This window comes from Malaya genurostris, chromosome 3 (genome assembly GCF_030247185.1).
Source record: "Malaya genurostris strain Urasoe2022 chromosome 3, Malgen_1.1, whole genome shotgun sequence".
In the NCBI taxonomy this organism is placed as follows: Eukaryota; Metazoa; Arthropoda; class Insecta; order Diptera; family Culicidae; genus Malaya; species Malaya genurostris.
Genome location: NC_080572.1, coordinates 4925337 through 4997425, shown reverse-complemented (window position 1 = coordinate 4997425; position 72089 = coordinate 4925337). Strand labels below are relative to the sequence as shown.

Genomic DNA, 72089 nt, shown 5'->3' with positions numbered 1-72089 from the left:
ACATAGCCCTAAACTTAGCACCAGCAAACAAAATCGTTCTCAAACCACCGTAGTTCCCAATCCGCACACCCAAAACGCAAATATTTAATCACTCATCCGGTCTAATGGTTCACAGATTCGTTCCTGCATCCTATTTCGCGAGATCCGGGGACCGGTTAGCACGTTCGTCTTTTCCGAACACGTAGCTATTGATTCCGGCCCGTCGGTGCACTAGCTGCACAAACTGCATAGATGAAGAACGGCTAACAAAATGCAACATTTATCACACCCGATTCGTACGTCCGTCAACGTCGGTAGAAACGGCGTGCATCCACTTGCTCGTCTCGATGTGGTAGGATTTGCTCCAAGTGAAACGGTCGACATGGAAATCAATCACCGATGCGAACAGGCTACTCGATGTACCTTTCCATGGTCCCATTGGGACGGAATATTCCCTTGATCAAACTCAAGAACGAATACAGGTCAAGTGGTGCTAGTTGAACTAAATTAATCACAGACATTAGAAAGCAAAACTGTGATTAAATGAGAACATTTAGAACAATTGGTAACTGCTATACAACGACAAACATTGATAAGTTTTCATTTAACCAATGGTTAGAGCTCTGGGAGAAAAATGTTTGTTTGATTCATCTGTAGTGAAACCACATTTCAATGTCGTAATTAATTATTGATACGTAACATTCAATATTACTTTTTTATGTATTGGTGCACTTATCAGATCTTTAGAAAGGATGAACAAAATTGAAAAACTATGAAAAAATCATTCAGATTTTAACAAAATCTACTTTAAAATATTGAAATTGAGATAAAACCAGTGAAGGCTATCATCTCTTTATATCTTTTCACTTTGATCAAATTAGTCGAATTCTACCATGCAATAACATCCAAAAACCACTGGCATCACTTGTCACAGACTGGCAGAAATCAAACCGAAGCAGCAGACTCTACCGAGTGTCGACTGAAGTGGTACAAACAGTTTCATGTTCGACAAGTCCTGATCCCCTTGCGGCAAACTAACTAACCTGCCGAAGGCTCCGCTCCGTTTCCTGCAGTATCTGTAATCAGTTTAGTTAGATTCATTTTTCATACACAAATCACTATCTTGTGCAAATCTGTTCAGTTGGGATGGTGTTTGCTGGATGCTTTGCATATGTGATTATATGGAGCTGAAATCTGTTTCGAGTAGCCTTTAGCTTTTGCTTGCGGTTCATGCTTCAAGCCATTGCAGTTTTGTGGTCGGTTTTGCACTCGATATTTTGTTGCTACGGTTTGTATTCCTGTATTTTCTATGGCCAAAGTAGGTAGCGGAGAATATTCCCGTTGCCGCAGGATGATACTGTCTAGACATTTTGCTAGTAGGATGGATAATTTAAGAACGAGAAATTAACAAATAAATTATTCACAGAGAACACAACTGAATAGATCTGTACCTGTAACAAGTGACAATAAATGTTTGTCTGCATAAGAGTGCATGGTTTTCATACAGCATAATTAGTCCATGGACATATAAAAAAGACATTGTGTTTCAAGTAACCATTGTCATAAGGCTTAACTGAAAATTCACACTAGTCCTAGTAAAAATAGCAATTCAAACACTAGAATATAGTTTCGAAACTAAAGAGCAGCAAACATTCTGATACATTTTTAATGCATATACCTTTACTTATTTATTTTTGCCTTTCTCATATAGAGAGGCTATGCTATCCCCGTGAGAACCTAAGGCTGAGAGGGCCGAGTGTCATATACCATTGTGTATTAGCAAAACAAATACACTTGATTTCTTCGTAGCTCGATTTTCACAAACTTAAATTCATATGAAAGGTCTTATGGTCCCAAAGAACGCCATTAAGTTTTATCCGGGTTGGGTGATTTTTTCAAATGACTGAACCGATTTTCACAATGTTAGGTTAATATGAAAGTCCATACTTTCCCACAGAACACTTTAAAAATTTTATCCGGATCCGACTTCCGGTTCCAGAGTTACAGGTTGTTACGTACAGAAATTGCTAAAAATAAACACTCCATTTTATCGCAGATAGCTGAACCAATTTTTAAAAACTTAGATTCAAATGAAAGGTCTCACATACTTGTATAACAATACTGACTTAGTAGAAAAATATTCATTTCAAGATTTCAAACAATCATTTTGGTGGAAAGTTCATATGAAATGTGTGAAATTTACAAGTAAATCCTGGAATTCTGGCTGTAAATCTAAAGTTGGTCTGCAGCAAACCCATTCGCGGGTGTTTTATTTTATTTTATTTTTTCTGTAATGGTGTGTCATCTCGCGGTCGCCATGTTTTGCTTACAGTAATACGGATAGGAGAAACAGGATGCTGGTGAGATCGTTCCTTAGAGATATTGTATATCTTTCTTATTTACAATACCTCATTATATTTCTTCTTACTAAAAATCGGGCTACTCTAAGCTCCACCGATTATTCGGGGAACGTTTAATCAATGGATCTTTTTTTCTTCGGGTTAAACGCTAAGCTTAAGACACGCGCGTTAAATTTATAACCTCACGGAAAACCCTTCAATCAAAAAATTACGATCTCGCAATTTTTGATTTTTGCAGTTGTTGTTTTAACTAATAATTAGTTGATTCAACCAATTTGCTATTTGATTTGCACATATTCAAGTAGTTATAAAATATGTTGTTTTTAATGCTGTCTAATGTCAAAAACAGCACAAAGCAAAACAAAAATCGCAATAAAAAATCAACCATTACTTTAGTTGAAATTCAAACGCGTTTCTTAAACATTTTCATGTAAACGAAACTCGCTTATACGTTTGTAAAACTTGTGAAGAGTAACTTTTGAATGATAGTAAATTAATGTTTATCATAACACTAGTTGTCAGATATTAATGTGATGATAAATTATCTACATCTCTACTGCTCTGGTGTTACAAGAAGAAACGATTGAAATAAAGTAGTGCTATGCAACTGATAGCCATTAGAGATATTGCAATTAACAAAAGGTGTTTAACCAAAACTAGAACCCAGTGAATTGTATGCGTTTGAACTTTGGTCTTGAAATCAACTTGATTCTCCATCGTGAAATGCATGTTCATTAACATGCATTTCACGATGGAGAATCAAGTTGATTTCAAGCATCATGTTATCTTCAAGTCATGTACAAAATTGTATGAACAAAGTGATTAAATTGAAAATGTTTAGTATTCATTCATATAATCTGTTGAAACTGTAAGTTGCAATGGCTCAAAAAATAAAAATCAGTGCATTCGGTTCGACTTTTCGTTCGTAAGTAAAATATTGGTCACAATTAGAAAGTTTCGTTGACACCAGCACTACTAAAAGACAGTAAATTATTTATATTCAATATTACATATTTTCTATTTATCAGAACAAAATGGCTCAAATGGCACGTTCCCCTTGATATTTGGAGATTTGTGCCTTGTCATCAATTTGTTTTTAGCATCGTTTCCCGATATATAAGAGGGAAGGATTGAAAGGAAATGGTAAGGGTTGGACTATGAGGATGGGAAAAATTGACGACACAAAAGCACATAAAAGCAGAAGTAAATTCTGCACCCCTAAGGGATGCTGAACAATCTACTGGGGATCACATTTAGTGGAAGCAGAAGTAAATTCTGAACCTCTACGAGGTCCCGAACAGTCTGCTGTTAATAAAACCTCCAACCCCCGAGAGGATTTAGAGATCTTACAAAAGTGACACAATTCTGCACTCTCGGAAGAATGCAGAACGATTCGCAGTATGTACGAGCAGAAGTAAATTCGGTACCCCCTAAAGGATGCCAAACAATCTGCTAAACCCTATTTAAGGTGAATACAGAAAGGATTCATTCACTCCAGGAAGAACGATGAACCCTTCTGACTATAGCTCCTTACCACATTGGGTGAGAAACGAGAGAATATCCTTTAATTTTAGTTCCGCATACACAGACTCAACCATGTATGGAGAACCAAAAACCCGGATACGTAGTTGCGTCAATGTGGGACAGTTACATATCAGATGATGATATGAAGTACCATAATCGCATTCATACAAATCACACGAATAATACTCAGCACGTTGAATAGTAGCCATGTGATAATTGAGTTTGCAATGTCCAGCTCTGACCAGAATACTGCAATGATGCTTGGAAAAATGCAGTAAACATTTTGACATTTTCAGGTTTAAATCTGGTAAAAATGCTTTTGTCTGAGCGCAAATTTGCAAGCTGCGCCAGTAGCTGGCATGTTTGGATGCAGCCCAAGAACGAATCTTGTGCTTTATCCAACTAGTTGAAAGTGGTAAAGCTGGTTCAGGACCAACGAAATCATTCGTTGCACCAGCTCTAGCCAACTCATCAGCCCATTCATTTACAGTAATTCCAGAATGGCCGGGTACCCATAAGAAGTAAACAGCATTTGAAATTCTTCAATTTGAGTTCGACATGCGGTCACTAGATTCGACCGTGAGTCATTCGAACTGAGTGCTTTTAAGGCCGCCTGACTGTCGGAACAAAAATAAATTCGTTTACCACAGATCCTCCGCTGAAGTTCCGATTGTACTCCACACAGAATCGCGTAGATTTAAGCTTGGAACACAGTACAGTATCTACCAAGTGAATGAGACTGCTTCAGCGTCATTTCACGACAGTAGACACCAGCACCATCACGACCATTCAACAGAGAATCGTCCGTATAACAAACTATGTGTTCATCAAGTTGTCGTTCCAGACAACCAGACAACCATTCCTCACGAAGAGGATAGCTCACATTGAATGTTTTGAAAGGAAAACTGCATGTGAGAGTTAGGTCACTAGGAGCGAGTAAATATTCATCCCACGTAACAATTTGAGACCACAAGCGAGTGTGGCTGGTAGCATAATCTAATGGGTTACTGTTCCAAAGCCCTGTAACCTTAAGACGGTATGCACAAGATAATGCTTTTTGTTTTAGGAACACATGTAGTGGTTTAATGCACAGTAGCGCCTCTAGAGCAGCAGCAGGAGTTGTCGTGAATGCTCCTGTCATCGCCATTAGGACCATCCTTTGAAGATGTAGTGGTTTAATGCAATTGGTCTAACAATAGTTGTGTAGATCCAATGAATGTATCTGGGTTTGAGTCCCCATGATTTTCCTAAAGCTCGTCTGCATTGGCCGAAAGCCATGCATAACCTATAGAGTGAAAAAGTATCCAGGTCGGTTAGGCCATCTCTGAGGAAACGAAAAGAGGTACTTCCGAAACCGGAATCTGGGAACCGGTATAATCGAAGTTGATTCCAGAAAAGTGACTGGGATCCATTTTTGATTCTATGACTACAATCTTCGGTCGTTCATCAAAAACCCAAGAACAAGGAAAGCCAAATTAATGTCTACTGACAATGACTACCGATTGGAATAGTTTTAAGGCAAGTTTAGAAATTCTTTTACTTTTTATTTCCGGTGCTTTCGGAATCAGAAATGGCATAGCCAGCATAGTCGGACTCGAGTTATTTGGTTGTCTATTGACAATGACTATCGTTTGGAATAGTTTCGAGGCAAGTTAAGATTTTTTTACGTGTTTTGTTTCGCCGCTTCAAGTGACAGTATCCAATTTTTAACACACTTCACCATATAATTCCGAAACCGGAAGTTCGATCCGGATGAAATTCGGCAGTTTTGTATGGGATTATGATACCTTTCATTTGAATCTAAGTTTATTGAAATCGGTCACGCCATCTCAGAGAAAAGTGAGGAAGTAATTTGAAATAAGATTTTTTGCACTAATCATCCTGTCACTCCGAAACCGGAAGTTGGATCAAAATAAAACTCGGTATATGTAGGGTACAATTGTATCTTGATGAATGAAGTTATTTTTTCCACAATTCAATATGTTGTTTTTAGAATAACTGACGGATAAAACTCCATTGAAGGTACTATGATTAAGAATCATGAAATCATCAATAATGTCTATCATGAATAATAAAGTCATGCTTCCATGAGCAAAATGATTGATATCATTGCTCATGAAATTTCATAAGAAGACATGATTCACGGTACCATGATTGAAATGTCCAATAATTCACTATCGATACGGCCGTTAGCGATATATTTTGGTTACTGTCTTCGGTGAGATGGAATGAAAGTAAATTGAAAATATTATTGTAGTTCTTCCCAAACATAAGCGCTCAAATGAAAATGAACTGAACTGTATCAAGCTATCTCTGTAACTCTAAATATGTAACCGATAGAAACAAATTTTTCGAATAGAAGATAGTTGCGGATTCGAATCCCATTTCGGAGTAAAATTTCCGATTAGGCTTAGATAATTTACAAAAATAGTTTTCGCTTGGCCCCAATAAAAGCATTCATTTACTTGTGTGTGTATTAAACTATGGTTACTCAACGATCTTATCTTCTATAATTCCTTTTGAAGCATTCGAATAGCTCCAACTTATGTGAAATTTCAGTATTTCGGACCACAGCACAGTTTTGCACCCTCTCTGCAAAACATCGTTATTTTGCTGAGTGAAATATCTTGATGAATAATTGATGGTCACATTGACGTTGATGGGAACCAGCACTTTGGTTGACGTTTAAGCTAATTGGCAACCGGACAGGAACGTAACATCGGAAATCATTACTCGCGTAACTGTAGTATGTGTCTCCTGTACCATGGAAACAAGGCATCCCCTAAAGAGAGGCGACGCTACAGGATCGGTTGAAAAATTCATTGCACGTGTCATATGACGAATTAGCACCCGGCAGCTTCTCGATTGTTTCCAGTCGGCTTGTGACCCTTTGAACGTGTACAATTATTACCACCCATATCGCACCATAAATTGGAACCTTTCGAATGAGATGCAGTCAGTGAAAGTTGAGCAACCAGACGGCGACGCACGTCCTCAACACCTCCACTACGGAATGCCGGTGCGCGAGAATGCGCCAAAAACCAACCAATTAAACTCCTGGAAAGGATGGTACGAGACGGGGACGTTGATTTTGATCATTTTTAATAAACGAACAACGACTGGTGCTGACACGTTTGAAGGAGAAGAGTCAAACAAGGAGAAACGTAATTTGCTACCGTTTCTAGAAGCTCCACTGAGCATGAAAAAATCGCTATTTAAAATTCGATAATGTAACAGGTGCTGCTAATTGGGATTCATTTTGCCACTGTCATAACAGCGAGGGACGTGAACTAAGGACTAGGTGCCACTTGTGGACACCAAAATTTAATAAAAAAAGACCATTTTGTGTTGTTTGAACAAATTCTACACCCACTCGATGCGGTTTACTTGTTGATGCTGGAGTGCTATTTCGATGGAAAAATATTAACAATCTTCCCTTACTTTTCTCTAATACTGATTCCCCACCATATTTCAACGACTAGATACCTTCCACGTTGCACGACGGAATACACAACAGTATTTGAAAATTTTTGTGAAAATGCGAAATATCATTAAAACTTTTCAAGAGTCATCAAATAATCGGTGTTATCCAAGCATGAATACTGCACCAAAATGTGCCCCTTGAGTTTAAATTAAATTGAACTTTTGCTCTCATCAAATTGTACGTAAAAAAAACCAATACTGGGAATCAGGTGTCGATAAATCGATTTTTTCAACTCCCATTAAGGACATGTGTTTCCTATTTTACCGCCCATTATCAGTTTACCTTTATAAGTTGTGTCTCGTTATTGGAAGCAACTTTCGCTGTTAGTGGTGAGGTACAATTAGTTCCAATGATAAAGGATGAAAGGCGTTGGCAGAATCACCATTTCTAGGAAAAGTCGCAGCAAAACACATAAAAGGAAACAGCTACTGATATGGTGAACTATCATTCGAATTTTCTTCTTCATTCAATTTGCCTTTGAACTGATAATTGGTAGGTGTATGAAAGTATCAGAACTTCAAAAGAATATAACGAATCTTCGTTGAGGCAAAAGATTGTAGATGTAAAAAGTCAGCATTCGGTAGCAAATTATATAAGAATAAAATTTGACATAGAATTCATTCTTCTTTCAAAATATTTCACACACGTTTCAAATTTCGTCCAATGAAATAGCAAACAAAACAAAATGAATTGATGTTTCTAAGATCGTAAAACCACTGTTTTTCTAAACAACCGTAACGGGTTGGGCCGCGTGTTCCAAAGCATAAATGAATATTTATTAGCAGAGGCAGAAATTTTCTTAAATGAATCAACCCAAACTTCGACGGCAGCTGTTCCGGTTTAGGTTGGATCACACAACCACTAGTGGCATCATCAAAATCCACTGTGACAGTGGTTTGCAGGTAAGGAATATCAGTTATTCCTTGCAATGAGCCGATCTCGGCCGGAACGCCCGTTGTTTGTTGTAAATCTGCATGAATAAATACAGCGTTTTTTGTGAAGAGTTCCGGTTAAGGTTACCAATGGAAATGAAATCCATTGAACTCGGCGTTTCAACGCTGAGAAAATTTACCACATGACGACGATATTAGCATTTTATGAAGGATGCTTGTTAACTGTATGTTTACATGTATATTTGAACTTTAATAGGAACGTGAATGCATTAGTGCTTAGTGATATGGCTCCCACAACTAAGGCTGTTAATTTGACTATACATGTTTAGTTTTTATCACAGGAAAACTTTCTGAAAATTTACCCCAGAGTAAGAGCATGAGCGCGTGTCTCGACGCTATCTTGTTTCAATACTTTTACAGACATCCAATCCCTGGAGTATTTTTCAAGTTTTCATTTAAATTTTTAGAATTATGAATCATTTTCGTGAATGATTTTCAATGAGTTTTTATCGAAAATTCAACTAAATTATACGTCATAGGTCATAGCGAAAATAATGAAAGGTAATTAAATGTCAGAAACATAAAAAAAAATCCACCCCCACTACACCGTCTTATAAAATGTTCATTCATTTTCATTTGAACGCAGATTTTACTTTCTTCTAATATTACAATCACAATTACAATTACAATTTCAATTACAATTACAATTACAATTACAATTACAATTACAATTACAATTACATTTACAATTACAATTACAATTACAATTACAATTACAATTACAATTACAATTACAATTACAATTACAATTACAATTACAATTACAATTACAATTACAATTACAATTACAATTACAATTACAATTACAATTACAATTACAATTACAATTACAATTACAATTACAATTACAATTACAATTACAATTACAATTACAATTGCAATTACAATTACAATTACAATTACAATTACAATTACAATTACAATTACAATTACAATTACAATTACAATTACAATTACAATTACAATTACAATTACAATCACAATTACAATTACAATTACAATTACAATTACAATTACAATTACAATTACAATTACAATTACAATTACAATTACAATTACAATTACAATTACAATTACAATTACAATTACAATTACAATTACAATTACAATTACAATTACAATTACAATTACAATTACAATTACAATTACAATTACAATTACAATTACAATTACAATTACAATTACAATTACAATTACAATTACAATTACAATTACAATTACAATTACAATTACAATTACAATTACAATTACAATTACAATTACAATTACAATTACAATTACAATTACAATTACAATTACAATTACAATTACAATTACAATTACAATTACAATTACAATTACAATTACAATTACAATTACAATTACAATTACAATTACAATTACAATTACAATTACAATTACAATTACAATTACAATTACAATTACAATTACAATTACAATTACAATTACAATTACAATTACAATTACAATTACAATTACAATTACAATTACAATTACAATTACAATTACAATTACAATTACAATTACAATTACAATTACAATTACAATTACAATTACAATTACAATTACAATTACAATTACAATTGAGTTTGTAAAAATCCGCTCAACAATCACCAAGAAAATCAAGTGCACATATTTTTTATTCATTAAAAACAAGTGCTCATTTTTATCATACAGATTAATACAGATATTTTGCGAGCTGAGTCGATTGGTAAATCGAATTTCAATGTAATTGCATAGCCTATCTATACTAGAAAGGCGAGCAGATTTGTTCCAGCAGAATAAGTGACTTGTCTCATCACATCAATTCAATGTAACGATCGATTTTTTGATGGGTTACGATTTCCATAAAAAAAACCCGTCCTATCGGTTACATTCGCCGAGTTTTCTTTTGTTCCACACTGCCCACTCGATAGCAGCGAATATAATATTTCTTTTCTTTGTTTTTGATCGCTTTTGCAATTTTCTCAAGACGTTTCCGGGCGTCTTCGATAAGGATATTACTTTTTGATTTGCGATCCGCTCTTCGAGTCAAATATGCTTCGCCTTGAAATGCTGAGAGCATGTGTCAGATCCCGTGAAAGAGTAAGCTTCCCAGAAAGAAATATATGGTGGAAATGAATTCCTTGCGATTGATGTCCGCTCACATCTCGGAGTTTGATGTGCTCGATTCCAGATCAAGGAAACATCCCGGCAATGTTTCTAAACTGGGACATGAAGTCATACGCTGGTGTGTAAGCGTGGGGGACAGAAGCGGGTCATATAACTTTTCACTTGATTTGAGATGTGCCAAATTGGCACCATGGCACGTGTCCTCGCACAGAACTCGCATCCGTTTGATTCAGCAAAACGAGAAATAAAGTTTAACTGAAGACTCGAATGACTGACATGGCGATACGTTCAGCATCCGCCACCCAAGAGGAGAAAGCAATAAAGACAGGGTCATGTCCGAAAATTACCACTTGATAGAATTTTATTGCGGTGCAATTCGATGGCCAATGTCCGTCATAAAACATTTTCTTGAAAAGTGGTTGACTGAATGGAGACTATTTTGTTTATGATTGGTTCTACTATTCGGAAGATTAAATAATTTCATCCAGATCTGACGCCAATAAGAAAGTTCTTTCGAAATCACTAGAAATCATTGACGATAATCACGATTGTACATTTGAATACACACTCTCGTGAATTCGAAAGCCTCTCTATAGACATCTAACCACATCAATCCTGCCTAATTGGATATAATGAAACGTCTATCTGTCACTCGTATAAAGCATTCACAAACACTAAACCGATAAATTATATCATTGATCGCAGCTCTGCTCGAAATCTGACTGTGTCAGACATCTGGTTCTCTACCTATTAGATTAATTTGTACAAATTGCATTAAAAAATCCATCTAAATTATCGCAATTAACCTCACTCGATATGCGAATTCGTTTCAATTAAAATTACTAAATAACCGCAGCTGAGCCATAGCATGTGGGTTGAGCCGTGTGTGTGTGTGTGTGTGTGTGTGTGTGTGTGTGGGTGTGTGTGAAAGAGGAACACGGCCCTCATCCAGAGCACCCGGTGTCGGTGAATCACAGGGAAAAGCGCAACAAACTGTAAGCCTTTTCCCATATGCCGCCATACACAACCAGAGCCAATTTCAGGTTAGATACATTCGTATGATACAAAAATCACCTACCCCCGGTTGAGTACAGCCCCTACAAGCGTATGCAGATTTGTGTTGGCGAGAGGTCGGAGGACAAGGTCTCACTGATAAAGACCAGATATCGCGTAGGTATCCTACTCTGCATGTGCAACCACGTGGTAAATTTAAAATAGAGAGGGTTTAACATGGCTTTATAATGTTTCCCCTTTTTCCGCTTTCACTCTTGTTATGATGCGGAGGGGATGCGTTTTCATTGCACATACAGTCTGGACCGCAGAATTGTTTGCTTTATCCATGCTGTCTTCTACATGCAAGCAATGTCTGCAGCTTGGTTTCCAATATTTTTAAATATAATTTCCTTTTGCTCGGCTTTAGCGAGCGGTTTTATAGTTTTATGTGGGTTCCAAAGTCCGCATTTATTTCCGGAATACAGAGCCGAAGTGAGTATGACCCGTACTGTTACTCCACTAGTCAAGTTTCTCTTTCTGAGGACGCCTTTAGAATAGAGCGAGTGTAATTTCATATATTAATCTAAATCAAAAATTTAACCTGACGAAATAAATCGTTTTGGGAATGGAGCTTGGCAACCATCACCAGAATCATGCTGACTCTGGTTACGGTTCCGAAACACTATGAACAAGCAAAAAGGTACAAAAATCAAATTATTTCGGGATTCGAATGAAAAATCCCGGTCAGGTTGATGAGATATAAATGCTATTCAAAGAGAAACAGTTCAAATTAAAATGTTGAATAAAATATTAAATTAATTAAGTTGGACAGTATTTGCAATTCCGTTGCCATCGTTTAATTCGGTGTACTTCGTACCGGAACAAGAGAATTCAAATTTGTAATTAATACATTTTTGTTCGGGTCCGTCGTTTGAACTTTCACAGTATTATTTGACTTACCAATCCGTACTGGTGTGGCAACAAGTGTTTTTCAATTACCCTAAATTGGATCAGTGTGAGATAACATTATTTATTATTTTCATTGTCCTTATGACGGTAAATGTGAATTTTCTGGATCTTTAAAAATTCTACAATGATAAGTCTCCACGTTTTATGCATTTCATACATTTAGTGTGAAACATCAAGGAAATTTTTCAATAGCGTTTTAAAATTTTCGCTGTCTTTCGGCACAACTTATCCATGTCCGATTTAACTCAAAAATTTTTTCGGGACTTTTTTGCGTTGTTAAAGCATGTTTGCACTAATAAATCAGGTGTTTCTTTCTTTTGCTCAAATTGAATTTTGTTCAATATCTTTTTTTTTCGAAAACTAAACTAAATTTAAAGTCATAATCATCCAAAATGTCATGGAACTCCATTTGTTGGTGGAACGCTCTATCGACAGTTACCCGAATTATTAAAAAAGTATTAGACTGAACAAAAGAAAGTTGTAATTAGAAAACTTTTTTCTTGAAAATTCTCATCTTACAATACATGAACGATTGGTACGAAAGATAATTACGAATCTTGGGACAAAATTCCATCTAAATGAAAAATAGTGTTTTGAAACATATTTTAGTGTGTTCTTATGCGTGTGTTTAATCTATCCCAAGCCTCACTGTCTGGCAGCGGTTTGCAAAAAAAAAATGTTTCCATATTTTTTGAGTATGCATGCTAATAACTTTAATCCAGGACAAAAGAAGATGTTAAATCAATCGAATTCCGATGACCCATTTCGTATACAGAGCAAATCGTGGTCAGAGGTTCCATCGACCAGCCCCGCCTCAATGAAATGTTTGCATCAAATGGATTCAAACATTACTGAAAGACTTTCGATCCCTTGCAAATGGTAAGCAATCAATGCGTAGGGGAGACCGGGATTGGTTGGCCGAGTTTCGCTTTCGGAATTTCTGTACTTTTTCTGGTTAGACTGTTTGATCTGTCATGAAGATACACCTTTCGAGCACATGTGTGATTTTTTCAATCCTGAATAAAAATCAGGAAAATAGTTATTAACAATCAAATGCGGCGACAAAAAATCGGCCAACCAACCCCAATGAATATTTTCGAGAACAATCACGACTAACAAACTTAAAAGTAAGGTTATATTTGAAACCGATATGCCATTTTGTGAAGTTTCGAATACTTTTCCAATGGTACTACGTTTTTGAAAATCGACTATAAATTGAACCGCGTTACATGTATTACTTTACAAAAACAGAAATTTACTCACCAGTGCCGAAAAAAGGAAAAAAACGTGCTACCTCCCAAACGACAATACAAAAACACGTGAAATTATGTCGGTAAGTGGTTGACCTAATGCTTCACCAAAATCGTTATAGATGTTCCCACTGTGCATAATAGCCTTTTCAGAAAAGTCTTTCGATCAACTTGCCCCCTCGGCCAACCAGCCCCGGTCTCCCCTACTTAGTTCATGTTCTTCAATTTTGTATAAATAGTTACCATTGTCAGAGCTTACCAAGACTTCAGTTTGCAACCAATGTCCTATTTCCTACCAATCGTATCCAAATTTTCAAATATTCAAATATTGCACACCTCTGAATGTTTTAAAATATTTTTTGCATTTCATAGGAGTTATTATATGTAAACCAGGTCCCAACCCTCTCATTCTGCCACTAACGTAGATGGCTGAAGCACCCAGTCGACGCCGTTCTATTGACCTAATGTCATCATAGACACACGGGAAGGCATAAAGTATAGGAACTTGTGAGCAATTAGTTATCTCACCTTTTGACGACCTTGGAACAGACTTTTTTAGGACTCAATTTAGATATTTTTCAATAACTTGGTTCATAAAGTTGGTCGATTTTGAGAAAATAAAAAAAATAAAAAATAGTATAAAACATTTTAGTAATATTTGTCATTTTTCGACTATAAAAAGTTGAAAAAAATTGAAAAAAAAATAGTCTGGCCCTTTTCTAAAGAGAGTCTATATCTATTTTGGGAAAACAAAGTGGGTCAAGTCCATGTACATATCCAGAAAGTTTCATTAAAAACTGAAAGAGCTATTACCGAAAACGAATTGGATTCGTCAATAACGAAATGTCATATACTTGCAGGATAATATTTAGTAGTAGCTTCCAGGGGAACAGTTTAACATCAATAGATAATATTGGTAGCATCGACTGCCAATTGAAAATGAACAATAGGAGCGAGCATTTTCGTCATATTTTGCAATTTTACTTCCTAACAGTTAGAAAAATGTGTTGAAAGCAGGGGTAATGTAATGTTTACAATAATTACTCAATCAGCGTGTATTTTAAAGCTCATTCAATTAGATATTCAGAATCAACTATATCAAAAAATAACACAAATGATTCGATTTGATCAGCCCAAAATATGTCGAAATCGGTTGACACATCATTGAAACAATTATCCAGATAGAACAGAGTGCAGATTGTTGGTTGCGCTTATTCAGTCATATTTCCGGAACCGGTTTGACGGCTAAACCACCTATAAGATTACAATCTCCGAATCAAAAATCGGATTTGAAAAAAAATCTCAATTTACTACAAAACTGCTTCGATTTGAAGATTATGGTAATTGATGGTCAAACGAACCGACTTCATCTATACCGGTCTCCAGTTTCTGGATCCGAAAGTACCGATAAACCTCACGAAAGGAACTCACACTGTTTTCTGTTTCTTTATTTTAAATGATAGATCTCATAGGTTTCTACAGAATTTTCTCCAGATACGGAATTACAGTATGATAAGTCTTCGTCCGTCACACTTACATCTACAGATATTTAAAACGGAGTATTTCGAGTCAGCTAACTAAATAAGAAAATACTTTCTAATACTCATTCCGACGAATCGCGACGGTGTCGTTTTCCATCATGACAACGTTCAACCATATATATCTCCGGTCACTCGCTGAGAAATTTCCCAGCTGAATTATTAAAAAGTTATGCCACATTCTCCGCGTAGCCTCGACCTAGCATATTTGGATTATAATTTGTTTCGCTGTTTTCAGATTGCTTTGAACAGTAAAACATATTATTCCGATAAGGATGTCAAAAATCGTTAGATTCAGTTATTCGCCAACAAGAAGTTTTTAAACTTAAAACTCTGCAGATTTTCGAAACATTGAGATTGTTAGATTAACGGAGCAATACATTATGCATTGATTTTTATTCGGTATATTATTTGGAAATTACAATCAATTTCGATACGAAAAATCCTGAACCAATGGATGCCTGAGATTCATATCAATTAATATTCCGCCACTTATTCGTAACTAATTTCATATCATTGAAACGTCGTCGTCGTCGTATTCAACAAGCCTTAACAGTGATAATTGTGAATGGTTGATGCACCTGACCTGATTGAATCTTCGAATCCCCTGTACGAAGATTATTGAAATATATATTTGATCTATAGATCTGTTGAATAACGGTAATTATGTATCAATTATTAGCGTATTGGAACCACTATCTAGGATTCATGCCCCTTTAAGAATGGTACAATTGGGATATGTTAGTAAACTCAAACGGGCTTTTTTTCTACTCGAAGAATTCAGTCTGTAATACCCGATGATATTAAATTAATTAATATATTAATTAATATATTAATTAAATGATTAATTATCAAACGAAAATAAATTAAAGACTGTCCCAGAAAGTATGGACGCAACCAAAAACCGCCGCCATTTCGCAATGGTTCAGAATCTGTCAATTTTTATGGCTGCGTCGTGTTGTTGATACTCTTCCCTAACCACTTGTGCAGTCGTTTATTCGTTTTCATTAGTTTGTTTCGAAATGCGTGTACTTTCAACAGAATAACGTCGAAAAATTGTGTACAAATGGTGCACAGAACGCGGTCTGTCACTGAGAAAGACAGCAAAAATGGAAGGAGTAAGTGAAAAAGCCGTGCGAAATGCAATCAGGAAGTGCGGTGAGGATAACACCTTAGAGGATAAACCGAAAACGGGTCAAAAAAAAGGTCCTGCTAACCCTCAGTTGGATAAACGTATACTGAAAGCGTTCGAGCAAAAGAAGGAGGTTTCAGTTCGGGATGTGGCCAAAAAGTGGGCACTTCGAAGTCAAATGCTCTTCGTGCTAAAGAACGTTAGTATCTTCGAACCTATAAAAAGCAGAAACAACCAAAACGTAGTCCGAAACAAGAAGCATCGATCAGGCTGAGGGTTCGAAAGCTGTACAATACGATTCTTGCTGGAAATTTGAACTGCATAATCATGGACGACGAAACCTACGTGAAACTCGATTACAAATCCTTGCCGGGACCACAATATTATACGGTGCGAGAAGGGCAAGTGTTAAACCAGTCCGAGACATCGATTGAAGTCGAAAAATTTGGTATGAAAGCTATGGTCTGGCAAGCAATTTGTAGCTGCGATAAGATTTCGAAACCCTTCATCACCACTGCTTTAATGAACAGCGAATATACATCAAGGAATGTTTACAAAAACTACTTCTACCCATGATTCGAAGCCACAAGGATCCTGTTGTCTTCTGGCTAGATCTTGCTTCTTACCACTACTCGAAATCAACGGCAGAATGGTATACTACCAATAATGTCACTTTCGTCTCAAAAAACATGAATCCACCAAATTGCCCACAACTTCGACCAATTGAGGAATTTTGGACATTAACGAAGGCACATCTTAGGAAACATGTCTCGACAGCCGAAACCATTCAACAGTTAGAAATAGATTGGAAAAAAGTGTCAAAACTTGTCGCCAAGAAGTCTCTGTACGGAATTTAATGAGGAACGTTCGCAAGAAGGTGCGCCAGCTAGTCTACAATGACTAAGTAGCAAATGTTGAGAACAATATTCTGTTGTTGTAGTCTAATATTATCAGTATATCGAATAAAATTTGAATAACTAACACTTGTGAATTATTTACTGCGAAATCAAAGTGTGTCCATACTCTCTGGGACAGTCTTTAAATAAATAAATAAAATCTCGAAAGTTAGTTGATGATGTTAGTTTTGCACTTTTCAGACTATTAAATTGCTTCATCCATCGATACAACGTTCATCAATTGTTTAGTGGTCTCAATACATAGCAAATGTATGCTGTGTCAAGAAATGTTTCCATGTTCAAGTGAACTGACATGCTCTAGCTATATGTATCGGATAATTTAAATTTCATAGTACGAACTTAATCATAGCGACTATATGTCTAGTTACGGCGATTGATAAAACAGGAAGGATTTCATCCAACGAACGCAAGAATACCGAATATTATCAGTTTCATCATTGTCTCTCGATCCTACTGACCAAATGCATTGATTAATAAATCAACGATTGAATGTTTCATCAACCGCCAAATGAAATAAATCAATTCCAACCATTCACTCACAATTCTTCGGGGAGCTCATCCATCATGGTCGTCTCCGGATTCCATCTACATACGGTTGCAGCAGTTTAGGCTTCACTTCGACAATTGACAGTGACAAGCCTGATTTATTCATGAAACACATACGCATATCACAATCAGTGCCCACCAGCAGCCCTAGTGCTGCAGCAAAACTGGCACCATACTATAAGTTCCCGACAGCCTGTGGGAAATATTGCATATGCCAATGATCTCTTCGTTAGTAATGAAAAACCCCTTTTAGCGCATCCTCTTCCGCTGCACAAGTAAATGCATTGACGACCCAAAACGGAGACAAATCTTCCTGAGTTGTAAGGGTTCTTATGACGATGTTGCGTGAAATTTTGGATTTCATACACACTTGCTCATACAGAAAAAGACCGCAAGATACAGCCAACTCATCACTGTCATAATTATCAAACACCCGACAGGCGGTTTGACGTTTACTGAGCATGCAAGTTCTGCACCACTCCCAAGAGTCTCTCGGTCAGACACTTGTGCGATCACATCTCACACGGGCAAGTGTAACCAAAGTATCGTTAATTGTGCGGCAAAGTGTTTGAAATTATCAATTTATAGCAGCACTAAGTTGCCTTCGGATCGTCAGTGTGTCAATTTTCCCGTCAATTTGAGCGTCCCTTTGCGCACAACAACGGCTCTCGTGGGACCGGATCGGATGTACGCATATAGAACTGCGACGCGGGAAGGTTACATGCTCCAGTGACTTCCGTGTGCCCGCACACATCTGACGACAAGGATGGCAGGATGTGAAATCTGTCCTTGGTGGTTCTGCTGTTAACCAGCCGTATAATCGTTCATTGTTGGGTGGTATTTAAATCAGGTTGTATATTAAACTGAGGGCGTTGAAACAGAATGTTTTGTGTCTCAGCAATTCTATAGGAAACCGAGCGAAATATATCGTAACGTATTTTTACTTGTAGTCCCACATTAACATCACGCAGTAGTTCTGCACATATCCCAAGAAACAAATAAATTCAAATTAAATTCCACCTCGTTGCACGGAAACCACCGGCCAAAAGAGCACCCGATAGTGAGCGAATCAAGTGGTAAAGCATTTTCTTGCTTGTCCTGTTTAGATGTTGACAGAAGCTTTTAAAAGAATTTCACTTAATCATTTTTTGTTTGTCAGGCTCGAAGGTTTCGAGTGCAACAGTGCCTTTTTAGTTAAAGGGAAAGCATTTTGATAGGACAGTTCAGGGTTCGTGTTCCCAGTGAAAAATCAATATAAAAAAAAATCTTGAATAATGTCTCAATAATTACATTCATGGTTAGATAAGTTAGGGACGAAGGTTGAGATCCTACAGATAACTTAAACCTTTATAAAAAATATGTTCGAAAAGTTGTGACAGATGTGTGTCTTCCCGAGGGAGGTAAAAAGGCATTTGGCAATTTTGAGCATATTTTCTTGAAAATTTGTACATCTTAAATTTCTTGCAAATCAACATGGAAACTTTTCCCCTACAAATTAGGATACAATCTTTAGCCCAGCACACCTCCTGCTTTGAAGACTGCTCAAAGAACGGACACTTCCGCCAGCGAAAGTTTTCTTTGCAGAACAGAAAGTGAAATCCCGAGGGGTGTTCATCGGCGATGCCTGAAACGAAAAATATGTCAACCAACTTTGTAATCTAATTTAACGTTGGTTTGCCCAGTCTATGTATAATTTAGCGCTTCCTGTAAAACTACATATATGTCAAAAAAATCCTTACCAGCATTGAACATCCACCGAGCAATGGTAGCATTAGGTTTACATGCACGGAATGTGTTTCGATCGAGAAATCATAATGAAATTCAAAAAGAATTCTCTTATCATTGAATTCATCATGCTAGTCGAATCTTAAGTGATGACGTATCCGTCATAAATTCGTTATGAGATATATAGAACGTTAATTGAATTGTAAAGTTGTTCACTTCTTAAAAAACTACAGAAAAAGGCAGGCAAGCTCTTATTTAGAGTGTCTGTAAATGTTAGTTTGAGGGTAGCACCTACTTCAAATTGAAAAAAAAAACAAAGTTGTACACATACTCAGCTTTATCGTCAAAACAGTACTAGATTTTTGAAGAAATCGTTTGACGCGCAACGAGTTGTTTGAAGGACTATCACATGCTTAATAGATCCATGTAATTCGCCTTTTCGTAACACATGTTTAATGATGGACAGTCGTTAAATGAATAGCATATATAGTTACTATACGATTTCCAGTAAGAATTTAACTTTATTAGATTCAAACAAAGCAAAACTGCGTTCTAAGAAGCACGTGCAGCTGATAGATGAATTGAATCTGAAGGAAAATTTTATGAACATTAGACGTCAACTGAGTGAAAATAACAGAAATTCAGGTGAAATTTTGCATGTTCAAATTTCGTTAAATTAAAATTTTACGTGAAACGAAGCTCGACGGGTAACAATAATCGAACATTCTTTTAAAAGATTTATCATGTATTCAAATAGAAATCTAAAAAATATTTCAAAAAACCTTTAACGTAATCAATTTGAAGAATCAGTGTTTATCAAAAATAAGCTGTTATTCACCTGTTCTCATAATGTAATCACAAACTCGACATATCATCAGGCAAATAAGAGAAAACAATGAAAATTGAAAACCTACAAAACCACTCTCCGTGAACAGGAACTCGAAACCTTTTCCAAACCTAGATATTTCAAGATGAGATATTTCACTCCTCCCGCACGTAAGCATTAGAAATGCCGTCACAATCTCAAGTCCTATTTTCTCTCGCATGACAATAATATATGAGTTTTTCACAAGTTTTCACTTTTCGATACCTCAATTTACCTGTCCGACTTTTGTTGGGCTTAAACTAAATTTCCAAACTGAGTTCATGGCGAATATATCAAATCAATAAAATCAAAACAGTTTCTTTGCATATGCAGAGATTGACAAAATTGTGTTGTTTTAAAGTATTTAATAAGTTATAATTCGATTTACAGATAAGGAAACGAATAGATAATATAAACGGTATTTTATTTGTTATTTGTGTTCGAAAATCTGTGAAACAAACTTTGTTATACATTTTAGAAATGTATGCACTTCTGTGTTCAACTTCGCACAAAATGAAAAAAATAACTCTTTTAATTAGCCTAATGGCGCGATTACGGCTTCCCCATAAGCGTAAACATTACTGTGAGATTCTTAAGATTGCCTTTCATGATTCTTGAATGATAACTAGACAGTTTTGTTGGGCATCAGCTTACAAGACCAATAATTTGAAATAATCTAGAACCCAGTTATGAAAATTTCGTAATTTTGTACAAAATTTGCACCAAACCATCCTTTCTGGACATTTTCTTACGAAATTGATTTATACAGTTTTTTTTAAACGGGCCAAGCTCTTTGAACCAAATTTTTCATAATGCTGCAGTCGAAAATTGATAAATCCTACAAAAAAAATTCTACATGTGTGATTTTCACAAAATTAGTCAAATTTCTGAATTAAAAAAACCTGTTTGAATCCACCTAGTCGTGTAAAGATGCCTTTCTCGCTTGCATTTTCTCCTGTATATTACAGCAGAAATTCCCCGAAATACTATACTTCTAAAAAGTTTAGAAAATAATTTTGAAGATTTCTGTTGCATAATATTGCTACATTGATATACACATTTGAATTTAAGTTAATGAAAATCTATTCACACATATGTGAGAAAGTGGAGTAAGCTACATTTTATTACATTTAATTACTATTATTGGTACCTCCGCAACCAAAAGCTGGATATCAGCCATCTCCGAGAAAAGTGAGTGACATTATTTTTACAATTTTGGTGTATATCACTCTGTACTTTCGGAACCGGAAGTCGGATCCAAATAAAATTCAGGAACTTTCTATGGGGCCATAAGACCTTTTATTTGATCTATATTTTTTAAAATCGGTTAAGCCATCTCCAAGAAGTGAGTGACAATATTTGTCACACACAAACACACACACACACACACACACACACAAGTCGGTTTTTGAAGTGCTTGTATAGCCTTTCTATATAAACAAAACGGCGGCAAAAACTTAAATATTCACATTATTCAGGTTTGATGGCTACCCTTAATGTTTAATCAATCTGCTAGAATAATAGTCCATCAAACGACTATTTTATGTACATCATTCCCTTTACGGTTTAGAATAACCACTACCACTATGCTCTAAAACTAACTCTTCCCTAAAGTCAAACACGCCGAATTACACTTCATAATTTAGAATGAACATATTCTGATCTACTAGTAAGAGAAAAACAAAGATGATTGTCAAAAACGATAAAATGGTGGATTACTTTTTTCGTCGAATGATTTTCCGTGCAAGATCTGGAGATACTATTTATAAACGGAAAAGTCAGTTTGGCAGAGTGAAGTATCTTGCAATGAGTCTAAAGGAATATACTTGCAGTTGATCAAATTGATTCGATTGAAAAGGAAACTTTCCGGACGCACCGAACTCCCGTACGGCAACAAACTTTTGATTGAGGATAGGAAAACTTGGCGTGTCCACCCCGAAAGAAAGCAGGGAATCATTCGATTGATACGTTTCTTATCGTTTAAAGAGAAGAAAATAAACAGCTTCACTAGAGAAACTCTCATATACTCTATCATTCATTGATTGAAAGTAGGCTACAACCATTACAAGGCAATTGTACCAATAGTCACCTGATTAGTCGACCAACCAACATTATTTGCACATTATTGTAAACTCTTTGAATAGTTAAAGCAGATCTCACTCTAACTAGTGGTTTCAATTTATGAGATAAATTGAGAAGCTAAGATGAGACTTATTGTATATATTTCAACTTCATGTCTGTGTTAAGCGAATGATTCATATCATGCATTTTTCAATGCGCCCCTGGCAGAGCATATCTCAAATAATTGTCTGTCAAACTACACTAAATTGTTGGTATCTACAACAAGTTTGTCGAAGATTGTGCGGCCCTATCTGTGGACCGAAACGAGATTCACAGCCTTAATCAGTCGAAATCCCATATGCTCTAGGTATCGTATATCACGGGTTTCCGGTAACAACGAATACCGGCAAAACCGAATCCGCGTTGTACGAGACCCCAGTGTACCTGGAACTCACTGCTAACTCTTAAATGCGGAAAGTTCATTTCTGTCGTTTCACGTAAAGATGTTCTAAATTGCCCATACTAGGCATTCTTGGGTTAACTAACCTCCACATATACTCAATATACATGTTTTCATTGCTATGGATATGTGCGATTGCCGCGCGATCATGTCGCGAATTAACTTGTCTGAACATGCTTTCCTCGCCTCGTGGTACTGTTTTTACTGACTGATGCAATATGTTGAAATAGGTAACCGTGAGCAACGTAAAAACTTCACTAATATACTATCTGTACTAGCTAAGATATAGTGAATTATGATTTCGGCCTGATCTTGATCTATGATAAAATTAGGGCTGTTGCATAGTAATCATATTCATGTTATACGGTCTGTACTGTAATAGTTCCAATATACCAAGTGAAACACAATCATTCTAGAATACAACCAAAGCCAGAAATGATTCGTCTTGCATGTACTGAAACATTCGCTCTATACTGCTCGAACGAACCAACGTAAGTCCAAATTCAAAAAAGAATCACAGAATTGTCAATAAAATTACATCACCGCTATAACCTCTGTGGAGTAACAGACAGAAAAACATTTCCCTGATGCTGTTTCGAAATAGAAACAGCATGAAAATTATCTGCTCATAACATCATCAATCACTAAATAACATACTCAACATGTGTCACATTGAACATAAAACAGTTTCGAGTGTATCCGTTACTATGAACGAGCGTTATTTACAAGCTTACACCCACCGGCAAAGCTAGCGAAGCTTCCAACCCATTAACTCAAACGACGAACGCCAGGAGGCGGTCACGATGGCTATCGCGTTTTTATTCACATTACTTTCCGTTTCGCTCATTCTCACATAGCTTCCCTGGCGTGGTGTGGGCAAACGCTTCTGCATTCAACAGGTTGGTGGAATTTATTGCAAACCGGTAACTGTAGAATTGAGTGGCAATTGGCGGGAATTTTAGAACGCATTCTGTGGTTTGACACTACAAAGCAAACAAATACGATTTGCGCACTTATTTTACTCCGTGCGTCCATGCATGATTGATGTTTACATATTTCTACCTAACCCAGCAAGTGCCACAGTTCTGATCAGTCCCATCAGAGCTCGGTCACTTGTTCGATACCCATCTCATGCACATTTGCTCGAGGTCCTCGCCATTGTACTGCTGAGCGCATATCCCAGCAAACAAACAACAACAAAAACACGGTTGGGAAGCGATATAAATTTTCCGGAACGTTAGGAACAGAAAAAAACTCAAACGAAGAATGACCATGCTAAATCGAACGGACAAAGCTGATTTTTACACTTTTTTTCTTGTAGGTTGCTCTGCGCTGTCGTGGTCAGGCAGAATGAGGCCAGCTTTCCCTTGCAAAAGCTAGCAACACAAGGTACACAAAACGTAAGTCGGTCCTATCCGGACTGCACACACGGGTGACTCAACGAGGGGTCTAGTCAGCAAGAAACTGACCTATGTTCGGTTGCGATGGAATGCGGCTGATGGAAAAGGGGATCAATCCCACAGAATGCAATCAAGATTTCAGTCTAGCCAAGTGATTGCGCAGGTACAGTCATGCATCCTTCATTGTCCTTTTTCCATGAGGGTCACCAGTGGCTTGGCAGTTAGTGGAATTTTGTTAAGTACTTAGAATGGCCAAAATTACTCTAAATGTTATTATCATCTATCAAATTTATTATGAAGTTCCAATAACTTGTAATCTAATTCTGATATTTGACCATATATTTTTCCTAGCATTATTTAATTTCGCATTAAAAAATCCTAGTTAAATTATAGCCTAGCGAAAAATTCGAATATAGTGAATCTAGACAATGACACGGTTGAACTAAATTAATGTAACCTTCAACAAGAGCAAATTCAGAACCAATTCATAACAGAATTGTTAAAGGTTCTGAAAAGAATAATCATTTTATTTATTTTTTCGATCTAACTGATCATCGTTTAACATAATTTAGTTAAAAAAGGCTCATCAAACTGTTTTGCTAAACAGCCAATAATGTCCATCTCCTCAGATAGGAATAAGGCAATAAGAATGTTTCCTGCCGTCTTGGTAAAACCAATGAAAACGCTTTTCTTCTACTTGTACGCAATGAAGTTTACCACAACGCGGTTCAATAAAGGCGAGAAAAATGATCCGGAAATAAACATATCAAATGTTTCACAATACCTGCACAATTTCAGAAATTTTGTATCAATTTGCGATTCGTCCATTGATTACATCTCATCACTGCTACCAAAGAGAGCTCAGACAAAATTTGTTTTTTTTTCCTATTTGTTGTAAGATCTGTATTGAATTTATAAATTCTGTATTCTGTGCGAAATCTATCTCGAAACTGTTACATGTTCAATGTGACATATGTTGAGTATGTTATTTCGTGATTGATGATGTTATAAGCGATTAATTTTCTTGCTGTTTCTATTTCGAAACAGCAGCAAGGCAATGTTTTTCTGTCTGTTACTCCACAGAAGTTATAGCGGTGATGCAGTTTTATTGACAATTCTGTGATTCTTTTTTGAAATTGGACCTACGTTTGTTCGTTCGAGAAGTATAGAGCGAATGTTTCAGTACATGCAAGGAAAATCATTTCTGGCTTTGGTTGTATTCTAGAATGATTATTTTTCACTTGGTATATTCGAAATATTACAGTACAGACCGTATAACATGTATTGTCCTGTCTTGTCCTGTCTTGTCCTGTCTTGTCCTGTCTTGTCCTGTCTTGTCCTGTCTTGTCCTGTCTTGTCCTGTCTTGTCCTGTCTTGTCCTGTCTTGTCCTGTCTTGTCCTGTCTTGTCCTGTCTTGTCCTGTCTTGTCCTGTCTTGTCCTGTCTTGTCCTGTCTTGTCCTGTCTTGTCCTGTCTTGTCCTGTCTTGTCCTGTCTTGTCCTGTCTTGTCCTGTCTTGTCCTGTCTTGTCCTGTCTTGTCCTGTCTTGTCCTGTCTTGTCCTGTCTTGTCCTGTTTTGTCCTGTCTTGTCCTGTCTTGTCCTGTCTTGTCCTGTCTTGTCCTGTCTTGTCCTGTCTTGTCCTGTCTTGTCCTGTCTTGTCCTGTCTTGTCCTGTCTTGTCCTGTCTTGTCCTGTCTTGTCCTGTCTTGCCCTGTCTTGCCCTGTCTTGCCCTGTCTTGCCCTGTCTTGCCCTGTCTTGCCCTGTCTTGCCCTGTCTTGCCCTGTCTTGCCCTGTCTTGCCCTGTCTTGCCCTGTCTTGCCCTGTCTTGCCCTGTCTTGCCCTGTCTTGCCCTGTCTTGCCCTGTCTTGCCCTGTCTTGCCCTGTCTTGCCCTGTCTTGCCCTATCTTGTCCTGTCTTGTCCTGTCTTGTCCTGTCTTGTCCTGTCTTGTCCTGTCTTGTCCTGTCTTGTCCTGTCTTGTCCTGTCTTGTCCTGTCTTGTCCTGTCTTGTCCTGTCTTGTCCTGTCTTGTCCTGTCTTGTCCTGTCTTGTCCTGTCTTGTCCTGTCTTGTCCTGTATTGTCCTGTCTTGTCCTGTCTTGTCCTGTCTTGTCCTGTCTTGTCCTGTCTTGTCCTGTCTTGTCCTGTCTTGTCCTGTCTTGTCCTGTCTTGTCCTGTCTTGTCCTGTCTTGTCCTGTCTTGTCCTGTCTTGTCCTGTCTTGTCCTGTCTTGTCCTGTCTTGTCCTGTCTTGTCCTGTCTTGTCCTGTCTTGTCCTGTCTTGTCCTGTCTTGTCCTGTCTTGTCCTGTCTTGTCCTGTCTTGTCCTGTCTTGTCCTGTCTTGTCCTGTCTTGTCCTGTCTTGTCCTGTCTTGTCCTGTCTTGTCCTGTCTTGTCCTGTCTTGTCCTGTCTTGTCCTGTCTTGTCCTGTCTTGTCCTGTCTTGTCCTGTCTTGTCCTGTCTTGTCCTGTCTTGTCCTGTCTTGTCCTGTCTTGTCCTGTCTTGTCCTGTCTTGTCCTGTCTTGTCCTGTCTTGTCCTGTCTTGTCCTGTCTTGTCCTGTCTTGTCCTGTCTTGTCCTGTCTTGTCCTGTCTTGTCCTGTCTTGTCCTGTCTTGTCCTGTCTTGTCCTGTCTTGTCCTGTCTTGTCCTGTCTTGTCCTGTCTTCTCCTGTCTTGTCCTGTCTTGTCCTGTCTTGTCCTGTCTTGTCCTGTCTTGTCCTGTCTTGTCCTGTCTTGTCCTGTCTTGTCCTGTCTTGTCCTGTCTTGTCCTGTCTTGTCCTGTCTTGTCCTGTCTTGTCCTGTCTTGTCCTGTCTTGTCCTGTCTTGTCCTGTCTTGTCCTGTCTTGTCCTGTCTTGTCCTGTCTTGTCCTGTCTTGTCCTGTCTTGTCCTGTCTTGTCCTGTCTTGTCCTGTCTTCTCCTGTCTTGTCCTGTCTTGTCCTGTCTTGTCCTGTCTTGTCCTGTCTTGTCCTGTCTTGTCCTGTCTTGTCCTGTCTTGTCCTGTCTTGTCCTGTCTTGTCCTGTCTTGTCCTGTCTTGTCCTGTCTTGTCCTGTCTTGTCCTGTCTTGTCCTGTCTTGTCCTGTCTTGTCCTGTCTTGTCCTGTCTTGTCCTGTCTTGTCCTGTCTTGTCCTGTCTTGTCCTGTCTTGTCCTGTCTTGTCCTGTCTTGTCCTGTCTTGTCCTATCTTGTCCTGTTTTGTCCTGTCTCGTCTTAGATTTTATTTGGAGCTGTGTACTTAAAAATCATGGAGCAAAGTCGAATCCTTAAAACGCTCACGCATTATTATTAACAACAAAATTGTTTTAAAAATTCAACCCCTATTATATAAATCAATATTTCCTATCCATAACCAAAACATCGGATCACAATCACTAGCTACAGCTGTAATACCACCCAAACACAATCTTAATTAGGGTACTATCGTCTACACTGAAGGCGGTGCCATGTTTTCTAACTGATAATTAATTGTACTCAATCACCAATCCAAAACTAATGCGTCGAGCCACAGCATCATTAAAAGCCGCCGCTTCGAAGGCCAAGTTTGATCTCTTCACCGCCATCGAAGCCGACCGAAAAGTTACAAAGAACCTACTTAAATGATTATTTAGAAGACGAATGCAAAAAAAAAATGCGCTTAGTAGTAATTATCAAATCATTCTCCTGTGATTCACAATCACGTGATTAATAACCGCACAGAAGAACAGAAGTTCTACCAGAAAGAAAGAGAGGAAAAAATGAAACGACAAACCGTATAATTTCTCGTTAACTAATAAACAGCCTCCTCGTTAGTTCTGTCAGAGGCTTTCGGTCCACACGGCGGCTTCGAAATCCAGCAACACACTCGCTTCCTCTCTTGACATGTTTATATTGACACCGTGTAACATCATCATCAACAGCATGCAATCGATAAAGACCCACTTTTGGGTGCCGACCATTCATCAGCAGCCACACACAATCGCAGTCCACCAGGCAGGCAAGTTGGCAGCGTGGCCGACCTTGCGGACGATGAAAAAGAGGGGAATCCTTAATTTCGTTCCTGCTGCCTGTGGTCGACTATCGGGGCCCTTTGATGTATTCTTCGGTTTGTACGGTTTTGATCCTGAGGGCAGGAATTGAATTATCGAACTGCTGCCCACAAACGAAGCACACAGAGGATCAAAACAAACAAGGATCACCGTCTCGCACCCAATAAAACTAGAACTGAATGATTTGAGTGAAGCGTCGAAAAGATGAATGGAAAGCTCCGGAAGAAGGGTATCAAAAGTCGATGACCTTGGGCAGTTTCGAGAATTTCAATTTTTCACCCGCTTGCCTGCCAAAACAGTTCGCGGTTCGTTTGAAAATCTGCCTCTTCTTATGTTCCGGCAAAACAAAACGTTCCAATATATAGCAGCCCAATCCGGTACAACAATAGCAAACTCAAAAAGGGACTCCTTTTTCCGTTGTTATAATCCCAAAAGACAAAATACGATCCGTGCGAGTTAGAAAAAAACAAGTCGAAAAATTTCACAGCGGCGTTTATCGAAAGTGTTGGCCTCAACCATTGAAGAAGCGAGACTCATCGCTTCATTTATGGTTTGTCTTTATGGTTTTGAAACGCATTTACGAAGGATGTAGAGTTTTAGCCTGCACATTCCGAGGCTTAGAACAGGCACAATAAGACAAGAAAACTAAAGATGAGCCTCGGAAAAGAAAACAGACATTCCCTACGGGAAAAGAATATACGCAGATCAAGCAAATGAAATTGTGCGTGTGAGGCAATTGGACTCGGTGACACAAGTGGAAAATAACTTTTATGCATGACTGAGTACCCTGTTAGGAACAGCCAAGGGTTTGATTTAGGTTCGGTCGTTCAATTAAAAAAAAAAATATGCGAAAAGATTGTCCCTATATAAACTACGAAAGTTTCATTGGATGTTGTGCAAACAACTGGAATTGGCTGGGAAACATGAACATACCAAAATTGGCTCTATTTACTGCTCAGGGGATATTGGTATCAGCAATGCATCGTCATTATAAAGCGCTAGTGAACCTTTCCTCGAAACTTACTCCGAAACAATCTGCTCCCTGATGACCCTTCGATAACATCTTTGAATCTGGCAGGCACCAAATTTTACTACAGAGCAATTGTTCCGAGTTAACGTATTCCAGCCCACACACCACACCTTTCGGAGACATGTAATAGAACACTTTATCGCAGTGCTAGCATCATAATCGAATCCTCGAGGATCGCACCGGGAATCCAAACAGGAAGAAACCTCTGGTAGACACACTGGGAGAGTAGCTAATATGGTTCTATCACATGAGTATGCAACTTTCTAAAGTCTATGCTCGTTTCATAACTCCCATTTTCCAGTTTCCATCCCTAGGCAGAAGATTGAGACTGCTACAGTTAGAAATGCAATCCACTTTTGATACTGTAATATGATTCTCTCGAAAGATACACATATCCAAACCCGTTGCCGTCAGCAGCGAGCGCACAATCAAAATATTATGAGACGAAACAGTTGGGACCTCATGCAAGTTCTCTCGTTCATTGTTAGCTTTGGTGTCTCGGTCCCTACGAGGGACTTCAAACTAAATTGAACTGCCAGTCTACTGGAACGCATGTTTCCGGATTTTCACGCAGCAAACGGCCGACCCAGCAGAGGACGCTCGGTAAAACACACAAAACTAATTGTGGAAGTTATTCGAAAAATCCCTATCGCAAACATACACAGTCCTGGCTGGAACCGTTTCGAGCTCAAATATTAGCTTTGGCGCTTGGAACAAGCATCAAATCAGATAATTCAAAGTACCTAAGTGGTTGATGCTGCATACCTGAAAAAAGAGAATATGAAACAAAAATGTCAGTTTGGTTCGATCTCACCGGGGTTCCTGACACGTTTCAGATCGATCGGATCAAAACATGATAGACCTTTTTTCAAACGAACCACAGAGACCCTTAGCCGAACAGAACAAAGAAAAAACTGTTGTTTGACTACGGTCGGTCTTATTCTCGCCTTCTTGGAATCGTTGGTTCATTGAAGCACATATCTCTTCTGTGGATTGATGAAATCAATTTGACTATGACAGGTTTTGCTTAAATTAGTACAAATGTTTCAGGCACATTCATGTTCACCGGAAATCTCAATAAAAATATTATAGTATATTATACCAGCTAACATAACTAATATCGACTAAAAAACAAATACAAATAAAAAACAGCTGATCCTAATTCTGATTTTCAATTATAGAAAAGGGTGTATAATATTATTCTATTTTCTGTGTTAAATTAAAAGCCTATGACCAAAGTAAAATAATACCCGATACAGTACAATTTTAATCACACCCCGAGAACGCTCCGAAATATTCTCGCTTTATTTTAAACATCGATCGATCGCTAGAACAGTTATTAACTGTAATTTTTAAAATCATAATTAAACTCTAATTGTTAGCGTCTTAGACAGTCAATTTTGTTAACTCATCATGAATATCGCCGAAAATATCGTGAAAACGCCGGTTTGTCATCTAAACATAATTTTATTGTGTACACTACTCTGCTACAGACCGCAAACAACAACCAGAATTCAACACACGACAATCAAATGAATTTTTTCCATACGAGAAAATTTGAAGCGAGCGATAATGTTGGATGTTGGTTCAGTTTGTGTTACTGGAAATACTTTAAAATGCTCTGGAAAATTGTACGTTCCAATAAGATTAAACTACAAACCATACAACAACAGCAACAATAGACTATTTGTTTTGGAGTTTTTGTAAAGTGCTATTGCTACTTCACGAAAGAAGGGTTTCAACAAAAATATTTGCAGAGTTATTTTTTTCGAAAAAGGAAAATATTCGAATATGGATTTAAGGGTAAGAACATTATCAATCACACAAGAAAAAACTTTTTATTGACAATTCCTTCGTTATCGAATAGCTATATCAACAAGAACTTAATGTTTAGAAGTAACCAACCAATTCCTCGTCACCATCACCAAATATGAATTAAAATGACGTTTCTAGACAACCTACAATTTTCTACATATTTCGATGAAATTTTTCTCACGAACATAACGATAAGCATGCTTTGATTCATCGAAATGAAGTCAATTTCGCTTCTACTAGATTAATAGAAAGCATCGACTGCTTTTCTTGTTGCGAAAGGTATACAATCTCTAAATCGATTTTCAAATGATACTTGGTCAATTTTCACGAAACTCTCATTTATAAAAAAAATATCAAGAGAAGGCCTTTTTTCGCTTTCTCTTCGTCTGTCTCTTTTCAATCGACATTGTAGACTAATTAGATCTCCTTCATCCATTTCCAACATCGCTAAACCATTTATTTCTATCTGTTTCTTTGCTTCTCTTCCGAAAAATTCACCGCCATCGCCCACGAAAGCAGGATCTCCAGAGCAGATCATTACGAGCCAGATTCGGCAATGTGACAATTCGAATTAATGAAATTCTCCTTAATTATAATGTATGTTAGCTTATTTGTAAATTATTCACACTATTCTAGTAATTTAATGTGAACTATTGTTGCATCTTGAACAAAGATCAAATTGACAAGGCGTACCGAAATCTGCGGGTGGGTAATGCCAAAGTCATAACCGAATTGATGTGAATACAAATAACATGGACTCGCTGAAATTGAAACTGTGCCCTTATAAAGCACAATATAAACTTCGGTGAACGACTAATACATTTTTAAATAAAGGCTAAACCAAATAGTACAAAATATATCAATAAAAAAGGAACACTTTGCAACAAAAAACAATATTTTTATATATGAAAAAATTACTCTAATTTAATGCAGATCTGACACCACTTGATTATCCTGAGGTTACCAAAACCACTCTGAACCTGAACTAACTGAAATGAGGTGCTTAAGAAGCAATTTACTATCTTTGGAAAACGGCCATTGTGACAAAACGTGAAAGAAGTTTTCTTCGCACTCGCTGAACGGAAATTTAAAAGAAAAATATCAGTTTGTTTGATACATTTTTCTAAATAAACTGACATTTTTCGCCTTTCTCACATTTTTCTTAAACATTAGTCAATCTGTAGTGAAAAAAACTGCCTTTGTAATTTTTAACAATGGCTGTTTTCCTATGTTTGTAAGTAGAGCCTTCTCTTTCTTCTCAGTCAACTAATCAGGCTCAGTAGGTAACGCAGAAATGAAATATCGCTTACGTCCGATGGCATGAAGTAAAAAAATGTGGCAGCGCTCCTGCTGAAATCATCTCTGTCTAGTTGCGGCGCTTGCCCGGAATACCCAAAGCCAAGGGCTATCCCTCAGTTAAGACCGATCGAGCGGAAACGATGAGGCCCGTGGTAACCCCAATTCAAAAACACTTACAAAACTAATGCCAGATGCTGTTATCACGTGATCATGAATATCTTGGAATTCATACTGCTTGAAAAAAAACCCTGGAATTATATTCCTTTTGTGAAATTTGATCATTTGGTTCAACAGACCTCACAGCCATTGTATGGCTGATACTACGAACATACGACAACTGTCTTGTAAAACCAGTGCACTATGCATTGAACTGTCAACCTGGGGTAAATTGTTAAACTGCCTCAGAAAATCATGCACTGCTAAACTTGTAAATAGTTATAAAAATTTATCAAGACTGCAACGAGATTTTTCTCACAAACAATTTTACTTGTTTTATTTTTTTTACTTTTAATTTTAATTTATTTTTTAGAGATTCCTCTTCTGATTAACATTAGTATCTAATTGTTGATTGTTTCAACATAAGTTTGCGGTGGTGTTACGCAGACCACGCCACTATATAAATACGATGGGCTAATGAAATTAAGCAATGAAAAGTGAAATGTTATTTAAGTCTCAACACTCGACAACGTTGAAGCGTCCAGCTTTATTTCAAGCACCGAAAATTTATACCAACACTATCGTCCAAACATGAACCGGTGTGACTAAATACCAAGAAACATATTCGTTCTGGTAGGTTAAAAAATAAACACGAAAAAGGCCTTCTTCTTCATTGTTATTCAACCGATCTACAGGATCTATCAGCAGTCCAACACGTTTGTGTGTCGAACCTCACCCATCGTCCCGGGAAACGCAAGCCCCCCTCGAAGCGAAGCCCTAAGAATGAGGTGTAAATCATGCCTCCGCACCCCTTGCACAAACCGTCGATCGACGACCACGACTCGATTGGAGACGATCCTTTGCGACTATTGTGGTGTAGTGCAGCCCGTCGAGCCAGGACACGACCTAGAACCCACATCAGAAAAAAGAGTAAATAAATAAACATAATAATAGATATTGAACCATATTTGCACAGCACGATAACAAAAGGTTTTACTATTTATTTGTACCTCGAGGTTGTGAGCCCGCACGTTGGGAGGTGATGGGTGAAGGCTCCAGGAACCGAGCTATGTGGCACCGTGCAGGGGATTTTACGGGAAGGTAAGTTGAGGAGTGATAAATATCTGCAGAAACAGAGGAATTTATCGTCTTGTTAGATTTTCTATTCACTAATTTTTCTACCTGTTCAACCATGACGAGCCGTTTTTATTTTAAATGTTTTTGTTGTTCTTTCCGTTCCTTTTTTCCTGTAAAAGCGAGGAGAAAGGGAGCTCAAAATAGGCAATAAATTTTTCTATGCAACTGAGACTTTTAACTGTTCTGATCAGCACGTACTGAAGGAATGCTGAAGAAAGGTGGAGGAGTTGAGAAGATGACCGAATGGAAGTCCTAGGAAACATTGTGATCCCAATCATGGAAGGATGAAAGCATTACTCATTTTCATCTAAAAAACTATTAAGGTTTTTTATTATTTAATAATATAAATTCAAAGACACATTCCCTAAGCTCTAATAAAAATCAACTATTGCGCAAATCCGTTGATGTTACAAAGTTAACAACAGAGATAACATATATCGGTATATTGAATACATAGTGAAAAACACTTGATATTAATATTTAAAACAATAAATTAATATTTTTCTCGGTAGCCGACTGATCAGATCAACCAATATACGCCGGTACTGATCAATGAATTCTGGGATTACCAGAAAATGTACATTGAATGATGATTTACCAGTTCCAGGTCGGATCATCTAGAAACTCCCTGTACAATTTCAGCTAATTCCCATCAGTAACAGAGTAGCAACCATGGGTGGTCGCTCAAGCTTATAAACTAACATGACCTACAAATTGGAACAGATCCGAGCACCACTTAGAAGATGTTTTACAATTCTCTATGACGGTTTGAAATTTTGAAAATTCATCACCTTGTAATGTTAGAACCAAAAGTCGGACTTGGATCGTACTACTGACATGTAGATCTGTTAATTTGAGTTTGATTTGATCAAAATCTGATATGAGTTTATTTGGCCCTAGACTATCTTGATATGCAAACTAGAGAAATAAATTAGCCAATTTAAAGAATTCGCTACTCATCACATTGTTACTTATGAAAAAAAAATCTTGTAATTGCTATCTCCGGAATCGTAAGTTGGAACTGAATAAAAATCGAAATATTCTTATGGTATCTTAAGCCCTCTCAGTTGAATCTAAGATGGTAATAATTGGTTGAGCCATATTTGAAATATTTTCCCAATTTTGGTGCAAATCACCCTGTTATTCCGAAAATAAAAATCGGATCCAAATGAAATTCAGAACCGTTGTATGGGACCATAAGACCTTTCCTTTCAATCAAAGTTTGTGAAAATCGGTTCCGCTTTCTTCGAGCAAATTGAATGCCAATAATTGTCACACAAAGACATGTTCCAGTTCGTCGAGCTGAACCGAATGGTATATGACATTTGACCTTGCGGGCCTCAGTTGAAAAATCGGTTTTCACAGTGATTGCATAGCCTTCTATATGAGGAAGGCAAAAATGGATTCTCAAGTCATCAATGACACAAATTTCAGAAACTTATAGAGCATCAATACGGTTTATATGATAAACTAGAAATCTAGTCTAAAGAAACAAATTGCATTAACCAACTTATATATATATTAGCGTCCAGTCAAGTCTAAAATTACGATTAGAAATTTTTAAAACACAGGCACTCATTTTGGAAATCGTATGTAGATGAAATTAAATTACATCCAATGAATCTTTTGGATGAATCTTTCATTTGAATCTAATATTTTTTGTCACTACATTAGCGTCTCCCGGGACCAGGAATGGAGGGTCGGCAGTACCAAATAAAGTCTGTTTAATTATTAACTAATGAGCTCTGCAAGCTATAAGAATTAACGGATCAGAACTAAAACTCCACATAATGTAATGCTAAGACTAAATTCGTTCGGGTACATGGAAAACTAAGAAGTATAGCAAAGCGTAATAATATGGTTATACGTAAATTTGCAAGCAAATATGAACCATTATAAAAAAACATCAAGTACATTCTTCAAATATATCAACTTATTTTCCTTATATTAATGTGGGAGAGTGACTATTAAATATCCATTGACTACCAAATTTAAATATTTGGAATGAGCTATCGGTTAAAATTAATTGTTATCAAAGCCAGCAAATGCATCGCGATAACGATCATAAAACAATGTTAAATCATTTATTCAAAAATTATGTATGATTTCAAAACCTTCCCGAATCACTCATAAAACTGGCATTTTTTAAATCGCCCGTACAGTAAACCCAGTAAACACAGAACCAACGCACGTCCTGTTTCCACCCTCGTTTGTTCAGCATAAATCGGTCTCGATCCTTAGGAAAAATGACACCAGCTCATTCTCAGTTTGTTAACCGTAAAGAAAACATTGCCGAACAACAAGGCCGTATTTCTCCAGCATCGAGAAAGGCCGAGCCGAAAAAAGGATCAAACGACTTAACAGGTAGGTGGTAGCTATCGCATGATCGAGCTTTACCCAACGATCACTTTGAAACTATGCGACGATTGGTGAGCTTACGCAAGCGCCCTGGTCGAATAATGGAGGAATCTCGCAAAAGCTTTGCTTCTGACGTTTCTGTCGGGTGGCGATAAGGCAAGTGCCGACCAGACCGGTTTACAAGTGTGCGAGAGAGGGTGGGCATTTCGGTCGGTACTCCAAAGAGCGAGACGTCACTTGGCAGCGCAAGCACAAGCAGTCAGTCATAGTCAGAAGAAGCAAACAGTTCATAAGCACGGTTACGGATCGCGTATATATTGGGTTTTCATTATTTAATTTATCTCCGTTTGCTGGCCCCGCCGCTCGTCAGTGTGCATTTCCACGGGATGAATTTGGAACGATATACCGAATTCTTCAAGTGTAGTGTCGAACGGGAGTCGAAATTTGATAAAAAAAATCTAATCATTAGCCAACGGGACCTCGACTTGAATTGGGAAGTGCAAATTTGCTGAGCATAAGAATTTATGAACTGTCAAACGGGAGTCGTCGCGAGTGACACAAAACACACAGAGCAGCGCAACAAGAGCAGTAAAGAGACAGATAGAGAGAGTTAAATCAATTTCTTACGAAGAGACGGAACGAGACGGGCAAAACCACTCGTTTTATGGTGTCGCGAAAACGTCGCGCTTTCCGATCAGCCGCCAATTAGTCTTAGTTGCTTATAATACGACGAGCAATTCGGATTGATACTGATCAAAGAATCGATAACAAGTGTTCGAACGCAACCCAATCACTGGATTCAGCGACACAAAGCTCGAAGGTGGGTTTGTTTTAAGTGAATTTAATCACTTGTGATTAAGAATTATAAAAGGATCAAAACTAATTGAAATGACGTCACACAACCAACCAACTGGGTGGTAGGAGCTGAGCGTTAATTACGCAGCTCACTTCATTTAATGCTCATGTCAATGCGTTACGTTAAATTGTTTACTAATAAAATTTACCTAATCCTGTCATGTTTTTATTTACAGAAACCCTTCGGACGGAACCCATCGAAGTGAATTCCAATCTAGAATTTTGACTCTTCAAAGCAAAGAATAAGCAGTGGAAACAAGAGAAGAAGGCGAAGTAATTTCATTTTAACAAGATTCCTGTTTCTTCGCTCTTCGTTGGCAGTGTTTCGCCTCCGCTTTGCTGCTCCCATACACACTGCTGCATTCTGGTTTGTTCGGTCACCTCGCAGTTCTTCGGCTGAGCCTTCGAATTGACTGACGACGGCTTGGCAGCGCAAGTGTATTCGTGTAGGGGCAACTTGCAAGCGAAACCAACACAAACGGAGCTCTCATTCGCTCGTTTGTTTCATCGCATGCGAGCAAGCAACCAGCTTCCAAGAAGTTCAAGAACTTGAGAGCCATAGCCACAGTGAGTAGCAGCGGCCGAGGCGCAAGCAAAAAAATAAAGCGAAAAGTGGCCTCAGACATTCGGTGTATGTAGAACCGCGCGTGCAATGAACGGATGTGTCTGACTGTGTTTGCGGTGGCGATATAGGTATTCGATGCCGGAATGTGCTGGAACAGGATCATTCGACCAGGTATCAGCTTCAAACAACGGAAGAAAGCGAAACTTGCCCAAATGATTAGGAACAAGTGAGCGAAGTGAATGCAAACCTACACGTTAACAGTGCAATGTGAATCCTAGTTCAAAAATTTATCAGTTTTTTTGTTTTGGAAGCCTTAAGCCTAAAAATTAATGTTAATCAGTGCCTTCTGGTTCAGTGTTTCGATCAGCGTCTAAGTAAACAAGAGAGAATACAAGTGCGTGATTGATGCAAGTGCTGGGAAAATGCCTCATAATAGTTCTACCGGCGATGAACTTGGCAGCACAGACGAGGTCAAAGTATTCAAGGATGAAGATCGGGAAGATGAGAAGCCGTCGGAAAATTTGTTAGAGGAGAAATCAAGTCTGATTGATTTGACTGAAAATGAAGAGAAAACAGTGAAGAATGGGGCAAACCGGCATGAGCAAAATCCAATGTACGGCAAATTGCCACACGGGCATCCGGGGTTTAACATGGGCTATCTGGTACCTTCGTATGCATATCCTAATGGAACGGCTGGGGGACTACCAGTATCGATGGCAAACAAGATGGGACTGCCACCGTTTTTCTGCCACAACGGAGATCATTTATCCTCACCTCCACCTGCCCATTGTGGAATTCTGCCTTACCAGTTGGATCCAAAAACGATGGGTCTCACGAGGCCTCCGTTGTACAGCTTTCCTACTAGCCAGTATCCATACCCGATGCTGAGCCCTGACATGCCACTTGTGGCATCGTCATGGCATACTCCATCAATGTATGGACCAGCAGCTGGATTTCGAAATCCATATCCGGCTTCCCTTCAAATATACACCTCCCTTCCGAGCGATTTTTATCGCTACTCGCCGGGTCTTCTTCCTTCGGTACATACTCATCCGATGTTGAATCCTCATCACGCCATAATCACACCAGGACCGAAACAGGACATTTCCAGCCAGGACACGTCGCGGTATAGTTCAAGCCGATCGTCGAATCCGCCTACGATCAAGCAAGAAGGCGGAGATGATGTTCCTCAGAGTCGGTTTTCCTCGAGTCACAGTCGATCGACCAATAATAGTCATCACAACCACTCACATCACGATCAAAGTAATCACATTAACAACAATAACAACAACAATAATCATCATCATCATCACAACAGTGGCAGCGGTCAGCATCGATCACTTTCGGAAAAAGAGCTAGCAGCTGAAAAGAAAAAGAATCATGTCAAGAAACCGTTGAACGCGTTTATGCTGTACATGAAGGAGATGCGCGCGAAAGTAGTAGCGGAATGTACGCTCAAAGAGTCGGCCGCCATCAATCAGATACTGGGTCGGAAGTGGCATTCGCTCTCACGGGAAGAGCAAAGTGTTTACTATGATAAGGCCCGGCAGGAAAGGCAAATGCATATGGAGCTGTACCCGGGATGGACTGCGCGGGATAACTATGGGTATGGTGCGAAAAAGAAAAAGAGGAAAAAGGATAGAAGTCCGGCAGATCCCGGTGGCAACAGTATGAAGAAATGTCGAGCACGATATGGTCTAGATCAACAGAATCAATGGTGCAAGCCCTGTCGGCGCAAGAAGAAGTGTATTCGCTACAAGGAGATGACAGATAGCGAAGAAGGGAGAGATCAGGGTTCCGATGACGCAATCGGAAGTTGTGGTAGTATGGATGACTCCAAGAGCCCCGAGGATGACCGAGAATCGTTGAATCAGTCTATGTCGAGTCCCAGAAGTATGAGTGTACTATCCAGCCTGCAGTCACCGTCGACTAGTATAGCATCACCGTTAAATTTGCTTGCCAGTCCGGCAACACCAACCAACTATTACCATCATCACGACCATCTGGGCCTGGCATCTATGATAGCAGCCCAGCAGCAACAACAAGCCCTCCAGAACAGCGCCAGTGACAAACTGAACAATATTAGCAGTGACAGCGGTCTCAGTTCCCAACTGAACAACAGCTACAGTAACAATTTCAGTCCATACAGCAATCATCACACGATGCGGAACAACTCCAGCCAGAACCAGACGAGTAGTAGTACCAGTAATAACCTCAGTTCGGGTGTCCCTAGTCCAGCCGGGAATTTAAACGGTGGCACGAACAATAACAAGAATCATCATAGCAGCTCCGGCAGCAATAGTCTTCCCCCACATCACCATCAGCCCCATCCACCGGCAACTGGACCACCTCCAAACGGGAGCAACAATAGTGTATCAGCATTGCAAATTCCCCCGCATCTTCAGCAGCTCTCCCTTTCGGGATCGTCACCACCTATGGGTAATAATGGTTTATCACTGCCAGCAAACCACATCAAGGAAGAGCCAGGCTGCTTCCGAAGCAGTCCTCCCAATTTCTTGCTTCACCATCACCAGGCAGCTGCGGCAGCCATGGCAGCAGCCGCACATTTGCACAAGAACAACGGTGATCTCACCTCCACCGGAGATCTGTCTCGAAGTTCCAGTAGTACGACGAACAATGACAGTGGCCGCAGCACCGGCAGTAGTCAAGCCAACAGCACAAGTGATAGGTAGTCAATTGCTGATAAGTCCTCGAGATCCTTGCACCCGTGTTTAAGTGTACGTGTGTTCAACAAGCAATGATTTCAATGCGTCCGACGGACAACAATCCCGTGATTCATGGGTTTTGCGAACACATGGAAAGTGTCCAAGTCCTAACTGTGATTCATACTGCGTCGTACGAGAAAAAACCTCTTCGTGAAAGCGCGTAAGGCAAAAAACAACGCGCCAACCCTACTTAATTGATCATTTTCGAGGCTAGTTTCGAAGCCCATTATTATCGCAGTCATTGTTTGCATTGAACCTGAAGCGCAACCCGTTTAGCACGAACGACGGCAGTCCACAATCCAGGTGATGAGACGAAGAAGAAAGAATCAAAAAGTGACGGGGGAAAAGAGAATGCTTAATTTGACACATTGTACCCCCGCCGGAGCCCACCGTCTGATTCAGGACCCACGATGAGGAGTGCTCCTGCAGGTCGTCGTCGTCGTCGTCATCGTCGCGCCCAAGTTCCGAAGCATTTACCAAGTTAATGGCATTCAAAATCGGAAAACACAGCATCACTTATTAATCGTTTGTCCGTTGTTTATGAGCATGTTGAGCGAGAACGAGACGGTATGCAGCAGGGAGTCGACGAGTGAACGCGAACGGGACGGCAGGGAACCGAAAGGTTTTTTGTCTCCTCTTTAATGGTTAAGTTTCTGTTTTCTTTTTAAACATTCTTTTTATCTCCTTTCTCAAAAAAAAACGAAGAAATTAATGTGAGTGTGTGAAACGATCAATCTCCTTCTTGGAAAAGCAAGCAATAGGCATAGGCACAGAAAGAAGAAGCAAAGAAATGACCAGGAGAAGAATTGTTTGGAAACAAGTTTCTGTCGGAGCCAAGTGAGGGTGAAGAGGGTAAAAGAGCCGAGAAGCAAGAGAAAATCAATCAAGTGTGATACAAAAGCAATAATAATAACGAAGCGAAGGAAGAATATGGCAAGCAGATAAATTGAAAGAAGAGTTATGAAGTGAGTACACACTTTTCGAGCCTCGACCGTCGTCATAGGGAGATTCGTTTGGAGGCACAGATCTACACCCCACACCAACCCGCTTTCCAGGGTGGATAATTGAGCCTTCGCGACTCCATGCGAGGGCAATTCTTGTAGGCACACAACGCACACGCTCGGTTCGACTGCTTCAGGATGGCGGTGTGTGTGTTTGTGTGTGTGTGGATTAAACGTACGTGTGCAGGTTGTGATTGTGTGTTGTGTTTTTTAATTGTTTCATAAAGTAAATTGCGCAAAGGTTTCACCAAAAAAGGAGCCACCATACTGTGCGCGCGATCGATTTGTAGAAACGGATCCGTGAAACTCAACAAGGTGCATGTACTAACAGAGTGAGAGATAGGGAAGAAAAAACGTCCAATCTGTTAAAAAATTAAACGAGCCTTGTTAGAGAACCAGCAAGTGAACAAGCGAAACCGAATTCCTATGTGAAGGCGGAGGATAATTGTACCGGGTCGGTTTGTGGTTTCTGGTGGGATAGTGCTACGGCCGACTGACAATGGATGGTGTTTCGGTTTGTTGTTGTAATGATCGAGGAGCAACCGCATTCGAGTGGGAATTCGAATTGATCAAGGATTCACGTCACCGAAGGCGTTTCCTACTGGTCTTGTAAGAAAACAAAACGTAAAGAAAGAAAGAAAGAGTAAGTAATCTCGAGCCGGATTTTGATTGACAGGTTGTATTAGATTGGCTGGCTAATTCTGGTAGATTAAAGGTGTCAAGATAAAAAAAAAACTGACATCCAAGAATAGGCTGAAGAATTATCAATCAGATAAAAAATTATCAGTTCAGCTTTGGAAAGTAAGGAACTTTAAAAACACAAATATAATACCCATAGCTTAACACACTTTTTACATCATGCGGCTGATACTACTGTGCGGATGGAACTTATATGCGATGTCGGTTATTATATTCTTTAAGAGATTAACCACCGTAATCGAATTAGTTCCTGTGTTCCTGAATGCAGTGCACTACAATCTTCATGAGATGTTACTAGGTACTCAATAAGTTCAACTAGATTGCCTAAAAATTCCATTCTTAGGATCTTAAGGTTCTACCAAGAATCGTAGGAAAACCGCCATTGCTGAAAATTGCTAAAGCGCTAAAGCTAATCCTCCGCAACAACTTGATGAATCTTAATGGAAAAAAACATCAGCTTGCTCAGAAAAATGTTCCAAACAAACTGTTATTTTTCGCTCAACGACTACGAAGAAAACAGCTTTTGCGTTTTTCAACAATGGTCGTTTTTATAATATTGTAAATTGCCTCTTAAATTAATCTGGGAAATTCAATAAAGCGAGTATAATATCTGTCATTTTTCTTTGTCCTAAAATGCATTTTTATACGATTTCAAGATAACTGCATTGATCGGTGAAATAGTAAAAGCAAAGCAAAGTTAAAATACTGCAAGTCTATTGCACCTGACTCATAAGTGTAAGGGGCTATTGCATGGGCAAAGCTACAATCCTACGTACACTAAGAATCCTTCTAAATCAAAATTCGGACATACGACATCTGACTTGTTAGACCAGAACCGTATATTCTGAATCACCGACCCGGGCGAAATGGTATTCGAAGAAATAACCTTAACTCCTTTCACCATAACTTTCTCTTAGTTTTGCTACAATGTACAAATTCATAACAAATTGCATGATTTCTCAGTTCATTGATTATTTTTGCATGAAAATCCTAAGATATATATTCTTATTGGAAATTTGCGTAATCCAAAACGTCTTCCAAAGCTTTCAATATAAATACTTAGTTGACTCTATTTAATTGACAGTGAAGAAACGTATCTTGATGAAATTTCGTGTACTATGAAACAAAAATTTTAAAAATTTAAGTCGTTTTCGACACGACGGTGTATTACAGTCGACGTTTAACTGTTATTCCACCTAGCAGCTCAACCTGAACCGCTAAGCAGACGCGAAACTCAAGTTCTGTTTGAGTAATAACTTCTATAAAATTGCATTTCTGAAGAGACGAACGATTGATCCCTCAAAAACCATGTCATGTAATTTACAGCATACTGATACCTGAAATCTTAACTGTGAACGAAAGCTTTATTCCCATCACTCAACAAAGCATAGTAGATTACTATTCTTAAAATGTGTTCCGCGGACCTTCGGTGCCATGGAGTAGTGTTTTTGATTCTGATCGTCAATTTTCGAGCGATTGGAGAGGAGGAAGTACTATCCCGTTTTACTGGGAAATATCCCGATCCGAGAGTTTTGGGCCCCTTCCGGAACGATTTTCCAAATGCAGCTTCTGGATCACGAAACTGCATTAGAATATCATCAACGGTAGAATGTCATTTTCATTTTTTATGGGATATTTAGAGTTCATTGTCCATATTCGCTTACACCTAAACAAGTTTAATTTCGCTCCTTCAAACCAGTGCAACTCTTTTAATATTTCACGTTACCAAACTAAACTTTAACCTCTCATCCACGAAAGCTTTCAATATCAATTGCCGTTATGGGATTGTAATTCTTGCTGACGAACTTTTCGTCTTCAGTTTCGTTTTAGTCATTTCGGGAGAAAACTTTTCTTGCCTATCTGAAACATATCTCATCAAAGGGAATCGGTATAACCAGTGGAAAGATGATTTGAATATTTGTTTGGAAAGTTTCCCAAAATTTATGGGCTGTACGACCATTTTCATGGCTACCAGATCAAACTAGATATTGTACATTGTTTCCAAAAGAGATAATAATTATGTAACAAATAACTACCTACCTATATTGAAAAAAGCTTAAGTAGCTCAATTGAAGTAATGAATCTCACTTGAAACTTCTCGCGAAAATACTCGTAATTTTTTATTGTACTTTCAATTTATCAAAAATCCCAGACTTATTATTGAGCAGCAACAATGTTCGTATAGAACTCACGCAATTTACTATATGAAAATCAAACCTCAACGCATCCTATAATAGACAATATTCTAAATTAGTTCAATTTATTTTAAATTACTTCACATTTCTGAGTTCACATTTTAAGTATAGTGTTATCTCTCTACTTTCGATCATATGTTTTGCTTGGAAGGAAATCTTGAGATGTAGATGTGTATCACTTCCAAAAATACGAATAAATTATAACTTGTTTCATCTTTTTGGAATTTTCACATGAATTAGCTCCATGCTCAGAATTGATTCCCACATCTTTACACAAAACTCGATGCCAGTCGATAACCTCGCCGAGATCATTAGCCCCCATCACAAAAAAAAATCTTCTGTACTCCAAAGCTAACAAGTAACCGCTCCCCACCCCAACCATGATCGTCGCAGTGATTCAACCTTTCCAACACCTAAAGGTGATAAAAGTAGAACATTTACCCAGCACGATTAAAAATTACTAATTACCAATTCCGAAAAAAGGAGCGAATAAAGCAGCAATCAAGCGATGATTTATCTTCAAACTATGAATCCAAATTAGGACAGATTATCGCTGAAGCTCTTCAGATAACAATCATCAGGCACTTTGGAAACCATAACTCATACCGTAGCGAGTAGTTTGAACCATGAAAAATTTGGCCCACGAACTGCTTGGAAAAGCTTAAAGCCAACAACAGTACCGTGCTCACGAGAGCGAGACAAAGATCCATTTCAGGAGTATCATGATTTATAGGATCATGAATACTCTCGCACCTCGTCCGCGACTAACGCGAGGCTGTAAAAACGGTTGGTCCGATTACAGCCTGCTCGAGATGCTATCCGGTATCTACAATTACCGGTATCACATCCGTACGCAAGAGCCGTACAGACTTGACCCCACCAGCTATGAAGCCGTCTATGGCTGACCAAGGTGAGAACGGAATTCTCAGAAAATAACACCGAAATCCATTCCCGTGATTTGAAGGGCACATCACTGCAAGACAAGTGCCCGTTGTGGGAGAAGGGTGGGTTGTTTTAATGCAGCAGAATGTAACAATGGGAGAAGGGGAAATCGAGAATTGATGTGAATCAAATCAATGGGGAAATAAGGCTGCACACGGATTGGGAATGAAATCGACGGTCACAAGGAGGTAACAAACACTGGGAGCTGTCCGGGGGTTTCGAAGAAACATGGGCAACTGCTGCGAGATCCGAGAAGCATACCTACAAGACGAAGACCAGTTTGAAAATAATCGGAAATAATTGACATTTGTGTAGTGGCTTTTCGAGAGCATCCCAGTGCCCAGTGGAGGAAAGCCTTCGAAGCATGTTGTTAACTGACGGTGGGGGTTTGGTGACTCTGAAAGTGCAACAACAAAAAAATACACAATGGGAAAACGATAAATTTAACGTCAGGAACGAAGGGCGATCGAATCACAACGCAGGGTAGCTCAACAATATTTGGACATTTTGTCAAGTGCCCCGTCTGGAAATGCAATTGGCAGATGCATTACAGATTTGGAGATTGCAACCAATCCCGATATAGCCCGAACGAACAGACGATTTGTATTCTTTGCGATAGTGCAAGTATTTACCACAAACCTTCACGGTGGTTTGCAAGATTGCTTTTTACATTTCCTACAGAAAAGGACCAACTAAGCCAGACGGTCGCCTTTCGATCAATTAGCGAGGAGAGACGAAAAACAACACAGGGGAAAAAATAAATGTCGAGTCGATGAGTCGAAATGTAATGGAGTTGAAAATAAATATTGCCTCAAGTAACCTCTTGAACCTATTCCTTTCTCTAAACGTTTAAACGTACAAGAACCACGGCGCACGAGACTGGCACTGGTGGTACAGAAGGCGCAAGGAAAGACAGATTTAAGTGATTACCAAAACCAAAGATTTCTCCGTTATTTCGTTTTCTGCTACATTGCCTTTCGTGGTTCATTCCTCCTGTCCAGTCCTTTTTTTCTGCCAATGCAGTTCAACAATGCAGTGCACGGGGACCATTAAGGATTTCGAAGAACTCTACGCGTATGGCTTCCCCCGCTCTGGTGCCGGCACCGCTCAGTGCTTGGAGGGTTTGTGTCCACATCTCAAGCAGAAGCCATTAGCATAGAAGGTTGTCGAAGAACTGTGGTTGTGCTGGTATGCTGAGCAAGTGTCTAGAAGGAAGGCTCGTGGCCTAGTGAACTGAATTTATTTTTGTTGAATTGTGCAGCGATTTAAAATAAATCAATGGCAATATGATCAACTATTTGAATTCAGAAACGAAAAACACGAGAAACAATCAACGAAAACTGTAAGTAAAGTTTTCAAAAACAACAAAAAAAAAGTTGGAGCAAACTGGAGATCATTCATCACCAAACCAGCGAAAACTTTCCAGTTTCGGATGATTTAGGCATTTCCGGGGGTGTAGCCATATGTGAATCCACATGTTCGCCATACGACGGAACATTTGAAGAAATCTGAACAGCCACCGTTCGCAAAGCCCCGAACAACCGCTTACTCGAGACTGGACGCTTTACCACGGTGAACAGTTCAAGGACGATAAGCTAACTAGTTTCCACATCACCATGGCGATCACAGTCCGCCATGGAGGCTCCGTCGTTTTCTAGCTCCTCTTTTGTGTTATCCCCTTCCGCAAGCGACCGTCTTCGATCGGAGAACTTCATTTCGCGTCCATCTTCTCGCATTAACGAGGATCTTCTCGGGAAGCCACCGCGCTTCACCACGGCGACCAGTGAGCACGAAGAAGAAGGAAATACCATTTTAAATAACATAATTTATGGCATGTTGAATAAACAAATAAATATTGGGTTTTTGAATTGAGCAAATATCCCGGTGCCAGTCAGCCACGCTCGTCTCGTCGTCTCTGTATTTGTGCTGTACGTGTCAAGGAAAGCAGCAACAGCAGTAGTTAAGGAAAATAGAACCTACGAACGATGGAAAGAGAGAAAATAAATGCAGACCTGAACCAACCGAGAAAGCTAAACTAGAAGAAAACTCGAGTGAGAAGGAAAATAAATGTTCCTTTGATTCTCCGGGACGGTTTCGTCGTGTCAGTCGTCATAGGAATAGACGACAAGTGAACAAAAACTGATTATTGTTTTCCATCTCGATTGTGTTCCTTCTAGCGACTATTTCCTGTGTGAGCGACCAGTTTTGTGGGCTCCCTGTGTCACTTCCTAGAAGGGTTCAGCAGACCTAGCCGGCCTTACTACCATTCGTGTATGTGTACAGCGCTATGTTTGACCGCAAACAGTGACGTCGTGTGTCACCCACAATTTCGACAGTCACAGTCATATTCATGCGGACAAAATCTTAGAATCCCCACAAAACTATGAGGAAACAACCAGGGTTGGCAGGCAAACAAACTGTTCAAATTAAATTGACGTTATCTTTCCTAACTCATTTGGAGTCTTCGTGTTTTTTGTAGCCTTCTTGGGTTATACCAATAAAAAATATTACACAGCATGAGTGGAACAACGGGAATACAAAGAGCGATACGAAGAAGTTCTCTTATCAGGATTGAAAATACAGGCAGTTCCATAGAGTGGTCTCACTCTGTGTGTGGCATGCCAACATATGACGGGTTCGATAACTTGACAGTGCAACGCAACCCAACGCTGTTTCGCTTTCTAGCAACCGACGAACGTATCAAATATTTCCGATTATTAATACTTATCATATTTCGTGTTTTGTTGTTCGCGTTCCGGCTTTTTTGCTTGATAGTGCATCTAGTTACTCAACTAGCGGAAGGAGGAGTGTACCCCCTCAACCGACATTGGGAACGTGATAAAGATGCTATCAAGTAGCGCGCGATTCAGGCTCGAAATCGATTTCTATCGCCATAAAAATATCTTTCTACCCCCTTTATTTTATTAATTTCAATTGTACTGTCATAGTGATTACTATGAATTAATGCTGGGTTTTTGTGTGTGTGTACAAACCAAACCCGATAAAAAATGACCCATTATCACCTCTGCTTCACACGTTTGTCTATTTGGCTCTACTGACTGCTGCTGCTGCTGCTGCTTCTACCACCCTGAAGAGATATCAGTTCGCTTATATTTTTTTTGTTCGTGCTGTGCCTAGCGATTACCAGCGCAGCTCGCAGAACCCTGAACCCAGCGGATATCTAAATATTTGTTCAACTAATCAGACCCGAAAAATTTATCGATGCTACCCATCACACTCCTATACTGGCACTAGCAGCTCAAGAGAGACTATCACTCAGCAAGCTTAAAATAAAACCATTTGTTTACTTAAGACTCTTTTTCGTAATAAAATTACGGCCACGAGAGTCTGGCGGTAGACTAGATGCGGATCGGTATCAGATTCCGAGACCAGAAAACCGAACTGCTCCGCGTAATGCCTATTTACATAGCTCTGTACGGAGCACTAGAACCGCGCGCCCATGCACTCAATACAGCCGCAACCTGAGACTGTCTTAGCAACCTGCCTGACAAGCTATCTACATCACCCTGTCCTCCTAGCCCCCCGGCGATCGAGCAACCAACAGTCAACTAAGTGCCTTGTAATCTTTATTGGCATTGTAAATCAACCACAGAAAAATAAAAATTTGCTCCGATGGTTCAATTGAGTGACCCTTTACAAATCCTGTGTTTAGGATCGATGGCGGCTTATCAGCAGGCACTTTTGCATCAATAACGTGTTTTTGTTGTCGTTGCTGTTAAATACACTAGGGCTTGATTAGTGTCGGCTCTGGCGTGATTCGTGGTTGTAATGTTGGCGCTTGGTAGGCGGAACTGATGTCCGAATAAGTGATTGACTAATTGCGGTTAGTTGCACGGACATGGGCACGGGTGCGGTCACGGTTGTGGAAGCCTAGTTTAAACCGATCTTGTTAGACTATATCGTGCCGTCGCGTCGGTGGGGTTGTGAATGACAGGCGAAAATCAGTACGATTTCATTGCATTCACCTTTGTTGCAGTTTTGAATGGATTATGCGGTTATATTTTCAAAACCTTATGTCAAAGGCTACGAGCGAAAGGACGTAGAGGCTTGTCTATGCGATTCCAAAATAGTTGAATGAGGAGGGATCCTTGGTACCGAAAAAATATAGGAAATTAAGTTAAGTAGCCAAATTTAATCTTGTCACTATCATACAATTGGGTTTAGCAAATTGGAAATTTGCATCATTGTCACCGTGTTTGAAACTACATAACTTGTAATCGTAGTTATTTCCTAAGACTATTTTTTACCTTTAGGGTTTTAATCGAGCAGAAATGGTTATTGTTACGTCCTGATTGGTGTAAAAGTTTTGATAACTAAGATAGCACGATTTGAAGCAGTGATTGCCAAGCAATTAATTTACTCACATACGTATTCATAGGTTTCTATCAACAGTTCACCTACAAGCAAACTCAAGGCCATTACGGTTTTCGATTTCCGATTCTAGAAACACCGAAAGTAGTCGTTCAAAAATTCTATGATAGAGCTCACTTCCACTTAATCACAGTCTAAGTTTCGAATAAAAGGACTCGGGATTTTTCTGACTGTTATGGAACATTTATCATAGTATGACCGATCTTCACAATCGAAGAACTTAGAAAAAGATCTCAAGTTCCTACAGTCTGATATTGAATGACACACTTAGCCGGTCCAAGATATACCAAAAAAAAATTTTATTGATTATTTCACATGAGCGATTGTTATTAAATTTTTTTTCATGGGCGATAAATTTTCATGAACGACAAACCATCTTTTAAGGTTCGGGAACAGCTAATAGTTCGAGGGAGCCAAATCAGATGGATAAGGTGATTGGGAAAGGAGCCCCAATCTTAAAGTTGTGATGCTCTTGTGTGAAGGCACATAATCCTAGTAAACCGACGCAATGTTTTTTCCGTCCCGAGGAACGCTTCAGTACCTTCCCGAGCACTTTTCTGATGTGTATATTTAAGGTACATCCGCATATGCATGGCCATACACGATTCTGGACTATTCTTGTTTTTGATCCAAAGTCACCATATGCAGAAACCAGAGGCAAGATAGTTGTTTTCATCAACATAATATCGCACATAATACACAATTTGCGCTCTATATTAATCCTTATAGTATCTGCTAGCACACACACACACACACATACAAACTCACTTGGCGGTCGAGTAATACCATTTCATATGATTCTTTTTTTTGACATTCTCCTGTGTAACCGCATTGGAGGGTCTGCCCCCTTTAACTTCAGCGGCAGTGATGTCAGCCCGGGTTGGCGGTTCAATGCACTGATGTGCACTGGTCTTACGAGCCAGTTGTCGTATGTTCGAGCCCCGACCTGGAAGGATCGTAGTACCAGCCATGCAATGATCCTGTACACTATGAATCGGCTGCCAAGTCTGTTGAAACAAAAAGGTCAAATTCCACAGAAGAAATGTAATGCCAAGACTTTGCTTTGGCAGTGGTTCTTCGATCACTAGCCGCTTAATATAATCCATTAATCCAAGCATGCCAATTTTTTCTTGGGCAACGGAAAAATATTACATCTATTGATATGTGAAATTACTTTCTTTGGCTGTTGCGATTGCAAAATTCAGCTAAATTGATTATGAAGATAAAGAAATGATCCATTTGCATAACCTTTAGATTATTCATTTAAGTAATTTGAGACGCGACTTTACATGGTTATTTCCTTGTGGTCAGCAAAGTCAAACTGACTCTGTATTGCATTCCTTTTGACTTCGCGGCCAATTCTGGCTTGCATGGCTGGTGCTACGATCCTACTGACACTAAAATAATGGCTCAAGCATACTACAAATGGATTGTAAGCGCAACATTGAGCCGACAACCCGGGAGGGGTGTACGTTCAGGCAGATCACCATTACATTAACCAATGTAAAAAAGGCATGTTTTTGGTGCGAATTTGCTCAAAGATATACAATATTATGAATGTAATCAGTCAACTGATAAACAACCCTCATAATCTGAAATCACCTTTCCAAACTGAACGTCGACGCCAGCGAATGCTATCGTTCGATCAGCTGAGCGATAGTAATATGTGGTCATTTCAACTGAACACTATCTCAGTTATCTGATATCAGTACAAAAATTACATCAAAAATGCACCACGTCACGAGACCATTTTAAAATTAGTGCGTGTTACATTGGGAGAACATAAAATCGATCAAAGCCTATTTAAATTGAAGATAGACTGAACAATCAGATTTATATTGAAGTTGATACAAATACAGCAGTTATCATTTGGAATAACATTCACACACAAGCGAAGTTAAAACACGTTACGTGAATTCAACGACATTAGGCTCCGAACCTGTTCGTGTTACTTCTACTAATGATTTTTACGTCGTTTGTGTTTGGTATAATTTCCCTACCGTTTAGTTTTTATATCTAACGAGTCGTTTTCAATTAAGAATTTATGTGATCTTGATCGGGCTCACATGCGAGTTTTGGATAAATCAGATTAGACTTGATTTCATAAACTAATGTTGACTACAGCTTGACCCTATCTAGTTCGCAACCTCTAAATCTACTTTCCCGTGTTTCATTTGTCCAGCTCATTCTCACCTCGGCCGTCGTCCTAATTCCTGGTCCGACACGCATTGTGACCGAGTTGGCCGTCACGGCATAGTTCCGCACATTTTCTGACCTCTTCTGCCTGTCTCCCGTTGCCTTATCGTCATTGGAAGTTTGATTGCAAGAATGCTATCACGATGTTTGGTGTTGTGTGGAATTATCGTGCGTGATCTTCATCGTAGTTGCAGTCGCAGTCGCAATCGACAAGATCCGCCCTAAATATATTCACACTCACATCGATGCTCTCATCAAAACTGGGCACAACTTAAACTTAAACAATAAAAAAGAGTCGAAATCAGCCGGCGGATCACATTATAAATTCATCATCGTTCCATGTCTATCGTCAATTTCTTGCCGTATTTGTTTTTCACCCGTCATCGTAGGGTAAGTCGGCAGCGAGCAAATGGAAAACATGATCTCTAGCCATTACCAGTGCTGCTAACCGCCCAAAGCGAGAGGGGATCCAAAGACAGTAGCACGGTTAGTAGCTACTAATTATAACATAATTAATTGCTCAACTATAAACTTGATGTTTTTCCTTTTTTATTTGCACTACACTACTCGAATCGATCGGCCGGTGGTGGAAGCCTGGAAAAAGGGCTCACTTGCAGCTTGAGAAAAATGTCTACCACTCTACACTAGTCTAGGACCACCAGTCCAGTGTCTGTGCGTTGGCAAGAACAAAGTAATAACATTCATTTATTATCATAATTACCGCCGAGAAAGAGAGACAGAGAAAGATGGATAGATATGTAGAGAGTGCAATTATAACATTTTCTGAATTTTCGATACCGGCGAAACCCGGTAGCTAATTACTTCTTTAGAGAGCCACGGGGGAACTGGCTGACCGGGCCAGTTCCGAGCACACATGCTGACGTACGATATGTCGGAGTCTATTACACTTCGCTTTCAACTACTCCACCTCGGCATGAGTGTTCAGCAAGTGCATCGAATGATGTTTTGGGATTCCATCTAGCGAAAAAAAATTAATTTAATACTCGATTTGAATGTATGGGTGTTGTTGATGGATTTTTTCCTTCCATTTTTGGTTGGAATATGTGTTAAGAAAACTGCCCATTTAATGAAGCGCTGTGAATAGGGAACAAATGATTAAACTGAAAGGTACTGGACATTCCCTTCCATGTAAGCTCTAGTCCTGGTCCCGGCCCAGTTTGATCAACTTGAATTTGCAACCTTGCAATTGAGATAGCTAACCTTGAGAATGGGGGCCGTGGACGGCTAATTATACACATGTGAGAGCGAACAAGAAAATGAGTATGTTGGCGAGTTTTTCATTCACTGGTGCTTGGTGGCAAACGAAGAAGGTATGCCGGTATGGGAGAGTAGGTGCAAAAATGCGTTAAGTGCGTTTCAACAGTTAATTTCCTTCGAATGAAAAGTGGCACATCAAAAATACATTGCAGCGGGGTTGAAGTCAGACTCGGACCATCTGCCCTGGGGGATTTTATGTTATGAAATCGAATGAATGCAGAAATATGCGAGGGAATTCTGCAAGGATCATGTGTAATCGCAATTAGTGTCCATAGTAATTAGAATGGAGATAACGACTATTTTTGTAGTACGGTTCGATAGCTATACAGTAGCTCAATTAGTCATGGATCAATTCAGTTTACTTTGCTTATGTGATTGTTCCAGGGGAAAATTATATCACATGAGATTGTTTGTTATCTGAATTTAGTTTACAAATCACTGTCGTTGTTTGAAAGAAGCAGCCAATTACCGAAAGGCCAAGTGAAAGCAACACTGATCTAAACAGCTAATTAGAACTTTTTCATAAATACATACTAGAGTTTCTTTTGTAAATTTACGCTCAACAGCACCAGAGAAAACTGCCTTTGCTTGGGCTGTTTTCCCTACATTGTTACGCCAAACAAAAAACCTCAAAAATTGTTTTTGTTATTCTGCATTTAATTCGATAATTTGCGTTAAAGACTAATTCTCAATTAGAAATTGCTAATTTGTATGTTTTTGCCGCCAAAAAACCATAATTATTTTAAGTTAACCAGAACAGGTTTTTGACCGTTTTTTTCAACTTAATTATGTTGTTATTTATATGATGATTATTTTGATCAAAATTTGCGCTTATCTTTACGGACGCCTAACAAAACTATTAAAAGATGTACCTAAACCTTCCTTTCGCGTTTCGTCTTCGACCCATTAGTGCATTAGTGGTTTATGTTGAACTTCTAATGACACCTCGCGGCTCAAAACAAACTGATATGTAGACGTAAACAATACTGACATGCCGAACGTCAGTTTTCAGTTGAAGTTAGTTTAACAATGTATGGCACATACGGTGCAACGTGTAAGGAACATCATTGGTACTCTAATATGCAAAATCAGTAAAACATTTTGGATTCGGACTGAATAATGCTATTTGTTTTTGCTATTGCTATTTCATCAATGCATCGCAGAATTATTTCTCAGAATCTGAATAATTTTTTCGCCCAAGAGTTACCTGAAACGATGAGTTCAGTAATCTATGAGTAGTCTTGAATAACTGATTAATTTTTGGTTTCATAGAGATTCATTGTGCAACACAAACGCTTCTAAACCAACCACTACACTACTATACTGAATTTAAAAAAATCGACTCGAATGCAAATTTCTAAATAAGAATCATTTCCACAATAGGAAATTTTGTCGCAAAAGAAACCGCTACCAAATGGGCAAAAAGCATCAGTACATCAAAGTAATGGTACTCGCCGGGAGTATCTCGTCCGAAAAGCGCCTCGTTCCGCAAAACCAGTAAACCGTCGATCAAACATTTGATCGACAGCCGCGCCACTCTGTTACACAAACGCAATCCATCATTATCATCATCGCCGCCACTGCCCCCGTCACAGCCATCGTGAACTGCGGTATAAGGTGTGTAAGCGAGTGAACGACACAGAAACAGAGAGAGAGAACTATTTGACCGAATTCGTCGCCATCGTACTCGCTTACCGCCACTACGGATAGTCACCCACACTCTCACTCAGTTGTTCGGTTCGCTGACAGCGGCATCAAAGTGTGCGGCTACTGACGGTTGCGCTTGGCGGGTGATAACGAGTGCAAATTGAGCGCCACTTGCTCACTTGATGCGGCGCGATTGGATGGCATGGTAGGCAAGCTGTGTTCGGGGTAAATGTCGGAAGCGGTAGCGGCAACTACGATGGTAGTAACACACATGCTGACTCCTCCGACCTGTGGTGATTTGCGAACGCGATAACATCGATAACGCCTCCACTGATCGGACTGTTGCGTTTCACCAAAAATCATCCAAGTGTTAAATTCTGAGCTCGCATTTAAGCATGCTTTAATCTAATAAAGCGCGCAACTCACGCGTACGTCACTACGAAAAACAATTTTGAATAAACCCAAGCACGTGGTTTTTTACTCGAAAACCATGAAAAAACTTCGCGATGGGATGGAATGATTGTTTACGTTACTTGATAGAAGAATATTTGGTGTGCACTTCTTCCGGTACCACAACGAATAGAAGATCTATCTGACCGAAACTCGCCCGAAACCGATGTGGTAGTGCAACGAGATATGTGTAAAGAATGGTGATAATGGAGGTATTTCACCTTTTTAGTGTGTAAATATTGTTTATATTTTTTTTCAAATTTTACTCTAAACATGGATGGTCAGACGGTATCTTGATGAGCGCTGGGGTGAGGAATGTAAATATTAAGCTTCCATTAGGGCAACGTGAAGCAAAAGTGCTGTTTTCAATAGTACTAAAGTAAACAAATACTGGTTGTGGAGTAGCGTTTCGGAATCAATAAGCTTTGGAGAAGCAAATATAAGCTTTGGAATGAAGCCGATGACGGTCCGAGCGGGAGATTGATTGAGGTTGAAGTGCTAAATTGAAGCATCAATCTGTGTTTTTGTTATTTAATTATAGTCGATAAGCAAATCTTAACCGAAAGCATGTATAACCCAAAAATGAATTCAACTGGTAATGATTTATGGGCACACGATTTGTTTTTACCCTGAATTACAAACACTATCGACACAGGATACAAAAATACCATAGAATGACAATAGCCAAATTAAATCTAGCTTCAAGATATTTATCCTAAATATTTTGATTTCTAATCATTTCACTGGAACAAAAATTAAATGAAGCTTGTCGTATTGACGTTCCTAAGCATTCATGAGCTCCATTTCTCTAGACAATAATCCCTCTATTCCCTTGAATGATAAGGTTCACTATCACGAGTGGTAACATACACACAAACATTAAAAGTCCTGTCTAGTATTTAATCAAAGATATGGCGTAAACAGCCAGAAGAACAAAAATAGGGCCAAAGTAAACTGTCACTCTCAGTCTACCATCAGCCAACCAACCAGCTAGTCAATCAATAACTGTCAATCATCAGAGCACTGGCACAAAAATCTAAACTCGGTACTTCTCCACACCTTCCCCATTGCTATCACTTGTAATCAATCAACGAGCAAACAAAGTTCAGCCACAACCAAATGCAATCACATTCATTTCCACCTATCGTTTGAAAATTATATATTGCTGTCAGGAAATTGAGATTAACGTGTTTTCGTACAAGAGCAGGGAGTAAAATATCAGTGATCAGTAATCCGTCAGTCACACAAACAAATGAAATGACAAAAAATCAATAAACTACTAGAACCTTAGAGACACTACAGACAAGACATCACTTGTTTACTCAATTTCACACACTTGCAAATGTAAACGGTTTCAACACTCGGGTCACGATACGATCGTTTTTCGTCCGTTAATTCAGCCATTTGGCGACGAGGTAATCAATGCTAAATACCAGAGCAAACATTCGATTCTGATACACTATGGTAACACCACAAACAATAGGTGAAGAACCAAATAAAATGTGCGAATGAGATAGAAAATCAAATTAATAAAAAAACTAAATAAAGTGCGACAAAAGATAAAGATAGCATTCCTCGAACAGCGAACGCCAAATGCAAACAGGCGAATGAAAAAGAAGAATCTTCGAAGAGTTAAAGCTGTTAGCTATCATAAGTGATTGAGTAAACGACTGAAGTGGTCTCGTACGTCTCTTGTCAAAAGTCGGTTTTTTGTGGGCCCGATTGGGAGGGTAACGAACAATACATAGACGAAACAATGTGCAATATTTGTGGGGTTATACTGGAGATTTTTTGTAGTTGTTTTGTGTAAATGCAAAACCATATACGTCTGTGACACGTTAATTTCGATTACTGACAATGACCGGAACTGGTTTTACTAAATTTGTATTGTAGTGCAGATTTTGTCGATCGTAAAAAGCATGTATTTAAAGTGAATACATGTTTCAAGGATACGTTCATAGTGAAGGTTTCTAATTCATATAATGCTAGTAAGGGACATTCCACTTGAATACGGTAGTAAATCAATAATAGGTAAAAAAGGAAACAATTTTGTACTTTAGTGAAGAAAAAACAACCTTTTTAATGCTACCAACTCAGTGAAATAGTAGATAATGCTTGTCAGCAAATTTTTAGCATTGAATAAACTCCATAGAAATGCGAAACGCGAGAAAACGATCTCTACTTATAGTAAAGTAAGCAAATGAAATGCATAAAACTGATAGACTTTAAACTGATAAATATAATGAATATTAGTAAGGTTTTAATACACTTAAAATCGAAACGAAATAAATAGAGAGCGAGAACAAAACGCGGAATAAACTAAACTGAGATCAAGAACGAAGTGCCAAACTAGTGGCTTATTTATTTATTTTTTACACATATAAATATGAGATTTACAGCTAAAATCGCATTAACAAGAAACGTGTTTTTAATGCCGTTGTTATCAAATCCGCATTGAATCAGCTCACCAAACATGGACGAAACACAGAAACACACACACGGTTACGATACGAAATTCTCGGCCAAAAGTGCACACAAGAATTATCATCTGTGAAAAAAAACGAAAAAGCCAATGACGACGGGGGTGGCGGATTAACAGCAGTATCAACGAAAATGTCGTTCTCTTATGTTTTGGTTTGACGTTTGAGCAACTAACAAGACGAAAGAGAAAGAAGCTCGAAGCCGCGCCAGAACCAGAGCTTCTTTCTTTATCATCTTGTTAACATATATAAAATGAAATAAAGGATAAAGAGCAAGAGACACAAGATAGCAACAAAAATGACTAAAGCAAACGACTCTCAGTCAACATTGTAGGAATAAGATCACACACAGTCAAGGATAGGAAGAAAACATAGAGACTACCAAAAATGAACAGATTTAAATTGTTCCCGGTTACAAGTTTGGTCCGTTTTAAGACACTTGTTGACGGATAGTGGGTAAAAAAGATTTTTGTTTATCACATTTCCCCACTGATTACATTGCTGCGATCAGTTTTGATATTACACGGAGCGACTCACCTCAACCCGCTATCTGTGAATGAATTTAATTTGATTACCTCCTCGGAATATGGCACAGCAAAAGGTTCAACATGTTGTGCAAGCAATGTGACAAAGTCGAACAGGTTGTGTAGAGCAAACGTTCACACGTCCTTCATCGATGCAAGCCAATTTACCAATTTTGAATTCTAATCAGTGCTGAGTTTTAGTCTTCATTCATCTGCTTCCTGATACTTCGTTTTCTGACTATGACGGCTAATAGCGAATTTTAAAACATTAAAAAAATCGGTCTCGGTCTCGTGCATCAAACTGCGTAGCGAGTTCCATCGAAAACGAAATATTCACGAAACGATCTCAGTAACCCGAGCAGAGTCGGTAATGAAGAGAATAAAACTACAACTGAAAACAAACGCTGAAAAGTAATAAAATAGATTTTATTTCGTCTTTTTGTTATTTAAATTCTTCTAATATTCAAATCAAGTTCACAAAAAACTACCAAGAGCAGCATGCAAACCAGTAAAATACAATAAAAAATGTCCCACACAGAATTCCAGACCGAAAACTTATACCGAAGGAAGTGTTCGGTCGAACTGATGACTTGTTTTCTGGATGGTGTGGGGAGTGCGAAGTCGTTTGAATCTTGCTTTTTGTCCTTTTTTTCCTGTCTACACGACCACCACGTGTAAAGCAAAACATCAAAATATGTTGGTGAACGAATCTGCTGCCTCCAAAACTAATGAGATAGAAAAGAATCACATTGTAAAATAATTTAAAAGTCAGTATCTTCAAAACAATTGCGAAGGAATTATGGGCGAAGAAAAAACTTTTAAAAAGTTATAGTTTATAAACAAACAGAATCAAAATTAATTCGTTGCAGAATGTTGAGTATTGAGAAACGAATGATAATTTTTCTATAAATATTTTTGTAGTTTCGAGCGAATGTATGAGTGCGATCTTTAAGCAGAGTGTAATATCCATTAACGTGGGGAGCATATTTTTCTATAATTTTTATTATTGATTAGGTAGTTAAAACAAAGTATAAACAATATCAAAAGTGACGTTAAGAAAGCAAAAACTTGAAAAATATTTAGTTAATGAATGCTGAAACCTCTAGTTGATAGCTGTAAACAGTTTTTTCTGTAATAAACTTCCAATAAAAGTAAGAAAACAGCTGTAAATAAAAATAATAATAGTTATATTTAAAAAATAGAAAACAATTATTTCATTGTAGTTCATTAGTTCCATCGAAGTAAGCAAATCCGAATCTCCATTGTTCTCCTTTCCATCGTCGCCAACTGTTTCTGTGTTAGTGCAAAATAAACGTCAGGGTTTTAATAACTCCTCAATTAACCTAAGCAGGCAACGGTCTGGGCCACCCACACAAAACAGTGGAGACCACAGTGTGACAGCGTCAAAAATATAAACATGCAAGCGAAAGACGCGCGCTGCTGACAAGCCGGAATCGTTGTGGCTATTAAAATTCTTCGTTCGCCTTTCCGCCACCACCACTATACCAAGGCCCACATAGCAGTGGAACTATCCTTGTTTATAGCGTTTTGAACGGTTGTCGACTGGCTCTAAAAAAACTTTGCACTATATGGTACCGGTTCGGCCAGGTTCAGATTTCGATGCCAAGACTCGGTCGTAAAAGTTATCGCGGAAATATATTTGGTATGATTGCAATAAAATTTTAAATTGGCTGTTTAAATAGTGTCACTCGACCAGTTGCTAATTGCGGTGTCAGGCAAAGCCTGGAAGCTCACCCGACGGTAAGTAGCAAGCCGATGAAAGATAAGCAAACTGATGACCGGATCGTTACCATGCTGGAAACATGAGCTATTCACACATTCATTTTATCTAGACGAAAAACATGATGGAACAACAGGTAAGATTCGATGCATGTAAACGAGCTGCTCTAAGCACAGATGACATTCTCCGGTTAAGGAATCGTGGAATTATTGACATATTTGTTCCTCTAAATCGTTATTTCTTTGGATTACTGGTAATGCACTAGCGCTCTTGAATCGACCAGAATAAATATATTGGCTTCGCTTAATCTGTTCATCGATTGACTATCAAAAACGGAACAAATTCTTTGAATGAATAAAAAACAGAACAAATTGGCTCAATCGTTTCGCTGTATATTTGGAGATTTTTACCTTATAGATTAAGAAATGATCCAAGATTACATACGAGGTCTGTTCAAAAAGTTCCCGGAATTTTTTAATTGCGCGCGTCTGGAGAGTCCGGTGGTCAAATTTTTTTTTTATTGTTTTGGTACATATGTCCCTAATGTATGGTGAAATTTTGAGCTGTATTCATTGTTTACATTCTGTCTTGTAGCGGCTGGTGTAGACGTGTTTTTGAGCTCGGCGATTTTTGTTAGTTTAAACAATGGAAGAATTGAAGAATTTGTATTAAATTTTGCGTGAAAAATGAAATAAAGTGTAACCAAGTGTGCGAAATGTTACAGAGAGCCTACGGTGAGTCTGCTATGAAAAAAACAAGTGTTTACGAGTGGTATAATCGTTTCCAAGATGGCCGCGAAGACGTTGAAGACGACGAACGCTCCGGTCGACCCAGCACGTCAATAATCGATGAAAATGTGGGAAAAGTGGAAAAAATGATTATGGATGATCGCCGAATCACTATTAGAGAAGTTGCTGATGAAGTTGGCATATCAGTTGGCTCATGTCATCATATTTTTTTAAATGTTTTGGGCATGAAACGAGTGGCAGCAAAATTCGTTCCAAAACTGCTGAATTTTGATAAAAAAAAACAAACGCATTACCATCGCTCAGGAGCTATTAAACGACGTCAACGACGATTCAAATTTACTTGAAAGGGTCATAACTGGTGATGAAACATGGGTGTACGGTTATGATGTCGAAACAAAAGCACAATCGTCCTCGTGGAAGCACCCAACGTCACCAAGACAAAAATCGCCGAGCTCAAAAAAACACGTCTACACCAGCCGCTACAAGACAGAGTGTAAACAATTAATACAGCTGAAAATTTCACCATACATTAGGGACATATGTACCAACACAATAAAAAAAAATTTTGACCACCGGACTCTCCAGACGCGCGCAATTAAAAAATTCCGGGAACTTTTTGAACAGACCTCGTAAAGTGATGTTGTCGTAAAATTGAGTTTGGATAGATTCTTTATGACGCTGCACGGCTGCGATGGCTCTTAAAACATAGTAGTCAAAATCCACAAAACGAATGTAATATCAGTGATGTGGAATAACCAGGAAATTTTAAAACCATTATATTGAGAAAAAAATTTACACAAAAACGCTGAAAATGAATACGCGTAATACGAAATCAAAATAATAGAAAAACAAAGAATATCAAGAAATAAAAATGATCAAATATCTACATAAAGTAATCGAAGGTATAATAATCATCGTTCATACAACTCGCCTGGGTTTAATTCACAGTATTCATCCACTGAGCATAAAAAATATTTAAGCTCAGTTGGTAGAAAGAAAAACTCTACAATCGGAACAAACAGAAAAAACAATTTATGATAAATATGGAACTTGTAAAACATCGGCTGAGAATTAAATTGTAAAGAGTCACTATGTTAAATATTTCAGTTTCACCATTAACCTTCAGTTTTAGTATACTAATGCGGAAGAGCAATGAAATACGAATTTAGTACTCGCAATAAATCGGAACAAGATCCTTAATTAGTCTAGTGCAATCCGGTTTGATACATACTGACTTACGATGAATTAGGTTTAGCATAGGACATTCCAGTATAATGATATAAAGAGAAGCTACTTTCAGAATCCATCTTGCTATGCTCTTGTGTATACCAATAAACAGAACACAAAAATTTAGCGGTAAAAACGCGTTTTGTCCGTTATGTTACTTATATAATTATATCACCGAAACCAAATGTGACAGTGATTTAATCTTCTAACTTGATAGTAGCTTTCAATCAGGCCTAAGCTTGCAATAAAAAACAACATGTTTTGTTGGTTACGTCTCTTATACCATCATATCTCCGGAACTAGAATTTAATCTTCGAACTTGATCAATGGCCCGAAAGTAGCTTTCAATTGAGCCTAAACTTGTTAAAATCGGTTCAGCCAGTTCAGGTTCAGTTCTGAGAAAATCGAGCGGTGAAAAAATTCGTTGAAAGTTGTACACACATACATTTTCCGATCTCGTCGAATTGACTCGAATAGTATATAACACTATGGGTCTCCGAAGCTCCGTACGAAAATCGGTTATTCCAGCAATTCTACTACGTTTCTATAGAGAAAGGTAAAACCCAACTTCCACTTGCAGCACCCAACTAAAGCTTGCTTCAGATAGAATTGGATCAAAGACAATTGCCTGTATTTCAGTTACTTATTATTGAATTTGAGATCTTTTTACCTTTTTTTATAAGTATAAAAAATAGGTATAGAATTCGCTCAAACTTTCGAAAAATTTTCCGAGGCCCGAAGGGCCGAGTGACATATACCAATCGATTCAGCTCGACGAACTGAGCAAATGTCTGTGTGTGTGTGTGTGTATGTGTGTGTGTCCGTATGTGTGTTGTCAACTAAGAGGTCGAGATCTCAGAGATGGCTGGACCGATTTTGATCAAACTAGTCGCAAATGAAAGGTCTCCCCGTCACCCAGAACGCTATTGAATGGTTTTGAGATCGGATGTTTACTTTTTGAGTTATTCGAAGTTTTATGTCAAAATTTTCAGTTTTTTGACAGTATCTGTCACAATTGACCTTGAAAACAGAATATGTTTTCAGACTTAGATTCCGCACGATAATACCTATTCAACAAGCCATAGATTGTTAAAATCCGTCCATTTTTAACGGAGATATCGAAATTTTTGTGTAAACGACTTTTCCCCCTATTCCAGCAGTACGAGTTTTGAACGCTGTACGACAAAGAAGTGCTTGGGAGCAACGGAAAACACGATTTTTTATTCTGTTACATACAATTGTTTCTAAGTACCAAAAAGACTGTGTACAGCATCCTTTTTCATGACAATTTGCCTCGGACCGATTTTAGCACGGCTCGTTTTTGGCAACATAATCGTTCGAATAGGACATATATGAACCAGATGATGGCAGATTTTTTTTTAATTATATTGTTTTAAACTACTTACAGCAATAAATGCTGGAAGAACATAACATCCATATACCATTCGAATCAGTTCGTCGAGATCAGCAAATGCGTGTGTGACAAATAATTTTACTCAATTTTCTCGGAAAATTTCTTTTCTGCAAATTCAGATTCATACGAAAAGTCGTATGCTCCCAAACAAAGTTCCTGAATTATGTTTGGTTCCGACCTCTGGTTTCGGAACTACAGGATGATATGTGAAACGAAATCAAAATTGTGTAACTCATTCTTCTCGTAGATGGCTGAACCGATAAGAATCATCTAAGATGCAAATGAAAAGTTTCAAGATTCTTTAAAACATCTTGCTCTTCAGTCAGATCCAACTTCCAGTTTCGGGAATACAGGGTGATTAGTATAAAAATGTCTATTCCACATAAATTAATCAGGTTTATCGGGTTAGCAGATTTGGATAGTCGATAAAAAAATTAACTTTTTTCAGTTTTAGTAATATTCAGTTGTCGATTCAGAAGGCACCTAAAAATTTAATTCGTGCTATAATTTCTCAAAGATGTCTTCACTGATTTTCAAATGTTTTGAAACAAATGTAAACTATACAGCTACTCAGGTGAATTTATCTGATTTCGGCCATACCGATTTTAGAATTCCGGTTCCAGTATAAAATCGTTTCTCAAAGCTCAATCGTTTTCTCAAAAAAGCGTAATCAAATTTCAGAAACAAAAATTCAAATTGAATTGAACTTATATACAAAATTAATTAGTTTTATACATACATCCAAAAAATAATGAATTTTATCCAATTAAGCTTCAAAGTTGTACTCAAAACTGTAATTTATTCGTCATATGGCCAGTGGAACTTACATTTCATGGCATGTTTAATCGATTGTATTTGCAGTTTCGACATTACAGAGTAATGAGTGATTATAATCTCAAATTGTCGCTTAAAACGAAGGTGATTAAAATAATGTAATGAAAACTTAAACACCGAAGAATATTCATGCAAAAACACATGCGGATTGATAAAAAAAGGTATCATCTCACTGCTAGGTGGATTAATCACGTTTTTTATACAAATGTAGCGTTTTCTTCATACTTTTAAGAAAAAATACGGATAAAATTTTTCCTGTAACACGGCTCATTAGGCGGCGTACACCTTTTTCGTCCATCGTTTCAGCTATCTTATTCCACCAGGTCGTCATCTGATTGATGTCTTTGACAACCTTTCCCTTTGCCTTGAGTCTCCTCTTCATGATCGCCCAGTATTTCTCAATAGGGCGGAACTGGGTGCAGTTGGGTGGGTTAAGGTTTTTCGGAACAAACTGGACCCCTTTCTCTGCATACCATTCTTGAACGACTTCGCTGTAATGACAGCTTACCAAATCTGGCCAAAACTTTACGGGATGGTCGTGGAATCGAATGAACGGCAAAATTCGTTTTTGGAGACACTCTTTTTTGTATAGTTCCGATGTCATTGTCTTATTTGTAACGAAAACTTTCGTTTTTTTTCCACAGCTGCAAATGCCCTGCCAAATCATAAATTTTCTTGCAAATTGGTCGGCAAATACAAATGTAAATTTGGCTGGAACATCCCCCGAGCCGTTGCCAAGTAAAATTTTTGACCTGGGATTTGCCCGAAGTCAGCCTTGACATAGGTTTCATCGTCCATCAGAAGACACCCGTCGAACTTGGTCAGCACCTGGTCACATAGTTTCCGAGCACGAATTTTGACCACACTATTTTGTTTCATGGTCCGATTTGGCTGTTTGCTAGCTCGATACGACTTGATTTCTTCCCGGAGTCGAATTCTCCTCACGGTACTATGGGCAACACCGAATTTTCTTGGCAAATCACGGTCCGACAGATTAGGATTCCTCTTAATCGTCTTCAAAATCTTACCACGCAGTTTCCGGTCGACAGTTCCACTCCAACGATTGGCTTGAGGCTTCCGAATCGTCGTCAATGTTTCCTTATACCGTTTGATAACGCGCCATACGGTATTTCTGGGCAATTACAGCTGTTTAGCTAGCCTAGATGCAGACCACAATGGATTTTCCAAACAACTGTGGACAATTTTTTCCCTTCTTTCGGCTTCCATGTTGATTGTTTACAAAGTACAGTCGATTTGCGGAATGTCAAAAATCATACGTGTAGCTGACTAAATTCCCGACACGTGGGCGCCAAGAACTTCCATATCCGTCCACCAGGAGCGCCACAATATGAGCAAAAGTTTGCTCCAATTCTAAATGAAGCAAGCTTTACTTCATGCATGGACCGTTTAGAAATGATACTTCGACATTGGATTGCAAATATAGCCCCGAAAAAATAACGTATTTAACCACTTCACTGCTAAAGATTTAAACTTTTGATTGAAATTTGAGACAGTTATATTTTGACATATTATTTGGATTTATCAAAACGATAATAAGTAGTAAATAATTTCAATACAGGGAAGTAATAACGATTTGAAATTTTAAACTCTCATCATCTTGTATTTCCCGACATAGGAGTTGGATCATGATCAAATTAAATGTCATACGGAATAATATCACAAAGCAAAGCCTTGGTCTTACATTCCTGTAGTGGAATTTGACCTTCTGTTTCAACAGACTTCGCAGCCGATTCAGAGTGTACAGAACCAGTGCATGGCTGGTGCTACGATTCTACTGACACTACGAATCCTTCCAGATCGGGGCTCGAACATACGACAACTGGTTCGTAAGACCAGCGCCCTATGCATTGAACCGCCAACCCGGGACGGAATAATATCACACTTCATTTGAATATAAGATCGTGAAATAGGCCAAATATTCCAATGTTTTGGACCGCTTTTTCCGGTACTTCTGGAGCTGGTAAAGTCAACTGGCCCCTCCCAAAACAAAATCCTGTGTACGAGCCTGTCTGGGCTAGTCCTTAAATAACATACCGAATGAAAAAGATTGAATGAATAAAACAGCAGAAAACTTCAAAATTACGATAAAGTATTGAACCTACCTGATCATTAACGACGCCACTATCGACTGTGCTACTGAGGAAGGAAAGAAATGTTAGTTCGATACTCGTTGTCTCTACAGACTGTGGGTCTGTAAAGTATCACATCTACCTGTATTATTTATCTATTTACAAGTTATTATGGAACACCGGAGCCGGATTTTTCAGTCGGACATTTCTTTCACATCGTTTTCAAACCTGTGTCCCTGAAGTTAATCTATAAACCTATATGTTCTGTGCATAAAAAAACTTCAATCAGTCTCACGGATAGAAATGCACCCATATTAAACAAACAAGCCCCACCTCTCGATCGGACAAAGTTTCAGCCTTCTCGGTAAATTAGGGACACTTTTCATTCAGTGTAAATTTGGAATAATTTTACAGAACGCAGAAACTCTTCACTTTATTTCGTGTTACAATATGTTTATATTGTTTTTACATGCAGTAAAATGACATCGTATCAAGTGAAAGTGCGCAAACGCATTTTGTACGAACAGCAGATAAATCGAGGATGGGAATCGAACCCAGGAGGACTGCGTGAACAACATCGACTTATCCATCACGCTATACTCGTCTCATGTTATTGTTTTGTGTGTGCAAAACATTTTATCAGCGCTTGAATGTGGTTGAAAGTGAAACAAATCGAAAAGAATGCTCCCGATAATTGGCCAAGAAGGTGTATGCCATTATCGAAACAAATTCTAAAATCTGTGCGAAATGAGGATGGCGAAGTTGGAAAGTTAAAACCATTTGTACAAAAAGTAAAGCAGAGGCAAAGGACTGGAGGCATATAAAGTGAAAAAGGTGTCCAACCATGATGACAAGCAAAATTTCACTGGAAAAATGTTCTCGGACCATAATGGACAACGAAAATAATTCTATTGTTATGAAATAAACAACCGGTTTTGTTGAATTATGTGTTATATTTTTTTGCTGCTATTATTTTGGTGTACGAAATTTAGCGTGTACAGGTTTTATTATATTACCTAAATATTTTTAATGATAGCTTCGCTGACGAACCGTCATTTAAAATTGACGAACCCGCGCCCCATGGTGAATTAATGTCATCACCACCCTGGAGAAAATTGGACTTCAAATTTTAACTAAATTCATCGCTGTCAGACTGTATATTGATCAACAGATCTGAGAATATTTTGTTCTATCATGAATCAAAACAAAAAAATCGACATTGAATGACATTCATGCGTAGTTTAGTATAAAACAGTTCTCGATGTCCTGACCAATTGCATTTAGAGTCGGTAAGATCTATTTCAATCACATATTGCAATTTACGAAATAATACTCCATTTACACAATATCCAGCGAATGCTCGGAGATTGTAAACCTACACCTTGGGAATCATTGTTTATAGCAGCGAGAACGTAAAACTAACCATGCATTCAAAATAACATTCAAATAAAAATGTTATATACGTGAAATCCATTGTTTGAATCTAATCTCAAATCCGTTTTGAAAGACATAAAACATATGCATCAAATTGAGAACCATTCGGAATGCATGAGCTTACCATAAAAAAACGCATACACCTCACAGTGCCTACAAAACGATAAGCGAGTAAAACTGATCATACACAAGCCTATGTTAAGCATTCACATCCTGCGCACGAGTAATAAACTTTGTTGAGAAATTAATGGTTTTTATGTATTATTGTGTCCGTTATAAAAAAAATTACCGCATCGGAATCCACCCTGCCGCACACCGCATCCCAAGGCACTGCACTATCCGCTTAAATATCGTTAGCTTACCGCATTCAAAAGTGTTTTTACGGTTTTTATCTACTTCTCTGCTTTGCATTAATTTGTTCAGTAGGTTTTTATATGTTTCCTCCCCCAACTACTGACGGTCATCGAGGAAGCTATTCCAGTATCCAGAATTTTCGAACATGCCAAGAAGTCGCGTTGTAGCACTTGAAACTCCAAGTAGGATGATAATTTTTTAATCCTTCCTCTAGTGGTTTTCCTGTGCCTGAGTTCCTGTTGTGAACAAGTCTGTCGGTACGGTAACATAAAATCAGCTGGTTGTCGGACCTAGAATACCCAGAAGCGTCTTATTATCGGTCGTTATGATCATCCTTCATGGTTCAGTCAGTAGCCGTACTTTGTCTTGACTCTCATTATCGCTAGGACAGTCTGGCTCTACGGGCAGCAGAGATGTAATCCTTGTGGGTGGCTCCTGCGAGAAGGTTAAAGTATACTCTACGGATTTTTTTGTTTCGTTTTTGCAAGACAGATTTATGAGGATTAGTGGAGATTTGTTATTTTACGGTAGTCATTATTTACCCATGACTCGGACGAAAGGAATCCGAAAAGATAAGAGTCAATGATTCAGCCTTTTTGACTAAGGGCAATTACTACGAACATCTATACCATGACGTTTGGTTAGAAGTTGGTGAAAATTTCAATACATTCAGGCTCCCAAAGTCCGTAAAATGATGTTTTTTTATCTAATACTAAAAAGTTATCTTAAAATTGTACTCAGTTAGTACTTCGTCTACTGATCCTGCTATCACAAATTTCTTATGCCAATGACGATGATCAGTAAGAGTTGCTTCACAGTATGTATTTATAATCTCATATACATTCAACAAGCTAACCGTTTCGCACTCGTCGTCCTCCATCGATTTCGGGTGCCAGGAGGATGCTTCTTACATACTTTTTGTGTCCGGCTCTTTCAGCCAACTCATCTCGCATGTTCCCGTTCACAACAACGCACGTCGGCGGACGACCGGGTCAGGCTTCTCGTCGAAAACGGCCATCCAACGGGTTCTACACTGGCCACCACTTTTAGCACCACTGAGACTGGCCGGCTTTCCCCATTCCTCTGCTTTGGAACACCCGACTTGGTACCATCGAGTGCTGTTGTGTGTATGTTTATATAATTGCTAACCATAAATTGCAAAATAACATATAATATATGGGTTGTGCTGAAAACGAGATTGTATAATTTTGCTCTTGCGGATTTGTTTTATTTTTGCTATTTGTGTGGTTCTTGGTGAAGATATTCGCATTTGCACGCTTCGATACAGGTTAGTATAGAAGAATTTAAACACATCCAGTTAAAAATTATTCAGGAAATAATATATGAAATTTATTTCTCCGGTTTATATGATTATATTAACTAGAGATATAGCAAATATTCATTCCACATGAATATTCATGAATCGTATTTTGTATAATGCCCGTGCTTTTGAAGTCAATTTAATGGACAAAACCTGAGATTAAATCTATTGAACGACAGATTCACGCTGCGTGACATTGTCTTTTTAGTCAATAATTTCTACATTAAAAACATTCAAGTTTATTTTACGATTAATATAATATTACATTAAGGTCTTTCGCTCTAAATCCGTTCATAGATTTGGTTTTCGGTTTTTTCAGTCTAATATACTATTCTGTTTGCATACTTATTTGTAATAAAGCCAAAAGTGTCTGGCATTATTGATGAATTTTATCCAGATTCGTCGTCGAGTTCTGTAAATATATCATCATATAAAAAGAAGAGAAATCCTGTGTAATGAATTCTGAAATCAAAAGTAAACGCGTTCCGCTACCATGATATCTCGAAAACTACTTGATTGTTTCTGCGAAAAATTCTGCAGCATCTTCAGCCCATTTGAAACTTTAAATTGGGACTTATATAGACCCCAAAAAAAAATTTTCTTCGATGCCTTCAAAAAAAAATATTTGGCTAACATCTACACCGCGAAATCTTCGGAACTGGTAATCAAACTATTCTAATTTGAAGGTCTTGTTAGTTGAAAGCCAAGCAAACTCATTTTGGTTATACCGGTTCTATAGTTCCGGCTCTGGGAACACCGAACTAAGATGTAAAAAAAAACTTGCATCGAGGCAGACCTGGTCACGGGGAATTCTTTCATAGTTTAACTATTATTTATTTAGTTCAGGTCCAGTGAATTTTTCGGAACATAACGATTGCTTTAAATTGTTTAGTTACAAATATTCGTGAATCTGCTTTCAGACAGAATAGATTAAAATGACCGTAACAAGTTTCGGTACTGTATAAGCATATATAAGATTCCTAACAACTTATTTTATGCAGGTTTTCATAGGCATCATTTCCGACCGTTTATTCTAAATTCTAAATAATGATACGAAAAATACTATATTAAGAAAATTCTAAATGATTTCGACATCCTATATCAATTTCAGTTAGGTATACGTTTATATGTAATTCGACATCTTTCAGAGCACACGTTTTGGTCACTTTTTTGTAAGTATACTTTATCAAACATTCATCGATTGTTGTTCATGATAATATTTATCATCCACCACAAAAATTTTCCGAAAAATGCTAGAAGACGACAATTTATGGTTCTCGAAACTAATATTTCGGTATGTAAGTCATAAGTTCATATCCCATGCCTCCCCATATGTCTATGATGACATTTGGTCAATATAATGGCGTCGTTCTATCGCCTTATGCGTTAGCGGACTGAGAGGGTGTGAAATGGCTTGTAAATTAAAGCCTATTCTTCAAATCGCAACATATCATTCTGTTTTTTAAATATTTTATTTATTATATTTATTGTATTATATTATAATATAATGTACTATATTTAATTATTTAATATAATAACTGACACAGCGACATTAACTGTTAAAAATTGTATCGTGGTAAATTATTTTATATATTGTCGGTTTTATAAATCAGCTATGTTATGTTTTTCCGAACAACTATATCAATGTTATATTGCATTATATTATATAGTACTCTAATATTAATTTAAAACATTTATCATGGGTAGGTAATGAGAGGGAGCATCAGAGCATCAAACGAATTGATGACTGAACGAGGGATTGTAGATAGACAGTCCAAGTCACATGTTTCCTTCTGATTTGACATGAGTCTGACGTGTCCTTCTCAAACCCATCCGGCGGGTTCAAGCATGTATAGCGATATGCTTCTTCCATGCACTGGATATTATGATTGGAAAAGCATCTTTTATTCCCGCGGAATGCGAGTAAGTGACTCTGCTTACATATCCACCCAACCATTTTTGTTCGCTTTTCGATTACAGCTATAGTAAGAATGAATGAGTCATATCGGGGCTGCTGTAAGTCTACCCGCATCCACTGGCAAGTCCGTGAAATGATGGTGGCTTCACTTCACATCACATCACAAAACATGTGAACAAACGTGCCGGTAACTACGAGTAAGTGAAACCACCCATTTTTTTAGATAGTGTGCCCAAATATGTGTTGAATAAAATATAATCATTCACTATCGTTCCAATTGATTTATGATTACAGAAACTAATCAATGTAAACATGTTTTCTTCCTCACAATTCTAAACTTCATTTACTTGAATAAATTGAAAATGTTTTTTTTTTATAATTTATCTCTTAGATAAAGTTTCTACTCTAAGATATCCGAAACTCTGTTTCATTACGTTCCGTTGTCAAGAAAACTGTAACTAAACAATCTATTCAAGTATTTGATTCTTTTAAAAAATTCCACTCCCGTCTAAAAAAGAAAAGCAGTAGAAATTCGCGAAAATCAGAAGAAAAAAAATCGGTTCGATTAGCTCAATATGATCTATTAGTTGAAGTATTTGGTGAGCTATCAAAAGTGCGTACTCAAAAAAGTTCTCCATTGGAATTAAGAAACTATAGCATAGACCTTCTTCTTCCAACGAGATATCATTAGGTAAAGTTATTTATTATTTACACCGATCGATCAATCGATCAATGACTGACACAAGTTTCTTCCAGAGCAAATTGTCTGCTTTTTTTCAAGTACAGACCAGAAACGTGACACTCAAATCATGTATGTTAGCATACTGGGGTACCCCTTGATTCTTTTCTGGTTCAAGACATCCTTTATTTCGAAAGATAATGAGTTGACGAACGATATTTAGAACATAGTGGAATTTGTTAGTACGTAACATTTTAGAGGTCGAGAAATTCCGCAATGCTCGATTTCTATGGTAAAACTC

The 72089-nt window shown here is 38.3% G+C and overlaps 1 protein-coding gene across 1 annotated transcript; it reads left to right on the top strand.

The window, feature by feature from the left end:
• The first annotated feature begins 36351 nt into the window (after positions 1-36351).
• Positions 36352-59315, top strand: LOC131439638 (protein pangolin, isoforms A/H/I/S-like). The gene is made up of 2 exons (XM_058610894.1): positions 36352-36897; positions 37109-59315. Exon 2 carries the CDS (start codon positions 37920-37922, stop codon positions 40188-40190), a length of 2271 nt encoding a protein of 756 aa, XP_058466877.1. The 5' UTR covers positions 36352-36897; positions 37109-37919; the 3' UTR covers positions 40191-59315.
• Positions 59316-72089: the final 12774 nt, after the last annotated feature.

What these genes read in the sequence shown, in the direction of transcription:
- LOC131439638 (XM_058610894.1), top strand. Translation starts at nt 37,920, where the DNA reads ATGCCTCATAATAGTTCTACCGGCGATGAACTTGGCAGCACAGACGAG.